At 34.2% G+C, this 72,089-nt stretch overlaps 2 protein-coding genes across 7 annotated transcripts; one reads left to right on the forward strand and one right to left on the reverse strand.

The window, feature by feature from the left end:
- Positions 1-6,999: 6,999 nt before the first annotated feature.
- Positions 7,000-21,503, forward strand: LOC141707905 (rRNA (cytosine-C(5))-methyltransferase NOP2C). Of its 5 annotated transcripts, none has more exons than XR_012569216.1 (13): positions 7,000-7,139; positions 7,219-7,337; positions 8,017-8,335; positions 8,939-9,086; positions 9,759-9,896; positions 11,100-11,162; positions 11,621-11,742; positions 12,651-12,831; positions 13,613-13,818; positions 13,979-14,083; positions 15,020-15,101; positions 15,679-15,740; positions 21,101-21,173. XR_012569216.1 is itself a non-coding variant. In XM_074511349.1 (13 exons), exons 1-13 carry the CDS (start codon positions 7,068-7,070, stop codon positions 21,213-21,215), a joined length of 1,728 nt encoding a protein of 575 aa, XP_074367450.1. In that variant the 5' UTR covers positions 7,000-7,067; the 3' UTR covers positions 21,216-21,503. The 5 variants fall into 5 exon arrangements, 2 of the variants coding, with proteins under 2 accessions (XP_074367450.1, XP_074367451.1); XR_012569217.1 differs by lacking the exon at positions 21,101-21,173 and adding an exon at positions 19,249-19,271; XM_074511349.1 differs by having other exon boundaries at positions 13,979-14,079; positions 21,101-21,503.
- A 317-nt stretch (positions 21,504-21,820) lies between these two features.
- LOC141707907 (anaphase-promoting complex subunit 5) lies at positions 21,821-34,681 on the reverse strand. Of its 2 annotated transcripts, XM_074511351.1 has the most exons (20): positions 34,297-34,680; positions 32,970-33,129; positions 32,746-32,867; positions 31,895-32,141; positions 29,679-29,850; positions 29,483-29,561; positions 29,287-29,372; positions 28,237-28,366; positions 28,077-28,109; positions 27,364-27,612; positions 26,217-26,294; positions 25,845-26,107; positions 25,265-25,324; positions 25,066-25,133; positions 24,023-24,128; positions 23,793-23,934; positions 23,242-23,340; positions 22,566-22,830; positions 22,389-22,456; positions 21,821-22,245 (listed from the first exon to the last, which is right to left on the reverse strand). In XM_074511351.1, exons 1-20 carry the CDS (start codon positions 34,465-34,467, stop codon positions 22,087-22,089), a joined length of 2,757 nt encoding a protein of 918 aa, XP_074367452.1. In that variant the 5' UTR covers positions 34,468-34,680; the 3' UTR covers positions 21,821-22,086. The 2 variants fall into 2 exon arrangements, 1 of the variants encoding a protein (XP_074367452.1); XR_012569218.1 differs by lacking the exons at positions 21,821-22,245; positions 22,389-22,456 and having other exon boundaries at positions 22,781-22,830; positions 23,242-23,614; positions 34,297-34,681.
- Positions 34,682-72,089: the final 37,408 nt, after the last annotated feature.

Below are 72,089 nucleotides of genomic sequence, written 5' to 3' on the forward strand. Positions count from 1 at the left end.
ATCTGAATAACCAGTTAGATCAAAACCAGAATCTCTAGGATACCAAATGCCAAGTTTTGGTGTTCCCTTGAAATATCTGAAAATTCTCTTGATAGCTATCAAGTGAGACTCTCTAGGATCAGCCTGAAATCTAGCACATAAATATGTAGCAAACATTATATCTAGCCTACTAGCTGTTAAGTACAGAAGTGAGCCAACCATGCCTCTATAGCTTGAAATATCCACAGACTTTTCAGTAGTGTTTAGTTCAAGCTTAGTTGCAGTGGCCATGGGAGTTTTTGCAGATGTGCAATCCATTATATCAAACTTCTTTAAAAGATCAAAAATGTATTTAGTTTGACTAATGAATATTCCATCACTAACTTGCTTAACTTGTAAACCAAGAAAGTAAGTTAGTTCTCCCATCATACTCATTTCATACTTACTTTGCATTAGTTTGGCAAACTTTTTACAAAGTTTCTCATCTATAGAGCCAAAAATAATATCATCTACATAAATTTGAACAAGTATGCTAGAGCCATTAACATTTCTAAAAAATAAAGTTTTATCTACAGTACCTCTTGTGAAGTGATTCTCCAAAAGGAACTTTGATAAGGTGTCATACCAGGCTCTAGGTGCTTGCTTCAGTCCATAAAGTGCTTTCAGTAGATAATAGACATACTCTGGAAAATTTGGATCTTCAAAGCCAGGAGGTTGACTAACATACACTTCTTCCTCCAAATCTCCATTCAGAAAGGCACTTTTGACATCCATTTGATAGACCTTGAAATTGGCATGGGCTGCATAGGCTAAGAAGATTCTGATGGCTTCAAGTCTTGCAACAGGAGCAAAAATTTCATCAAAATCTATTCCTTCTTGCTGGCAATAGCCTTTAGCAACCAATCTGGCTTTGTTCCTTACTACTATGCCATTTTCATCCATCTTGTTTCTGAATACCCATTTGGTGTCTATTGGATTCTTTCCTTTAGGCTTGGGTACCAGCTTCCATACTTTATTCCTTTCAAATTGGTTTAGCTCCTCCTGCATAGCTAAAATCCAATTAGGATCTAACAAGGCTTCTTCTACCTTCTTTGGTTCTTCCTTTGACAGAAAGCTGTTGTATAGACATTCTTCTTGAGTTGCTCTCCTGGTTTGAACTCTAGAAGAAACGTCACCAATAATCAGTTCAAAGGGGTGATCTTTTGTCCATTTCCTTGGTTGAGGTAGATTAGCTCTAGATGAAGAGACCTCAATGTTGTCTTGATGTGGGATTAAGTTTTGATTGCTAGAAACTCCCCCTGAGTTTGTGGATCTTTGATTTGAGAAAGGGGTACTTTCTATGGGTGATCTACCTTGACTTCCTGCTCCTTTTGATAACCCGACGGATGGTGAATTTTGAGTACCGACGGATGAGGCAGGTTGTCTTCCGACGGATAGCACAGATTGTCTTCCGACGGATGAAGCATTATGTAACTCGACGGATGTTGAGTTATGTGCTTCATTGGTGGTAGATTTGTCTGCATTATCCTTAGACACTATTTCTTGATCACTCTCATCATCACTTTCATCACTAACCATCTCGACATTGTCGAATTTGAGGCTTTCATGGTAATCTCCATCTTTCAGGCCTTCAATCTTTTTATCATCAAACACAACATGTATAGATTCCACAACAATATTGGTTCTTAGATTGTAGACTCTATATGCTTTACCAACAGCATATCCAACAAAAATTCCTTCATCTACTTTAGCATCAAACTTTTCATTTTGATCAATTTGATTTCTCAGAATATAGCATTTACAGCCAAAGACATGAAGAAAGTTTAGAGTTGGCTTCTTGTTCTTGAACAATTGATAAGGAGTCATGCATCTTGCTTGATTAATCAGAGAGATATTCTGAGTGTAGCATGCAGTGTTTACAGCTTCAGCCCAGAAATAAGTTGGTAATTTTGATTCTTCAAGCATTGTCCTTGCAGCTTCAATAAGGGATCTGTTCTTTCTATCCACTACTCAATTCTGTTGTGGAGTCCTTACTGCTGAAAACTCATGCAAGATCCCATTTTCCTCACAAAATGCTCTCATGACATAGTTCTTGAACTCAGTTCCATTGTCACTCCTGATTCTTCTAACTTTGAAATCAGGATGATTGTTAACTTGCCTTATGTGATTGATGATGATTTCACTAGCCTCATCCTTAGACTTTAGGAAATATGTCCAAGAGAACTTTGAGAAATCATCTACAATTACTAGGCAAAATCTTTTCTTTGAAATTAACAATACATTGACTGGTCCAAACAAATCCATGTGAAGCAGTTGCAGAGGCTCTTCAATTGCTGAATCAAATTTCTTTCTGAATGATGCTTTGATCTGCTTCCCTTTTTGGCAGGCATCACACAGTCCATCCTTTGTAAACTCCACTAGAGGAATGCCTCTAACTAGCTTTTTCCTTACCAGCTCATTCATGGTCTTGAAGTTTAAGTGGGATAGCTTCTTGCGCCATAGCCAACTTTCATCTTGACTTGCTTTGCTGAGAAGATAAGTTACAGATTCTGCTTTAGTTGAGTTAAAGTCAGCTAGGTACACATTTCCTCTTCTCACACCAGTGAGAACCACTTTGTTGTTTTGATTATTAGTCACAACACAGGCTTCTTTGTTGAAAGTTACTGAGTTGCCTTTGTCACAAAGCTGGCTGATACTCAACATATTGTGTTTGAGACCATCCACTAAGGCAACCTCTTTAATGATGAGATTGTCCTTTGAAATCAAGCCATATCCCACAGTATAACCTTTGCTGTCATCTCCAAAAGTAATACTTGGGCCAACTCTCTCCTTAAACTCTGTGAGCAGGGTAGAATCACCAGTCATGTGTCTTGAACAACCACTATCCAAGTACCAAAGATTCCTTTTGTTTCCCTGCACACATCAAAATCAAATCAAGTTGATTTTGGTACCCAAGTTTCCTTGGGTCCTGCCTTGTTAGCTTTCTTCTTCTGTTTCTTAGGTCTTAACTCATTTGACTTAGGAATTTCAGATTCTTCCTTAGTCATTTGGGTTGGGCCTTTGAAACCACTAGATGCAACAGAATTATCATGCATGTTATGGCTAACAGGAAATGGCATGCTTGGTGCAAACATGTTATTCCAGTAAGGCATGCTAAATGACATTTGAGGCATATTGTATGCAGCATAATATGGATTAGGTGCAAATGGCATTTAGCAAATTGTGCATTCATATTCTGTGTAGGCATAGCATTAACAGGCATGGGAGGCATGGCATTCATGTTAGGAAATTGAGACTGAACAGACATGGGAGTAGGCATGGCAGATTTGCAATTAACAGACAAATGATTTACACTACCACACTTGACACAGATCTTTCTAGGAGCATATTTATCAGGTGTGTAGTTATTGTGTTTGTTAATCCCTACTTTACCATTCCTATTATTTTTCTTTTTAGTCTCTGTTTTTACCTCTATTTTCTCAAGTCTGTCACTTAACTGTTTGACAGTCATGTGACCAACATTAGCCTTTTTCCCTTTCTTAGCTTGACTTGACTCTCCTGAAACAAAGTTCTTGGAAACAGACCCATACTTATCATTTAGCTTGGTTAATTTGGCTTTGCTAATGGGCTTGCTTACAGCCGACAGATGAGGATTTTTATCATTCGACGGATAACACTTTTTGTTATCTGACGGATAGTCCTCATCATCCGTCGAGTCTACATCTGTCAACAACCCATCTACCAAAATAGGTTCTAGTTTCTCCTTATTCTTTTTCCATGCTTCATCACAAAAAGACTCAATTCCTTGAACCTTGGTGATTTGAGCATGAACATCTCTGGATGTTTTCCATGCTTTAATCACCTCTTGTTCACGATCGAGCTGCTTCTTTAAAATTTCTTCCTTTTTCAAGGACTCAGTTAATTCCTCCTTGGCAATCCTACACTCAATTTTTAGTTTTTCAAACTCAACAAACTGAGACTCAAGCACATTATTCCTCTCACTTAAAAACAAGTTGTTTTCTTTGATTTTAGCATTTTCTTTAGTGAGGGACTTAAGTGTAACACGCAAATGATACAATTCTGTAGACATGTCATTTATGGCATCATTACACTCAGCTTTAGATAAATGTGCAAGGTTTGTAGTGATTACCTGATTGCTTGAGGAACTTGTCTCTGTTTCATCAGACTTGGCCATAAGGGCTAGATTGACATAGCTGACATCTTCATCTTCATCCAAGCCATCAGCTGCCCAGTCATTCTCTTGTGTAATAAAAGCCCTTTCCTTTTGTTTGAGTAGATCAAAGTATTTTTGCTTATAATCTACAGACTCAAATCTTTTCTTACTGAAATCTGACTTTCTACACTCATTTGCAAAATGCCCTGCCAAGCCACATTTGAAACATTTGAATTTTGACTTATCCACCATGTTTCTATTTGGCTTGGCTGCTCCAAAGTTCTTTTTGAACTTGAGCTTGACAAATCTTTTTGAAAGGAATGCTAGGTGCTCATCAATGTCCTCCATGTCATCTTGGCTCAATGAATCTTCATTTTCTGTAGCTAGCCCCTTACCCTTGCTTTCACAAACCTTTGAAGTTGATTCCACAGCTTCCATCTTCACTTCCTTCTCCTTTTCTAGATCAGCAACTAGTGCAATGGATCCTCCTTTCTTCTTTCCTCTCTCCATTCTTTCATCCTGCTTTATCTCAAGCTCATAGGTTTTCAGAATGCCATACAATCTCTCTAAAGTAAACTCCTTATAATCCTGTGAGTTTCTCAATGAGACTGTCATTGGTTTCCATTCCTTTGAAAGAGATCTGAGAAATTTCAAATTGGAGTCTTTAGTCTGATAGACTCTTCCATGCAACTTAAGAGCATTTAGTAGTTTTTGGAATCTACTAAAAATGTCAGTGAGTGATTCACTTTCTTTATTGTGAAAATGCTCATATTGCTGAATCAGGAGCTGTATTTTATTTTCTCTTACTTGCTCAGTACCATTACAGATTATCTGTATTGTGTCCCAAACTTCCTTGGCAGTCTTGCAGTTGATGATGTTATCAAACATGTCTGCATCAACACCATAGAACAGAATGTTCATGGCCTTTTTATCTTTCCTGACTTGTTCAATGTTAGGATCAGACCATTCATGCCTTGGCTTTGGAACAGATGGCTCATTACCTGTTGCAGCTCTCATTGGAACATGAGGGCCTCTTTCTATGCAGTCCACATAGGCCTCATCTTGAGAGAGCATGTGAAGATGCATCTTTACCTTCCAATGATGGTAATTATCTTTATCAAGAAAAGGAATCTTGACTCCAACATCTTTCTTGTTCATCTTGCTGAATTGTTTTGATCTTTAAACTCTTTGTAGATTAAGAGCTTGTTATGATACCAATTGTTAGTCCCTTAATAATGTAGCAAGAATTACAGAAGGGGGGTTGAATGGAATTCTTGAAACTTTTTCTTAAAATAAAAATGTTCAACTCGATTATTGATATATTTATTTTGATTAGCACAATGCGGAATATAAACTTAAATGAATCAAAACACAAGTAATTAAAAACAAGGGTGTTTAAAAACTTTCCGGTGGATTTAAACAATTCCACCAGAGATATATATATAATATATCGAGAGGACTATGTGTGCAGAAATGCTCACAGCTGCTTAAAATGGAACTACTGAGAATACAGGAAATGCTGAAGATTATGCTTACAAAGATTTCTCTGTTTTTGTGTTTCTCAGCTATCTCTGTTATCTTTCTATTTGCTACTCACTTGGTTTATATAATACCAAGATTACAAAGTCAAAAAGACTGAACAAATACAAAATCTAACAGTCTTAATCTTTGCTGTTTTTCGTCCTCTATTACCCAGTTAATGGGCTTCCACAATGTGTTTGTATCCAACTCGACGGCTGTGTGTCAGCTTTCACTGTTCAACTGATGTTTGAATTCTTGATATGATCATCCGTCGACTTTTAGATCATCCGTCGATGACTTAATTGATCATCCGTCGACTGCTATGTTAAACATCCGTTGATAGTCATTTGATCATCCGTCGAAGGCTTTGTTAATCATCCGTCGGTAGCTACTTTGGCACTTGACTTCATTTCACTTATACAGAATTACAAGACATTACTTATGTACAATTAATCAACCTATTCTGCATATCTAGTTAAAGTCAACATGACTTATATGCTACTACAGATTCTATACAAAGATGCATACATCACTGTGCTACAAACTTACTATTACATAAGCTACTCACTCGATGGATAATAAGTTAATCATCCGTCGGGACTATAATGAGTTATCCGTCGGGACTATAAATTCTTATCCGTCGAGTGCTACATTATTTCACTAAGTAATATCTACTTAGATGTTTTGTTTAGTTAATCATCAAGTACACAACATATTCACAACATATTATAAGCGAAACATGGTGTCATTTGGTCGTTTGGTTAACACCTTACCAAAAATATGTTAACACCTTCCAAAATAAAAGTTTAAACAAATATAATTTAATTAAAAAAAATTATACATCTAATATAACTACAAATTATATGAACTATTATCTAACTTAATTTTTAATCGTGCCCACTTACCTCATTTGTAGGGAACCATATACTTCCAAAATTAATTTTAGCAATTCAAATTATAATATAACAAAAAAAATTAATAAACCAAGAAAAAATTAAAAAAATAATATTAAAAAAATAATACCAAATCATCCGCATACACCACTATTATTCAAAACTACCACTTTCATATAGGCTATGCACGAGTGTAACGAAGGACCTTTTTAGATTTTAACTATGTAAGTTTTGATCCTTCAATAATATAATATATACAAAATAAATATTTTAACTTTGTTAATCTCAATAATAATTAATTATTATTTATTGTTAATCTCAATAATAATTAATTATTAATTATATAATTTTTTTTATAAAATAATAAAATTACAAATGTCATAATCATCGCGCGGGTTACATAGAAAAAGGAACAAATTTAGAAACAAAAATAGTAGGCGGCCTCCGCTAACGCTGGAGGGTTTAAGAGGGGGGCAGTGGTCCGGGTGGGGGTGGTTTGTATGAAGAAACTAACACATTCGTTTTTCAACTTTTGCAAAACCTCTTTCTTCAGTACTACCACTACTCGCCAGGTACTATTAATTCAATTAAGCAAAGTTTATATTTTTATTTATTTATTATTCCTGTTTTACATATTGAATTGTGATGCAGATGAATCAACCAGAACGTTATACCTTCAATCCAACCTTACACTGGAATCCTGAGGTTCAAAACTACTTGGTAAATGCGTACGGAGCTCAGCATTTTGCTCGAATCTCCAAAGCCTTAACGTAACTTCCATTCCTTTGCCCCTTTTCCAATTTCTCCTACCTGTTTCCTTAATTATTACTCCCGTCAAATTGTCCGTAAATTAAACATCAATCTTTAATAATTTTAAAAAACTGAAATATACGTATTTAAATATATTACATGTATATATATAATAATTATTTTTTTTTGGATTATATAACTTGACCACAAAAAGTCAAACAGGACTAAATTGAGAAATTGGGACGAAGGAGTACTTTTGTACAGTTAATTCCAGTTGTTTACTTTAGAATTTCGAGTAATCTATTTTAATTAGCTGAGGATGAAATGTAATTTGTAATTTCTTCTTTTAAAGTTTTAATAAGCTTTAGTCTTTTGGCACCAGAAAAATCGTAGAAATCAAAGCAATGCTGTTGTTTGGTTGTTCAATTATAATAGAAGGCCTTGGTAGCAATTTAATTAAGGATTTGAGTTATCATTACGGTAGGCACTTAGGTCAAATTAGGTTTTATGCAAGCAACTTGTATTCATGCCTAGTTTTCCATGTGCTTTACAACTGTAATCAGCGTAAAACTTTTTTTCTATTAATCTTTTAAATTTCTGATAAAGTATATGTATATGATTGTAATGCAGCAAACCCTGTTTCCCTGTTTCATTAAAATCTTTATATTCACTTAAAGAAAATGTTTTTACTTTTCTCAGTCAACCATCTTGTTACTCTTGTATTCGTGTAAATACACTTAAGACAACGAGTGATGCTGTTATAGAGAAGCTTTCCAAAATTCTAGAAGAAACAGGGGTACCCAATGATGTTGAGACACATCAGTCGAATAATGATCTATTGATGGCAAATGGACAAGTTGGCCCCATTTCCAAGTGCCAATTACCTGGGCTAGACTATGTTTTATTTGTAAGAGGTTCCGGTCCACATGCTATATCATATGAGTTCACACAGGACAGACCTTTAAAGGAGGTACTTGTGAGCCGTAAATGTGCTGAGGCAGTTCTCCGAGGTGCTCAGGTACACTTATAGTGCAGTATCATGTAACAGGTCCAGTTTTTGTACTTGTATCTAATCGTAAATTTAGTCATCAACATGAACAGTCCACTGACTAAATGTTCAGAGTTCATTTCACTTGGTTACACTCTTTCTATTTGTTTCTTTGCTTGCTTAATTTATGTTAAATCGTAAGTCATCAGAGTGCTTAGCTTTCCTTTTATATTTTTACTGGTGAATAATTTCCTCTGCATCTTGATTTCTTAAATTGTAAAGATTTGGATTTTGCAAAGTGCATTTCCTGCAATCCTAATTATTGTATATTTGTCCTTTTTGAATTGAATTACTTCAAGCCATACTTATGCAGTAATTAGGTTTTGTAAGATACAAAAAAAAATACAGTTCTGTGGGTTCCCCAAGTGCAGTATGTGCATATGGCTACACTGCTACAGCCCCCCCCCCCCCAAAAAAAACAGAGCTTGTAAAGTAAAAAACGTGGTATTTCTTTTGTACTTTTATTATATGCTAAGATGTTTTTAGTTTTTTACTTGCATTTATGTTATGTATTTAACTGTGCAACTCTATTTTTTCTGCTAATGGTTTTATCAATGGCCAATAAAAACTTAGGTGTTTGTTCCTGGAGTACTTGCCTGCTCTGCTCATGTTGAAGAAGGGGATGTAGTTGCTGTTTCTGTTGCTGTGGAGCAATCTATTTCAGAGGGTAAATGGGGTACTGGTATAACACGTGGGACTGTATTGCAGGGCCTTCAAACAGGTAAGAATCCTATGGTGTAATATAGTAGTAACTGCAGAAACCATTCATTTCTATGTATAACTGTCCTGTACTCTGATTTTTGTCTTTGAGGCATAGTGTCCCTTTGATAAAGAGACAGTATATTACACATCATAGTGAAAAGTATTGGTCATGTCTATTAGAATTAAACTAGAACTATGGCTAATTAGTATTGATATGACTTTTGTAACTTCAGTCTCAAGTGGTTACCTCTATATTATTGCACCAAATCTTGATGATTGCAAAATCATCCCTTATGTTTTAAACATGTAAAATTATGTTGCACATGAAAATCCTTTGGGCAGAGCGCACTAGTATATTGAGTTTTTCCTGTAATAATGCAAACATATTTGTAATAAAGTAGGTGATGTATCTTCTCAGTATTGAAGCAAACTATATTGCAGATTCATTCTTTGGCTTTTGCATGACAATGTATTATAGCCAAATGGTGTTTTAATTTCCATAAGTGCACTCCTCAGTGAAGCCTGCATATAATAAAATATATTAACTGTGATGCATTTTATCCCAAGGACGAATGTAGATATTTAAGGGTCCTCGTATTTGTTATTTATTTTATTTCTTTGGAAAATTCTGGTATGTCTGCAAATGCTCATTGACGTCTTATCTTAATTTACCACTAATTTGCCTCTGTAGATCCTTACTATATTGAGCGCAATGGCCTGTATATCGGCCAAGGAAAAACCATGCTGTCAAGGGCTGGAATTTTTCGTGCCGCACAGGGAGTTGCTGTGGATATGACAGATAGAGTATATAGACTGCATTCTTTTAATGGTATAGTTAAATATATTTCTATATTTAATTTTAGTTCTTATTTATTAACTTTTTTGTATTACTTTAAATGACAAATTTGTCAATTTAAATGGATGGTGCTATATATTAGCTAATTTTTTTTTCTAAAAGTAGTCCTCAAAAGCAAAAAGTTTTGTAATTCAAAAAGGACGTTCAAGTTGAGAATAAAGCATTGATCACAATGTTCCAATCGCTAGTTCTTTTAGACTGTCTTACATTCGAGTTCCTGCAACTTGAAAGAATCTTGTCATGTATAGCACTATAGCACCTTCAAATCAAATCCTTGTAATCGGGAAAGTAACAATATGTTCTTCACTTTTTCTTTTCCTTTCCTGGCGGTCTTGCTTTATTTCTACATCTCCATTGCATGGCTGTATTCGTACCATCGAAAAAGCTGAATTCAGCCAGTCTTTCTTGATGATCATAGCTATTACTAGGTCAGCTCTCCTCTTCATTCCTTCACGTGAACATGCCACCTCTTATAGATCCCACTCATGCTCTTCTTTGTCATATGCAAAGCTCTGACATGAAGAAGCTTTTGCAAAGATACAGTCATACAGAAGCTTCTTCAAATTATGGCTCTTATGATTGATATGTGCAATCTTAAATATATTAAAAAGAAAAAAAAAATTATTTACACATGCATGTTCATCTCCCTAATTTCTTATATCAGATTTAAAGTTGTGTAAAGAGAATTATGTCACACAGTCACACACTGGTTGAAGTTTGCACACTAATTTAGTTACAGTACAAAATGTGTACTTTGTGTTTGCACTTCTATGATTCAAAGTGTTTTGCCTGATAGAATTAGGAATTTATTGGTAGTACTTATTTGATCAACTTAAATAATGAATCCATTCAAACAATGCTGTAATGATTTCCTTTGTACCAGATTCCTAGCAAGAACACAGCATCATTTGAAATCATAAAATTGGGCACTTGGCTGCAAGCCTTTACTTTCCCCTGATTCTGTAGTGTCTAGGCATATTAGAGCCTTTTATCCAATGTTAAATTCTAGAAACTTTTGCATCTTCTTCTACAACTGCTTATGACATTCCCCTCCCCTTCTGTTCTTAGTTGTTTCTTTGTAAAGTGTATGTTGTATCATTGTGTTGGAGATTTGCTAAAAAGAGCAAGTTTCAGTTTTGTTTTCTTTACAACTAAGTTGGACCTTTTTGCTTGCAGATGTGCTTGAGGGGGAAATTTTTCTTCAAAACTTCCCAAGCATTATTACTGCCCATGCTTTAGGTAAGTGCTGTTACATATTATTTTTCCTGGCTTATAGCCAACTCAGTCACGAACTATTGCAATTGAAATTGCCTATTTATCCTATAAATTCACTGGTTAAAAAGCACATGTTTAATTATATAAATTTTTGTTGTCATATTATTCGAAGTACCAGAATATCCCTTAGCATAGATCATACTTTCCACCCTAAACTTGGTGGTTCTTGGACCAGTATTCTATGATCACAAATTTATTGTTGGTAAATATCCTCTATGGTTTCATGAGTTCTTTACCATATCTTTGTGGGAAGTTTATGTTTCTTAGAAATCAACACCCATGTTACCAAGTACCTTGGCTTTTATTTTTTCTTTCACCATTTTTTATAAATATAATTTTATCAATTCTTTTTTCTACTTGTTTAGACTTTGTAGTTGAAGTTTGTATTATTCTCCATTTTATTTTTGGTTATAATATTTCAGATCCCCAACAAGGAGAGAGGATATTAGATATGTGTGCAGCACCTGGTGGGAAAACAACTGCAATTGCAATACTTATGAAGGACAAAGGAGAGATTGTTGCAGCTGATAGGTCTCACAACAAGGTATTCAATGGACAATATAGTAAACATAAATTTTCGGATCATGTACAGTGTTTGCTCTTCTATGATTATTCTGTTCAAAGGCCAAGCACATGCAGCTGGCTGGTTGTCAGTAAAGAGAGTCACCATTCCTAGGCTTTGTTTGGTTGGTTTGTATAAACCTTATTCGTAATTCATGTTATAGTAGTTTCTCTGCTTTGTAGCTTGTGATAGGCAGGTTTCGTTCGGACTTCATTCGTTATTTAAGTTTTGGCAGTGTTTCCTAACTTGTATTAGGCAGGCTTTCGTATGTTTTCCTCAATCTGTTTACTCATTTAACCAATAGAGAACTAAGAGAATTACAATTACCAGCATCTGATCTTTTATTTTTTTATGAATTGTTTATGTTGTTGAGAATATCATAATGAGAAGATAAAGTGAAATTTCCACTAAAATATACATGTAGGTACTGGAAGCCATATGGTTAAGACTTGTAAATCGTAAATTCACATTGCCAATGGTGTGAGTAAACCACAAAGGATGAACTACTAAGTCCTTGTAAGATACCTTGTCTAACATATTCATGCATGTATGTAAATCAACTTTAGGAACATTAGCTTATAACCATCAATCTATTACTATTTACTGGAAGTTTAAACTGATAATGTATTGACTTTTAAAGTGTTTATTGTTCATTTTGTTTGTTTTTCATTGGTTCACCGCTTGTAATTTGCTCGGCTTCATCCTCTTCTTTTTATTTATCCTTTTAATTATTTTTTGTCCACCACCTCTGTTTCTCTATAATTTTTTCGTTCTCCTTGGTCAATATTTCCTACCCTCTTCTTTTCATGAGAACATGTATAATCTTTTTATCTTTTTTTTCTTGTGTTCATTTCTTTTACCTGAGATATTCATTACTATGAACTTTACAGGTTCTTGATATTCAGAAGTTAGCTGCGGAAATGGGTGTTCATTGTATAACGACATATAAATTGGATGCTACTAAATCTGTGTGCCCAAAAGCTGAAAGCATCGATATGGTTGCTCCTTGCTCTAAAGAGGATACATGTCTAAATATACAAAATTCAGAATCAGAGAGCTTAAAGACAAAAGGTTCATCTAACAATGTCCCAGATAGGCTGGAAACTCAATCAAATCATAATGCGAAGTGCAAGTACTTGTTTATGCATATAAATGGACCAATGTTTATTCCCAAACTATTTAAGGATTGTAGTGGCTTTTATTTGATTAAAAATATAATGTCCACGATGTTTTATGTTAATTACCAATCATGTTTCCAGCTTAATAGCTTGTAGACAGCAAATTGTCCCTAAAAGTATTTTCAAATTCCATGTGTCTCGCTAAATCGCATCTCATTGATTAATTGTTAAATATGTTGAACTTTTGTTTGCATGCATTAACATAGAAGTGTGATGGGTGGTGTTTGGTACATATCCTAACATCATTAAACTGCTGAAACATTCTATTCCTTTCTGAGGTTATTTCAGAGCATTTAGGTTAGTTTCTTTGTGGGATAATGAAATTACATGGAATCGGAGCGCAGCGCAGCGCATTGCTTTTAGTTAATCAGTAATTAACTGCAAGTTTAGATGCAGAATGCAATGTTTAAGATTCTACGATGCAGGGTTCTTAAAATATAAGCAGTGGATTTTGCAGGATCTGGAAATTGCAATAATATGTTTATGCAGTTAATTGTGAACTTCCTGCTACGGAGATGTGATATTTGTACTTCATGTTATTTATTACAATTTGAAATGCATAGTCACTGCAATCTTTGTTGTTATGCGTGATTGTTTGGGTGTCATGGTTGACATTGAGTTAATTAATACTGTGAATGTGCATCTTGCAGCTTAATAAAACTTGATATTTTCAGTTTGTGAGCAAGCAAAAAATGGAGTTTACACGAGCAAAGCAGAGCAACGGAAGATTGACCGAAAATTGAAAAATGGGTCTGGAAGAAAGTGTTTAGGAGATAGAGTTGAAAAATCAAAAGGGTTTGCTCCTGATAGCTTTGATCGAGTTCTTCTTGATGCTCCATGTTCTGCTCTTGGATTAAGGCCCCGACTATCTTCAGGAGAGGTATGTATTTACTGGTTACCTCTCTTCTGACACTAGCTTTATGTTCACTTGCAAACACCAGGAAAAGAAGAGAGAATGTATTTAACCGAAATCTGCAAACCAAATATATATTTTTAATTTATTTTCTCGTGGTCTGGAAGTTGAGTAAATTTCATTCCAGGAAACAGTAGAATCAATGAGGAAACATGCCACATATCAAAGGAGAATGTTCGATCAGGCTGTTCAGCTAGTTCGCTCTGGTGGAGTCATTGTGTATTCAACGTCGGTAATCTTTTCCAACTATTTTCTGCTTGCTTTCATGTTCTCCTCAAAGTTTTAAGTTATAAAAAGATATATATATATATAGCTTCTTAATCTTTTCCTAATTTTTTCTGCTTGCTTTCATGTTCTCCTCAAAGTTTCAAGTTATAAAAAAAAATATATATATATAGCTTCTTAATCTTTTCCCACTATTTTCTGCTTGCTTTCATGTTCTCCTCAAAGTTTTAAGTTATAAAAAAATATATATAGCTTCTTGCTATTTATTATGTTGTGAAGTTGAAACACATGGGTTGGCCTATTGTGCTTCTATCCATGTACCCCGCCCCTGCAAAGAAGTTGAAAAGACTGAACTGTTGACTGGATTATGCTTGTAAGGTCATTGATAAACCACTTTATACTTTATATTTTGCTACTAGTAAAATTGCTTGGGTTGCTCGTCTTCCCATCCAGTGATTACCAGTAGATTTTGGCGCGACTTCTGGGACACTGAAAGTATAGTTTGGTCTGTTAAAATTTCAGTGGAGTCTTGTTCCACGTATATTTTATATTTGCACGTATATTTCTAATTGGCAAGAAACCATAATTTTCTTACCCTCCGGCATGAGCTCCTCAATTTGTTTGAAGGATTCTTGGGATTGCTTAGATGCTCCAGTTTGTTGCTCTTGGTTTAAATTAGGTTTGTATTTGAACGAACACCTATACACACAGACACACACACACACATATTGTGGTGGAATATATTAAAAAATAAATAAGATATTTTTCTTCTCCTATTTTCCTACTTGATTCTTCTCCCTTTTTGGTCTTCGCATCAGAGGTGCTGGATATAAAATCTTCATCAAACTGGACAATGTTTAACTTCTACAGAAGGCTACATGCATTTTATGGTTGTGGTTAAGTGTTTATTTTCTAAGAAGACCGAAAGTGCTTAACATTTCAGGTGTACTATAAATCCCGGTGAGAATGAAGCAGTGGTCCGCTATGCCCTGGATACGTACAAGTTTCTTTCACTTGCATCACAGGTTGGATCACATATTCTATGTTAAGTTTGTTAGAATTCAAATGAATTTATTTTATTATTCTAACTAAGTTCATAGTTCGTTGACAGTTGTTATTTCCTTTTTCCTATGTTTCTTTTTGCTCCAGAATGCTCCCTACGTCCCGCTCATTGTGCTTGTGCCCACATTTCCTTTTTCCATAATCCTAAGATGTGTGTCCGCATTTCCTAATTTTGGTCAATTGAATTTTTGAATTCCTTTTATGCCCTTCGATATTTCATATTTATTAATGTTGTAGTAAGGGCAAATTTGGAATATAGTAGATAATTTTGGTAAGTATCAATCTAATTAGTATGATAGAATAAAAGGTGAATTTTTGATTGTGGACAAAATGAACGGGACGGAGGGAATAATATATTAGAAGTCAATGAATAATTATTAAAACTGCTCATTATTTGAACTTTAGCTATTTGAACCGTTCATTGTTTGAACGTTATCTATTTTCAAGTTTCCTACAATAAGATCCACAACTTGCTGTAAATCATAAATTTTCCTATGAAAATAAAGCTCATCATTTTTTAATGTTGATAATAATTTTCAGCATCCAAAAATAGGAGGACCTGGTCTTGTTGGTAGATGTGTATCATCAGACGGATATGCTGAGTAAGTGTTTCTGTCCTTGAATGTACTATGTTGTTGTGGTTGTCTTTTGACTTGTTATTATTCTTTACTTTTTTCCGACTAATAGGTTAGATCGGGTCCTATCAAGTTCGATTTTGAGCTTGATATGTAAATAATTTTGTTCCAATAATCAAGCAATAATCGAACCATTTAACTTGACTAATATAAAGCTAAGTTATTACTCATAAATCATAAGATCTGATGAACTAATATCTATTGGAGATAAGATGAGAGGAGCTCATTATATACATACCGGCCTACATACACCGTGTGGCTTGTGGGGTGTATGGGTAGTATAAATGCAATTGCTAAAAGACCTAATTAATAAATACAGTGAAAATGGAGTTTCTAAGCCGTAGGAGCCTAGCAGGAAACTTCTCCAAAACGATGTCATATAAAGTCAAATACCATAATTTTTATCCCTTGTGGTGTTTTTCTTTAAATGCACGATCTATAATGTTTTATTGTATCACTTGTCTCTATAAATATATTATATATTTATAATTTAATTTCTTTTTAAAAGAAAAACAAGTTTGATTAGAATGAATTTGTGCTAGCTATGTTTTAAAATATAGTCTTTTTCAAGAGTAAACATTTCATTAAAGATCTTTTTGGATAAGTGTGTTTTAGTTTTTTTTTTAAAAATTATTTTAAAGGGAATAAAAAGCAAGATTTAAATCATAAAATATCTTTAAAACTACTATATTTGCCTTTAAGGTATGCGAGAATAATAATGCCTGTGCACTGTATTTTGTTAGGTACTATCATATTATTAGAATATAGCATAAGATCCATTTGGGGGCTTCCTCTAACATCTTAAGGTTTTAGAATTACCGGTTCCTTAACATAGTAATAGATTTTGGACGACGGGGGTCTTAGATCGACTTCCCGCCACCCCCAACATTCTCACAATTTATTAGGGACATGAAGACAAATTAATACTCTAAAAATGAGCCCCTATGATCCACTATTTGCCCCAAAATTGGGTTTTCGAGTGAGGGGAGTGTTAGAATATCTCATAAGATTCATTGGGGGGTATTAGAATATAGCTTAGGATCCATTTGGTGCCTTAAGGTTTTAGAGCAAATGGTTGGTGCCTTAAGGTTTTAGAGCAAATGGTTACTTAACACATATAACGAAATTATATTCAAATAAATATCAATTCCACTGATTTTTTTTCACAAGTATGGAACTTATTCTATACAGAGTCTTTTGGAATGTGTTGCCTGAGGAAGTTCCGTAACGTAATCTCAGAAACTCGGGAATTGTTTCTATATAGATATATATATGTATAAAAATTTGGGGTCTGGTCAGGGACAAGTAAAAGTAATTGCTGCACATACCATATCACGGAAATTTTTCCGCGGTAGAAGTACAGTAGGGTTTTTTATATCCATACATTTGGGCCATCTTTATACATACCACTGAAAATTTATGTGGGGTATGATATGCTGTTAATAATTATTTGCTCTTAACTATCTTGATATATATTGGGGGAGATTATGACTCAAATATCATAAAGTTAGGTATAAGTTCTTTTTGGGGTTGGATGCTCTTTTTCTCAATTTATACCCGTGTATGCGCATACGTACTAAAATATTGTCAATCTTTGAATCTGTGCACCGTCTCTTCTTTTTGCCGCATAGATGTGCTCTCTTTCTTTTATCTTCTTTACTAGTTCTATATCTGTGCGATCCACAGGATGATTTATAATAATTTTCACATGAATTTGTTTATCTTAATTATTTTTTCAACATCAATATATTTTCTCCATAATGTTATTCTAATATTAAGATTCAAATTATTAATAAAACACGTATGTAATTTAGCTTTGTTATTCTGCAATAATACATATGTAATTTATAATTATTAGTATTTTATTTTATTTTATATAGTATTACAGATGTAATTTTATGCTTTGGTAATTTTGAATAAATGAATTCAAATTTTTTATATTTTTTTACTCAAGACCGTTGTTAGTAAAATTCTTGCCAACATTTTTCCTCCAAGATTATTATATTATCTTTCCCTCTTCTCTCTCCTTGTAATCTACAAAAAAACATTATTGTATATCCACTATTCTTCCCTCTTTCATTATTTTTCCCCCACTCAATTATATAACTATATTTTACTTACTCATTTTCTTTCTCAACTATTCAATCATTTTTTTCCTCTCAGGTATTTCCCTAATTTTCACTAATCAGTTATTAATTCTATTTCCAAATTTGTATTTGATCTATCCAATTCTTTCTCATGGATTTATTGAATATTATTTTTAAATAATTCGCATGATCTCTACCATACTATTTTTCCTTATCAAATAGTGCATGGTACATTATTTTTTATTCTTATTTACAATCATATTTCATACTCCCTCCGTCCCTCTCAATTGTTATCGTTTCTGGGAGAGTGACCGGCACGCATTTTAAGATGAATAGAAAGTATAGTTCTATAATTTTTTTTTAAAATTTTCTTTTTCTGAATAAAAATAGAATGTTTAAAAAAAGTTAAACAACTATATTTTCTCTTCATCTTAAAATGCGTGTCAGACACTCTCCCAGAAACGATAACAATTGGGAGGGACGGAGGGAGTAGTTTTTTTATGTATGTTTACAATTGTTATTCTTATTATATTTCATTTGATAATATAAAATCAAAACATTTTGTTAACACATTTAAAATTTAAATATATATAAAAATATGTTCTTCACTTATACGAATATGTACAAAATAGCTCAAATAAAACTTAACCATCATATAAATATAAAAAGTAACTAAATGTGATTCCAATGAAAATTATGAAGTATGAGAATAAAATAGGGTGTTGTATCAAAATATCCACTTTTGGGGTTTAATTGCCTAAAATACCTAATGGCGGGATGTTCCTCCTAATATATCCACGGAACACGTATTTGGGACATGTGTATACACTTTTTTAAAAAAAATAACAAAGAGCACACATGTACATTTTAGTGGATACACACGTACTAGTTGTGGATTCCACAGAAAAAACTAAAGCGAATACGCATGTACCACATGTGTATTCTTTGTTAATATTTAAAAGTTGAATACGTGGATGCGTATTTTGTGGGTATTTTTGGCAATTGCTCGCGTTTACGGGTATTTTGAGCGATTGAAGTCCAAAAGTGGTGTTTTGGTCATTCTTTCAATAAATTATTTGTCAAATTCAAAAATATTAGCACCTAATCAGTTAAATTATTATTTTATTAAAATGCTGAAAACATTATCAACATAAATAAAAAAAATTATTCTCAATAAATATAAAAATTTATCATCATTTCAATTATATTTTCTTTCAAAAACTTAATTTAAATACTCATAATCATAAAAATTAATCATAGTTGATAAAATAATTATATCATGTCAATTTATGTTTTATACTAATTTTAGATAATATTAGAAAATATATTTTAAATAACAGTGCATATGTACGGGTATTTAAGTTACTCCGACTCGTCACTTCCGGCAGCCGTACCCGTGTCAATCCGACTTGATACGGGACACATTGAAAATCCAACCCTTTGTCCTCGTCGCCGCAATAGTGAAAAGGGGAAGAACATGGCGGAGAAAGGATTGAAGAGTCGAGGCTATGACGATGAATTGAAGATGGAAGAAGATAGAATTGAAGATGGAAAAAGAAGGGGAAGAAAAGTTAAATGACTGTGTATGTATATTGTATACGGATATGTGTCATGTCCAAATGCGAGTCAGAGTAACTTGGACGAGTATTATCTAATAAAATATTCAGTTCTTGTTTCTTTACCAATACAAATACATAGCTAGAGTTTAAATACAATAATACTACGATGCAAATCTAGGGAATGTTGTTTAACTTGACATGCTATAAAATGTCTAAAATTACTGGGATCCATTATTATAATAATATTTTTAAGGTTTATACTAAAACTCTCTTGGAGTCCTCTTATGTCCATATTTTTTTCTTCAAACTGCAAACCTCTCCCCCGCACAAGCAAACCCCCTTCCATATAAATACGCAATTGTATGGATAATTGCGCTGGGGATATTTTGTGCTATGGAGAATTAGAGTTTTTGTGTATAGGTTGTTCATATAGTTTGAGTCTTTGAGATGCTGGAGTTTGAAACATAGGGTTAAAAAATGGCAGTATTATTTACACATCCTAGGCATGTGTATGTAATAACCTATGCATTGTAAAATATATGTGCATGTTCCGTCAATTGTTATTTTGGTCATTCTTGATCGCAAATATGTTTTGATCACAAATATGTTTTATTTCAGGGAAAACTTTTTAGAATACAATCTTTACCGGTGACGGAGCTATTAGGGCTATCGGGGACTAAAGTCCCCACTAGGGTTAGAGTTAAGTAAATTTTTTTTAGCCCCCACTAAACCTAAAATATAGTCCATATAATTATTTATGTTTCATATTATAATTAATTAATATCTTAATTTTCTATCTTCTTATCTGTATATAGTTTGTACAAATTTTAAAAAAAATTCTTATAATTTATCTCCCCTATTAATTTTATACAGTATATATATATATATTTTAATTTTTTTGACACGTATATATATCTCATATTAAATCATGATTTAAATTTATAATATATTATTTTTAATATTCAAAATGCTAAAAAAATACTAAAACCTTTTAATTTATAACACCAAAAAAATTACTTTATAAATTCTACTATTGTAAAAAGTGGTTTCTTCCCTTATAAAAGTTACTATATTTTGTAATAAACCTAATTTTTTGAACAATTTTAATGCATATATATCTCAATGGACAAAAAAAATTTAGTCAATTTTAGCTTAGCCCCCACTACTTAAGTTTTCTAGCTCCGCCACGGATCTTTACCAACTTCTTTCAACATGTTGAATCTTAGTTGTATTAACTGATTTTTTGTGATTGATTGAAAAACTATGACCTCTTCACTAAAAAATACAACCGTGACATTTCTTGTAACTAAGTAAAATTTTCGTATAAATAGGTTTCAACACATGTAACTTCGGTTCAACACCTGAAAAGTAGTTATAATTGTGTTGAACTGTAGTATATACACATTTTTGAAATGTAATAGTTAAGCAAACTATGTTTAATAATTAACTTCTCATATTTTCATGCCACAATTTTGAAACGGTGAACCCATAAGAACAGTTAAATATTAAATATAAAATTTAAAACTCAAACACATGTAAATACATAAAGGTTCAACATATATATAACTAAGACTCAGAGTTCTGAATTGAATGTGTTTTGAAAAAGTTTGTAACTGAATTATAATATATTTATCTTTATTATATTGCAACAAGTGATTATGTATTTTTTTCCGTAATCCAGGGAATGGTTAAGGCCAGGTGAAGAAGATCTTGTACAAAGGTTTGATCCATCATCATCACTTGATACAATTGGGTTCTTCATAGCAAAGTTCAATGTTGGCCCCAAGCATTGCTGATCTATGATCAGAAAATATAATATGGACGGTTGAATTTCCATGCTGCAACTTCACAAAGAACCCACATACAATTGTGTTAGTGAGTAGTCATTGATTGTTGTTTTGACGTCAATAGGTTTACCAGAATAGGTTGTTAGGAAACTATTATTTGTCTTGATTTGACCTGTGATGGTCAGTTTTGTCATAGAAGGGCCATGTATAAGGCCATAAATTTTGGGTTGAGAAGTAAATGATCTCAGACTAAAGGATTTTAAGGTTTAAGTGCATTGATGAGTTGTATTTGACATAGTTTTTTTTGTCTAATTATATGTTGCATCTACTCTCTGTCCAGTGCCTCGGATGTCTAGTAACAAATGCCTCTGGTATTGATGCTGATTTGTGAAAAGCTTCTTCGATGAACCGCTGATTTTTCCTTTGTTTTTTTTGTTAAAAAGTGATATGACTTGATTATGTTAGAGACCAAACTGAAGCATGACTTCAATAACCAGTTAGAGCCAAAATGAAATCCATGAGCCTATTATATCGAAACTACAGCTTTTTTCTCTTGAGTATTTGTGTAATGCACCCATGTGACTTGGCCAGTAGCAAGACAGACAAACACAAAATGGCGTGAAAAAAAATATTTGTTAAAGGAATTAATATATTTGAAAACAAGTGACATCATATGCTACATTAAAATGCATTATACAGCAACACAATCTTCAAAAAATTGTACAATATAAGAACCTTCTTCTGTACTAGCGAGCACCCACGTGAACCACCCCTCTTGGCTCCAACACCTACCCATTAACCGGTACCACCACAGCTATATTTCTCACTGAATAGACCAAGTGCTCAAACATTCATGGTAAATCTAAAGCGATGACAGTCTTCACAACATGTCAAATAGAAAACGTTCATCAACAGGAGTTTCAAGTGCAATTATGTGTTTCTTGAATGAGACTGCAGCTTCCTCTCTTTCCTCTGACAGTCCCAACTTGTTATATACAATTGCAAGCAAGTAAAAAGCTTCAGCAGCCAATTCATGATACTGTTAACCAAGATTACCATAATTAGGTATTAGAAATCTCAAGCAACATATAGTCTCCTAAAGTTCTACCTTTCATGACTGCAGAAATACTCTTATTTAAGAAAAAAGTTTCAACTTTTAGACGTTTGTTGGTAATCACTCACCTCCAATACTTCAAACTCTTCAGAAGCTTGGCTCAGTGGATCCAGCACAACTTCAGGATTGTCAATGACTGAATAGAAAGTTCACATATTGAGTAAATTGTAGATTCAGCATCCACTGAAAAGGCATATAAGTTTGCTAAGGTATTTCCACTATTTTCAAAGACTTATATAAAACACCTGAAAAGCTCGAGTCTGATAGGTAACATTTAGCTTCTGCAATAAAGGCTCGACCTCTAAGCTCTAGACCACCGTGACCAAGAATGATCGGAAGAGCTCCATGTATGAGGATTACCGCTCTTTTTGCATGAGTTGACCCAAGAGACAGCCATAATTCAGCAAGGGTCAGAGAAGCCGAGGCTCTGAGAAGATCCAAGTTAAACAACTGGCAAAATGAGATGCTAGCCAGCACATAAGGAATTCCTAAAACAGCATTTCCTGATTTCTGTTCAAATAAAAGTACATAAAATAAAGAGCTTTTATCACAAGTCACGACAACTCAATACAACAACGAAACACAGAAAATAAGATGTTGACCAAATATCTCTTACCAGCTAGGAGGCAATAAACCCTTAATTCAGATATACCTACTTAACTCAATTAGATTTGTGCAATAATAATATATTTACAAAAGTAACTAAAAAAATGTCAACTACAGAAATTAAAGGCGGACACAGATCGAGCAAAAAAAATAGCGGGGGAAATACTAGTCCAGTTACTTCTATGTGTTTAAACCTTCTATGAAAACAGAGTCATCTGCAAATACAATTATCACTACTGAACTAGTAGACTAATTAAAAATCTAGACCAGGTTTCCAAGAAAAAGATAATAAAAAATGATACATATTCAATTTACCTTATGGATCTCTGCGAGCAAAAGAAGAACAGTAGCATTCTCAACCTGCATATTGAACTTGTAACACATGCAGAAGAGAGTGTGTGCAACAGCAGCTGCCTGTAAAGCTAATTTTCATCAGAAAAGGAGTTATCTGTATACTAACCAAAAGAAGTGTTTACTGGTTCCAGAAGCAGTCATAAATTAAGATCGATGAATTACTTTCACCATGCATGATGTTGAGGGAATAGAGTAAAATAACGTATTTACCACACAATCATCATGAATGGATACATAAAAACCTTTACTTGCTCGATCTTAAGAGATTAACATCGAGTGACTTGACCATCATTAATTCGTTACTGTAAGTCTTGGTTTCCGATGTTTAGTCGTTCTATTAAATACAACACAATAATGTCAGATGTTCAGGAGGCGGTATAATGCAGCAGTTGGTACAATTTATAAATTACGAGGATGAAGATTTCTGTTCATATTGACATTTGAACTTCAGAATATGGAAAATATCGGCTTAAGCCAACACAGACACTCAAGGAACACAAAATTTATGTAACCTCACTATACTGGTTAGCTGCAAGCAATGTCCGAGCACTCCGGAGACTTGCTTCTGCCTCCAGATCCATGTCCACACCAGTTACAGAAGATGCCAAAACTCCAAGCTCGTCACATAATTGTTGAGCCCGTTTCAAATTCCCTCTACATGATAACCAATCTAAGTACACATAATATGCGATATTTAAACAAGCGAGTGTTTTCCACTTAAATTTTGTGTACTTTGGCTTACTTATGTAAAGCGCGTTCATGAAGCAACTGCAGTTTGAGTAGCAAAATTCGTGACTTTGAGACTGACAGGAATTTCTCTTCTGCTATTTTAAGAGCATTAAAAGCCTCTGCAGAAACAACAAATAAAAAGATTAATCAGATATTGCATAGCTATTCACTAGCATTAAATAGTGTCTGTCATTTAAGGAAGGGACGGCGGGGAGGGTGTAATATTCCTTTTTGGGGGTTTCAGTTAATGAGTCTTTTATCACGTCTCCTGTATGTAAATTTTCGTGACGGTAGTTTTCAAATTATAAGCTCTGGTATGAAGATTAGTATCACAGAAATATTTAATGCAACTAAACAGTTGGGAATTACTACGAGATCTGCCAATTCTCTCTTTTCAACTTTCATTTGAACTTTAAGAACCAAATATCTTGGCAAACTTTTACGAAGTAAATGAATTTATCTACTATACTCAGTTGCGAAGTCTGTAGATCAAATTTGAACAAAGCCCCTTTTTTTGTAATTTGGACTCATAAGTTGATAATTACTTGCAATCTATGGCCAAAGAGTAAAAGGACACTATTTCCCAAAAAAGAACCTAATCCTAAGACACTGCTTCGATACAAAGTCTTTCATCATGAGATACTAATTGCTGTTTTTAATCAGCTCATGGTTTGACAGTGCGTTAAATGGTAAACAAAAGGAACTTAAAAGAACACATACATATACGAATAGGAAAAATTAATTGTCTGTAGCACTACTAAAAGTGTCCCCCCTTACTGACCAGGCCAAAATAATAAATGTGCTTGATGCGCATAGAAAGTGTTTTTTGTTGGAAATTCATAGACCAGATTTACTGTATATATTTGAGCAGATTTTTGTATTTTGTTAGCTTTTCCTATTTGTGCCAGATCATGCTTACATGACGACGTCTGACGCCTTAAATATATTAATAGGATAGAAGATTTCAGATATTTCACCCGTGCCCAGAGCTAGTTGAAAAGAGAAGCAGTTTGATACATAAGAATTCCTACGTGTACACAATATGACTTAACTAACCTTTGTACCCTTTAAACATTGCTATATGTCGGATGAGTTTCGCATATGCCAATGCAACATCCTCTGAGCTGTTTTGAAGTACAAAAAAAAATGAATATGGGCATTCAATTGGATACAAGGACATGAAGAAGAATATTGAAGGCTTTTAACAATCAGCACCAGCCTATTCAGATCAGGTGAAGTACAGGCTCATAATTACCTTGATGACTCGGCAAAGCAAGTTGCGAAAACCAGAGCAGATATGCGTGCAAGAGGGGCACTGTCCACAAAAGGAAGTTCAAATACAATCGAGATAATACTTACAAGACCCATTAGCAGTTTTAAAGTTAGAACACACTTGACACTACACACTTAAATACAGAAAACCATGAAGGAGATTTTTGCAAGTTAAACAGATTAAGAAGCGTTATGAAAAATTAAGTATAGAAGATGGTATAATTTAATATGATTTATCCCATCATATTACAAAATATAAGGAAAACCACGAAGGAGCACAGAAATTTTAGATCAAATGTAAAAAGGAAAAAAGAATGTATACAACACTTTCTCACACCACCAAGGTGCATGTTATATAATGGTAAAGAGAATTATATTCCCATCATATATCATACAATTCATCATCAGAGTGTTTCTGTTTAACTATTCTCTACTTGAGTAACTTTTTAGTTCACAAGGCACAAGATAATCAACTTTTACTAGCATACAAAGTATGAGGCAAAACAACATATATCATAAGGCAATATACATATATATATACAAGTGCGACAACTTGTGTTCACCTGCCATATGTCTCCCAAGCAGTAGCTCGTACCAGGTATGAGGAACCTACTAACTGCTGTACAGATGCAGGAACAGAACAAGGTTGTGCACAGAATCGAAAGCTATCACGGATATTTCCAGATCCATTATCTTGAATAAAAACTGTTGAACCCATCGGTTTCTTCAAATTCTCAAGCCACACAGTACTCATAGCACCATCAGTGATCATCAATTCGCTTTCAGTGTCAAATTCACTAATTAAACGAGAACAAGATCTCAAATCCTGTATTGAATGCATTGTGATAATTATTTAGTATTAAAAGCAAACCCTTTGCGGAAAAATGACGCAACAAGTGAAATATCTAATCAGCCAATAAACAATATGAATATACCTTGCAAACATTGACGGGAAAAGTTCTAAGCTTCATGGAAGCCTTGGGACCAAATGATAGCAAAGGTCTTTGAACATGCTGCATATAAAGAAAGAGATTTTTTCTTTTATAGCAATAACGAGGAAGATTGAAAGAGAATTCTAGTTTTAATTTATATCAATCAATACCGAGGAAGATTAAGGTGCCGTTTGGATCATGGGATTCCAACCCAGTTAACGGGTTCCAATTTCTTTTAACCTAGTTAAAATCCCACAATCCAACGCCACGACCTTAACTGAAAGCAGTAAGAAAAAGGAAACCATAACAAGTCTTTTGCCCATATGAAGAAAGAACAGATTACCTAAATCATAACTCCAGAACTATCTATAGCATATTTGCACAAGTGTTTAACGGTGTTCCAATGAGAGGGAATAATATACAAGAGAAATAATCTTCAACACAGTTCCTGACTAAAATTTGACATATCTGCAGCATGCTCAATATAAAGTTACAGGATGATCCTAAAGTTAAAGTTTACAACTTAACTATTTCTATCTTTCTAGTCAAGAAGCTCAACCAGATATGAATCTGGCAATGATCTGTACTACTGATTGCTATTGTCCTCACAATTTCTTGTGACAGGTAATAAAATTTTTAATTTAGGATAACCATTATAAGAACACTTTTTTCTGTGAGAGACCTACAGAAATGATGTCCAGACTCCAGTTTGGGTCAGTGATAATGATATCAATAAACAGCTAGTCTCACCGGAACAGAAACACAAATATGTGTTCTTCGTCTGGCTCTTTCACAAATCAGGCATGCTGATATGTGAGAATGGGAGATGTGGAGAACCCCATAGCTCTTCCTGATCTAAGCTAAATTATTGAATTAATGAAACTTGAATTATTTTAATAGCCTTTTCATGATGTTAATAGAGTCGTGCTTTGTTCAGATGACCATCCATAGAGCTTCAGGCACTATGGTGACAACCCTAATATAGGTACTCAACTGGATACTAATTTACTGTCACACAATTTACTTGCTTACTTTGCTAATCAGGGTTTTCTTGCAATTGGACAATGCCAAAGAGCTTAAACTAGCAGATGAGCCTTAATACTCACTACGAGACATACATACCACATTAAATTATCAGGAAATATGTTACCGTTAAATCAAATTTGGCCATAGCAAGATGACTGGAAGCTACAAGTCTCTTTAGCTTTAGAGATTCTGCTCTTTTTAGGGACCTTCTCAAGAGCACAAATAGCTGTTCCTGAATGGATAGCGAAGTGCCAATGCTAGCCACATGCGAGTAAGAGGAACCAATGATTCCGGTTGTGTCTGAGATACCAATTTCAGACAAAAGATTGCAAATGGCTGACATTGTGTAAGCAAGACAAGTGTCATCGCCGTACTGCAATTTGAAACAAAACTCTGAAAGATGATCAATAATTCCCACAACATGAAAACATTAATGCTTTGGGCAGTTATTCAGGCTAATACATTCTTATCATGAAAAATGAAAATTGATTTGTAACTATTATGAAAACGAAAGAAAAGGTAGGTAAAAACAAGTTGTTGTGGCAACATTAGAATATAACACAAGAAGTATGAGATGTGGCATACAAAAAATTAACAGCAATTACAAAAGGAGGCAGCAAGGGTACCATAAGATCCATGCCATTTGTTTTTAGATTGGTTAAAACACAAGGTTATGCTACAGGAGAGAAAAAAGGTATATCTACTTAGTTTTAGAGTCAATTTTCTGCGGGACAGAAACACGATACTGATCATACTTGAACAATGTGACTGGAAAATATAATTTAAGCAGCCATTATGATTTGATTGTATATGTGAAGCCCGAACTGAACTGTATACCTGTTGAGAAACCCGCACTGCTTCAGTCAAGACCTGAAAAGAGAACATAGTGTAAATATGAGTTGCCCTATAAATGAGGTTTTGGCGATCTAATTATTGTTTATTTACTGGAAAAAAAATTAATTAGGGTCCCGCAGTACAAGAGCTCTTCAAATCTTACCTCTAAGGCTTCCTTTGGGTGCCCAAAGTGAAAATGCATCATTCCCAGACATAGCAAAGCATTTTCATATCTTCCAAAGCTATTGGAGCCAGTGGTAGAGGTAACGATGTCACAGCCTTCAGTCCCTGCACTTTACTAGCACCATGTATCTGATTACTTTGTTATAAAAAGAAGTGCTTTCTTCTGGTTAAGTCAACGCTAGAAGCAAATTTTCATACTCTTATTTTTTGTGTCATTCAGGAAGAAAGTTGTAAGAGCTTTAAAACATTTGTCAAACAGCGGAAAAAGTTTCTATATTAGGTCTTAAACTTAACAGGTTAGTAGAGAGATGTACTCAAAAATTGGCCTTCTGAGGAGGATTTTATTACTTATTTATGCATAAATCATAATTTTATGCAAAAATCCTATCATCAGCCAAGATCATTCGCTTTACTCCCTTGGGGGGAGGGGGAAGTCTCAATCAACTTCTCCTTCTCAGTAATTTCTAATAACCAGGCCACAAAGACCATTCTTAAGGAAATCTACGATAAAAACAAGAATCAAAATGTAACTGGATGAGTAACAGTCTAAATCCGCTCACGAATTTAAGAGACAGATTTAGTACTATATATTCTTGCACTGCATAATTGTCTTTTTTTTTAAACTGAACACAGCTGCCTAGTCTTTGACAAGGTTTTAATCCTCAACCGTCTGTAAAGGAGCAAGGGAGATCCCGCCAAACCAAGAGAGTATTGGTTTTAGGCACTACTGATTTTTACTGCACAAGGCACTAAGGCAGATGCAATCACTGTAAAAAGTTAATTACTTTGAAAGAAGTGGATGCCCAACCAATGTTCACTGCGTGAATTATGTCATGCAAGGGGATATAAATTTCACTGTAACCCAACACAAAGCTGCCAGATGTTCTAGAGTTTAATCAGGCATATCCATCAACTTAGATGAACAATGGATTCGTATGAATACATTAAATGATTGCTAAAATTTCCACACAGGAATATAAATAACTTACTTGATAAATGCATGTAAGAACTAAATCAAATTGCCAAATACCTATAATCAAAATAACGATGAAGATATTCCAGTGCAAGAGGATAATCATCATGGTAAAGGCTATTCAAATATTGCAAAAAGTGAACCTGCAGCAACAGATAAAAACAGCCGAGTAAAAGTCATCGTCTGAAGTGAACCATCTTTCGTTCCCAATATACTAAGACAAAATAAATAAGCATAGTAGTCATCAACTAACACGATGCAACTCCGGTGCCTGTTTCTGCAGCTGCTTCAAAATGGATTCAAAAGAATTTAAAGAAAAGGAGCTGCGGCGCCTGCAAGATAATTCAATAATCAAAAAACAACAGAACATGAAATTTCCATTTATTTATTTATTTTCTAAGATTTCAATTTTCAAAAACCAAGATAATTAAAAACTATAATTCAGTTACTTCTCAATTAAATCAGCCTGCTCCAGTAAGTATCCCTGAACCTGCCAGTTTGTACGTAGGAAATTTTCGCCAGAAGGGTCAACAATCATCGGTTTATCACTTTGAGAAAATGGGCTATGCTCCATATTTTTATCAACATTCTTAAGCTTGGGTTCAGCTGTAAGATTAATATCTGCACGGTTCACATAGATATTATTAGATATCAACACCTAATGCTTCAGCGCTGAACATAGAACATCCAATGGAGGCATGAAGTTAAGACACTTATCAGGTAGGAACTGAACATCCAAGGTAGGCATGAAGTTAAGCACTGAACTGAAAAATCATATATCTCAAAAACTTAAAAGAAAGCAGTTTATAAAAGGTACACATCAAACAGTGTGGCTAGTAGCAGATAATTAAGCATCAGATCGTCTTGCTGTAATATGATTTGCAGTAAACACTACAACATCTTTGCAGAACATATTAATGGCAGTCATTACCAGCATTCTTTTTACGGTAAAGGTATAACAGATCAGTAAAATTAGTAATGTAAATTTATATTACATCATATAACGAGCTACTGGAGCATCAGAATGATGTTCTGTGAAGGTTGCTGAAAAGGAATGAAGCAAAGATTTGAAGCAAGAGTATAAATAACAGAAATAGAGGTTGAAGAGAATCGAAGATGATAAAATGTACAGAATATGATTCAATCTGCAAAAGACACAAATCTTCAGTTTTGGCCGTTGTACCTTTGTCTGACACTTGAACACTGCAACACTTATTCTGTGTCGGATCCTTTGACTGAATTGTGGACTCTTTTACTAACTGAAAGACCACATCCAAGATGGGCTTGGGATGCATGAAGAAATGAAGAAAGAAAGGAGAAATGAGAAACATAAAAGCAGAAGATGAAGAAGACACCTAATTTGCAAAGTCCTCCGCAAAATCATATTTATTTTAATTTTTACTAATGATTTCCCTGAAATTTTATCTGGCATACTCCTTTACAAATATTTGTTCTCGTACCCATGTCAAAAAATAGGACACAGTCCTTGTGTCCCCAATTTCGAAAACACCAAGTCCAACACTTGAATATGTGTCTGACACTCTGGACCTGATTCCAGGTAATATCTACTAGTAAGAGAAAGGAGCCACTGGAGATAAGACTACTATGCTTAAACTTGTACAAATTAGCCTTCCCACTCCATTTCCACCAACAGAGAATCTTCTATATAAAAAAGAAAATGCTGAAGAATAGATTCGTCTTTTTAATTAAAAGAATTAATTACAATAAAACTGCAAAGTTAGTGTTACACCGAACCATATTTCTACGACTTTCTGTCATGACAACTCAAAAGGTATGTCTTATAAGACACGGACGTCTCTGAAATACAGACATATATGAAGCAAAAGAAGGGTGGACAGAAGAAAATTAGATTCAGTTCCCCAATCCACTTAAACTGAAAATGTACTAGATCAGTGAGAAGGAATATATCAAAGTTTCCCATCAAATTATAACGAATTGAAAAGATCGTTACAGCTTGATGGATACCCCAAGAGCGTGGAATAATAGAAATAACAGTTCAACTATATATCAAGTAGAAATATTGACAATTCTACAACTCCAGACTTTTCCACTTCCATACATCTAAATGATGAATGATCCTACCAAAAGTTTAGAAGATCGACCAAATTCAACATATCAACTTTCAAGAAGAAATGAACACTTGAAAAATCCCTGTTTATCAATATACAAGTGTGTGCAATTAATTACCACTCTTTTCTTATTAAAAAATCATTTGACAACTATAAATATATAGGGGCTACTCTAATAGAAACCAATTTTAGAATAGAAACTAGAAACCAAATAATTTTTTTTTAAAATTAATTCGAAATATAACACATATGGTATGCAAATCGATCGTTGAGAGATTTAGAAAAATAAAGTGAAGTCGGATTTTATAACAAACTTACGGTTTGACGGGAAAAATCAAATTAAAAACGAAGGGGAAAAGCTGAAATTGGGTGTGTGAGGGTGTAGAGTAGTTGGGAGGTGTGATTTAAGGGGGACCATTAGATTAGGTAGATCTAATGGCTTAGATTAGTTCCTAGTTTCTATTTTAATTTTAGTTTGTATTTGATCATTCCCCTATATATATATATATATATATATATATATTATTTTTTTATTCTATACAAAAGTTGCAAGATGGTGCCCCCACAAGTTATACCTTCAACCAGTCCAAAAAGTGCTCTTGGTGCGTGATTATGAAATGACACTCTTTCATATGACCTCTTTCTCGATTCAAGTTCTGCATTAACTTTCTCAAAAACTAAATTCTCCAAGTCCATGTTTTCATATTCTAATGTCTCTGGAGCATTACTGAAATCATCTGAACGAGGCAACTCATAAGGAGCACTACTAGTGAGGGCTTCTTTACAGTATGCTCCTATATTCGTTAATAGATGACAAACACCCTGCATAAGCAAAACAATGTGCAATAAAGCTAAATTAGTAGTCTTTTATTTTAAATAATATAATGAAGTAGTCTTTTTAATAATTGTTAAAAATCGTGTCTGTACAAGATATACATATACATATATCCCAATCCAGATGGCCGAACAAGAAGACAGTATACTAGAAGACAGTATACTAGTATAGGATCGCACGGTGTACGAACAGTAAATTAGCAAATACAAATGCTATTTAAAAGAAAAGAGGAAGAGAAAACAAGACTTAGAGGTGACAGGAAATAACTTAATAGTATGCTGAATATACACTAACAACTTAATAGTATGCTGAATATAGTAGCTAACTATAACAAAGGGTTCCTAGTAAGATTGATTTCGTAAATGGTTCCTAGTAAGATTGACTTCGTAAAGGGTTCCTAGTAAGATTGATTTCGTCATATGCGGTATTCTCATGTATGTAATTACTGATTATTTTCTGAATTCTAATCACAAGTGATGATGAGTACGATGTGACAGGTATGCACGTATATCATACGTGATTAGCAATAATCAAATAGACACAGGTTATACTATTAAACATCAAAAGAATACAAGATTTATGTTGCATTACCTCGAAAGACATAACATTAAACGCAAGCAAGCAACGGCGGACATAGACACCAAGATTGCTAGTGGGATCCAAGCTGATTTGGTCATCATCCATGACAGTTGTATCAGGGCCAGCAAGAATTCCTAAAAAAATAACAGGTACCCCTTACTTTCTGATTAGAAGCATTGCCAGGCAACAATTACCCAGTTTCTTAGAACAATTATGAGAACTATTAACGATCATACCTCGCAAATCACTAAAAAAGTTAAACAAATCATCAGGAGAGGATAATGATGCTAGTTTATTTGTTAAATGATCAGTTAGCCAATGATTGAGTAATCCTCCAACTTCCCTCAATTGCGTAATAAGTTCATCCAAGGTTGGCTCGAATATGCCATCACATGACTACAAGACAACCAAACCACACATTTAAACAAATTAAAGCTCCATGTACAGTACTATGGGAAAGAGTAATCTTTCGGCATTAAATTATACATTCTAGTGATGATAGTTTAAAATAAAATTTTGAGATTACTACTTCCAAAAATGTCCAAATATACTTTTCTTAGTTGCATCATATGCAGTAGCACATTTGTTTAAATAAAACCATACTACACATCCTCTTATGTCTATGTAAAAGCAGTCGCAAAATGTCTTTGCGTGTAATATCTCAGTTACTAAACCTAAAAAATCCATGCGGCTTAAATCTAAATGAAACCCTAAATATAACAAGCATCTCAAACAACTGTGTACACCAGTCGAGATTAGACCCGGCAATTTTAAACACGACACGAAACGACACGAAACGACACGAAAATTTAGTGTTTGTGTTTGCATTTTTAGTACACAAACACGAAAGTACACGGTCGAGATTTAGTGTCGGATTTGTGTTTAACCTTCAAGTACACGACACGACACGAAGTATACGACATAAATAAATATTATAATTAAATTTTAAGATTTTTAATGAATTATGTAGAATTATAATAAATGTATGCATATTTATTTTTAAAATATTATTTGATTTCATTATATTGTATAGATATGAGATCTAAATATATATTTTTCATATATTTTATAATTTTTTTACCTAAAAATCTTATATTTTAATTTATATTAATATTAAATTTAATATATTAATATTCAATTAACACGACATACACGACACGAAAAGAAAGTACACGAACACGAATGTACACGAACGCTAAACATGTCGGATTTGTGTTTAGCCTTCAGGTACACGAAACACGAAAATACACGACACGAAAGTATACGACACGAACGAATTGCCATGTCTAGTCGAGATCCATAAGTGAATACAGTCATTTAGTATACACATTACTTGTAAAGCAACAAAGCAATGTAAAATCTGGAAATATCGAATAATAGCTAGTGAATATGTAGGCAGATAGATTGAATTAATTTCAAATTACTCGGGAGACTACAATTGTAGTGTATAAAATGACATTGAATTAGCAGATACATTATGCGTTAACAGTAAAAGCTCGATAATCGAATAGTAGGAAATTCAATAATATAATCTGAAAAACAGAAAAGGTTTACTGTAGGTACCTTAGTGAGAGTGAGAAGATATAAAGCGAGACGATTGTGCTGAGAAACAGAAGAGAAAGGAAAAGGAAGCGAGATTTGAGCGGGAGGTGCGTATACTTGTAAAAGTACACACACTGATACTTTGTGTGGTGTTATTGTGAACGCACTTGCCTGCTTCAATGTCCCTGCCATCTCTCTCTCTCGCTCTCTCTCTCTCTCTCTCTCTGTATTATTAGTTGTGATTTCAAGGGTGAAATGAGAGGAATTAGTGAATGAGGTTTAAGGGTTTTGTGTTGACAAACATCAATACCCCCTTGCAGTTGCAGATTGAGAGAGTAAAGTGCGAGAGGGAACAAGGGGGGTTTTTCAAACTAACCGACGTCGTCTGCTATTCAACTAACAACTACAAAACCTTATTTAGCCACCGAGTTTAAAACAAAAATGCCATTTTTTACGTAATTCTTCTCAAAATAAATAATACCTATTTACATTATGACCATTTTTAACAAGAAAATATCATTCTCATTTAAATAATTAATTTTCTCCTTTTCCCTTGTAAATAAGCATTTTACAAAATAAATATTAGGGTAAAATACCCGAATGAGTATTTCATGGATATACTCTGTCTCGAAAAACGTATTTTATATACTCACTCTCAGACAAATATATTTTACAATTAAAAATAAAAAATAAGTTAGATATCGACTCCTGAATAACGTATTTCAAATAACAAAGCGTATCTCGATAGTAGTTTTTGCCAAATATCTCAAATTTGATATTTTGATCGCAAATTTCAGAAAATGTGATAATTTTGGCTATCATTCAACGTATTTTTTCATTTTACTCCCTCCACCCCACTCATTTCTTTTTTTATATTTTAAACGCACGTTTTAAGGTGTATATAAAATATAATTTCATGTTCATTTCTAAAATTTTCGTTTTTAAATAAAAGTTTAAAATTACAACTTTATTTAGAGAAAAAAGACATTTAAAAAAATTATAGATTTACATTTTGTAGTAAATTTAAAATACATGTCAAATCATTTGCGCGGTCCGTATGTAGTTGTGTAAAGAAGAAAGCGGGAGAAGAAACTGGAGAGAATTTTTATTTATAATATGTACTCCTTTCTCTCCCATTCAATTCTTTACAGTTTCATTTTTGCGAAGTCCCTCTCAAATTTTATACATTTCAGAAATAGTAAAAAAAATATAATATTAAAAATTACTATTATCCACTTACATTCACTATTTTTTTTGCACTACATTTACTTTATATATTAAATATTTATCGATCTCATCATTTTAGTCACTTTTCTCTACTAAATTATATTTTTTCTTAATCATGTATATAAATTGGTGGAATGTGGAATATTATTTTTTAACGTTTTATAATCAGGTAACGTTAACGCGATGCCCAAAATCTATATATTTTAATGACTACTCCTTATTTTACCCATGACCCAAATCATATATTATTTCACATATCCATGGACTATCCAAATATCCAATTAGCTTCAATTGATCCATCTTAATTAATAGATTTTTTTTTTTTGAATTTCAAAAACAAACTATCTATGAAAAATAATATAAACAAATCAAATCTTGGCATGATTGTCTCCAATCTCTTACATCTCTCTCTCGTTAATCCGACGATAACAAAATCTCAGAAATCATACCTTCTTGATTTGTAAATTCAGTTAAATTAGATTGATATATACACGTCAATTACTCTTCTTCTCTCAATTTCAAAACTCATATTCTCATTTTCTCTCTTTCTTTTTGCAGGTTACATGCGGATTTTAATTGAGTTTTATTTGATAATGCAACACAACGAACAAATAGGTTATCAAATCATTTTTCTTCTTTTTTTCATTTTTTCATTCGTCTCTTCACTTCTTCCTTTATGTAATTTTAGTATTGTTGTTTGTTTAGATTTAATATGTTTGTCCAATTATTTTTTACCTATATTAGTTTTGGTTTAGGTAGATAATGATGATGGGTTGATTAATTCTACAACAGTGATTATAGAATCACGAATCAAGGTATGTACACCAACTGTTTGATTTTAAATCTCAAACATCTCATTTTTCTCTATTTATTTTTGTTTTTTTTCCTCTTCCTGCGATCTAGTAATATATGTTTGTACATAGTATACACATATCCAATATGTGTTTGTTATATTTTTTAAAACAGTATTTGATAATTTTTGTGTGTTGATTATCTAAAGATCAATGAAAGTGGATGTCAAATGAGCATTCCTGTCAAGATTACGGTTATCTCCGATGTTTCAATTTGTAAGATTAATTTTTATTATCTTTTGTATGAGACGATTTTGTTTTTATTATCTTTTTTCTTATATTGATTCTCTGTGTATTGTAACTTTGTAGCTTTACCAGATACAGTATTAATATGTTACAAACTTATTTATTTTTATCTTTTACATTGTATTATTTTTCATTAGTGTTTGAACTCGATTGCAGCAATATTGTTCATGACTGGATCCAGTGAGTTATTGTCGTTCTTTTTAAATGTTGTGTTTAATGTTTATGCTTTTAGTCTCTGTTCTTCTCGATCTTATAAAGGTGGTCATGGAACTTTTGTTCTTTTTAAATGTTGTGTTTGATGTTTATTAAGAGATTCTAAATTTTCCAGATCGAGTATGCATCCTGCAGAACAGGTTTTTCCACCAATTTTTGTAAATGAACACATTTGCCTTTATTTAAGTTTTTCATAAATTGTTACCGGTACTTGCAATATTTAAAGCTTTCGATGAAGTTTTTGCAGAGCTGGATACTGTGGAAGAGTCTTTATACAAGGATAACATTCTTATTATGTAGCTTCTTCGAGGCAATCTGACCCTATGGACTTCTGATATGCAAGTATGTATTTGACCAAGATTTATAATATAAATTATGCATAACTTCAATCTCGGGTGCCAATATACTGATTTATGTTGGTTGTCCAAGATGACGGGGCTAATGAGTTGAAAGATGTTTCACCCAAGCAAGAAGATAAGCCACCACTGAAGTTCACAGCTTATGAAGAAGAAGTTTGATTCCTTTCCTATATGATAATTTGATTTTTCATTTGTAATATTTTATTTTTAAACCTTAGATGAATATTGATCACTGATGTAAAAGCTTCCTTGATCCTGATGTAAGTTCAGTTGTATTGATGCTGACCATGTCTTTCTGGAAAAGCATGGTGAGCATTAAAACGTGAAGGGCCAGCATGAGATGACATAGACAGTTAAGTTTAAGGACCTGAATAGGAAGGAGTTGAGGAAGATAATTGTGACAAATCATAAATGGTCCTGCTCCTAAACTGGAGATAATTGTATATAATTGTTTGTTGTACCATATGGTTGACATTGAGTAAAATGTATATCAGCCTGTATTAACCTCATAGAGAAGTTGTTTCAGAGTAATACACACATAGGTGATGGTGATGGAAAATAGAGATAAGACACATGAAAAGGTTTGCAGAACAAAATTCCAAGTTCCAAAACCGTGGGATTTTTTGACCTTGCTAATGTTCCTCATGTGAACTTCAATCAAAATTTGAACTCCATTACAATCTTAAAAAGTTTAAAAGTAAGTTTGGAAAATCCTAAAGCCTGTAAATAGAAGTACATAAATATATTAATGTATCTATTATTATTTTCACATTATTGTATACTTATTTAATATGAATAAAAATGTTGCATGTTAAAAAAATGCCAAATATTTTTCTTTTAAGTATTAAAAAGAAATGCCAAGTTGATTATTTTGTTATGATTTGTCCAAATTTATGTCTTTTAAAAAAGGAGTCTCATGTTACTATAAATATAATTTATTCATTTATCATTTTTTGGTATTTTGAGTTTGATTAAAATACCTAAAATTTTAACTCTTTAAATTTCACATAAAATTTTGAATATATTGTACATAATATATATTTTTTGTTACAAGACAAAAAATAAATAATTATTTATAAAAATTTAAATAATATGTATTATCATACCCATTTAAATATTTGGACAAATATTTCTTCAACTAAAATCTCTCAAATGTTATACATATTATCTTAAATTTAAAAATTATGTCACATAATAAAATAATATTAAAAGTATTCAAATTAATATTATATATAAATAAAAAATTATGTGCGAAAGAGTGCATATTTATATGTATGTACAAAATTTGTTTTTAAATATGGTCCTACGGATAATTTTGTTAACACCAAAAGAAGAAAATTACTTTTATATGTATTAGATTTTTTTGACAACTTATAAAATGCAAATCTTGTTATAAGAGATAATGAATTTTAACTATTATAATAAATATTTAAACAAATAAATTTTTAAAGTTAAACCAATTTATAATAACATGAGATAAAAAAAAACTTAATTTAAAAATATGATACATTCTTATTTTGCAGAGATTATTAATATTTTTTATAAACCTTAGATACAACTTTAATTGATTTTGACAAAATATAATTTTATCTTTACTGAAATTAAGTTTGAGATTTAAGCGACAAAGAAATACAAATAAAAACTCCATTGAATCAAAAAAAATACATAGTGCTACAAATATTTTGAACTTCTGTCAAAACTTAATATTATATTTTTTTAATATAATTTTTAAAATTTTTCTACATATTATCAATAACTTAAAATTTTAAAGTAAAAACACTTATTTACGAAATAGTGTTGTATATAAATTAAAATTAGAAATAAACACAATAAATATTTAAATTAAAAACACATCATACAATACAATAAAATAAGATTAAAAACTTATAAAAAATATAAATATTTATGTGAGAGAGCGCATGTTTTAAAATTTATGTATTATAAAAACAAGAAAAATATAAATATTATTCATTTTTTTGATGAAATATTATTTATTTAAGTACATATCATATATATACTTTCTCAGTTTCAACGAATATTATCATATATGAGCATCTAAATATAAATTTAGATTTTTTTTTTACTTTTTTAACAACACCAACCTATATTTTAACCACAACAAATTGTGTCTCAAATATTAATTTTAATTTTTTCTTCAATTTTTCTAGAAATATCAGTATTGAAAATAAAAAATCTAAAATTAAAACACATTTATCAAATAATAATTTATATTAGTTTTATTTATGTATCATACATTTTTTTATCATAGACATCTGTTATTTTTAAAGATTTTTATTTAATATTAAATAAATTTTGTTAGGTCACACAAAACTGTTGAAGGGGGTTGAATACAGTGTAGAATACAATCAAATCGATTTCGAACACAAGTAACAGTAAACAGATATATTCGATATAATAAACTCTGTAATAATGGAACTGTTCTCTCTCAGTGATGAACAAATATCACGAGAGCTGCTAGGTTATAATGTATGATTTTCTCGATAATGATAACACATATAGTATAAAACCTATGTCTGTATTTATATAGTACACAGTTACAAGATAACTTCTAATTGACATGGAATATAATTCTGTCTCCTAAAATATATCAATCAGATATCTTATACAATTCTTTCAGTCCTCTAACTCTTTTCATGCATATTTTCTTTCGTATTAGTCTCGATCTTCTTTCCTGTAAATCAGCTTCCTTCCTTAACTGTTAGTCCTCCCGTACTTAAGTTCTGACTTCCAGTAAGTACTGATTCCAGTAAGTACTGATATTTCCTGTTTGTTAAGATCTGAAAACTAAACATGAAACATATTAGACATGACATCTCAAATATATCTAACAATCTCCCCCAACTTGTAAATTGTGCAAAAATATACAAGTTAATAGATTTGATGATGTCAAAAACATTTAAGTTCAAATACAATAAGAGTTTAATAAGACTATTAACTACAACTTACAGTCCTTGTAGTTTTACCAACTTCACTGGATCAATCTGAATCCATAATGATTCTTAACAAAATCTGTTACCAGCTTGTCTTCAGCTTTCCTCAGAAATTCAACTAACTGTGCTTTGACATGCATCAGTTCTTCATCTTTACTATCACCAATTTGATAAATGGCTGTTCTGAGAGCTTGAATTGATGTTCTTTCAAGTCCATCACCAAGTCTGATAACTCTAGGATGTGAAGAGTTTTCATTATAACATAAGCATTTTCTTTTCAGAATAACTTCCACCTTAGCAGAATTCTTCAGCATAGGAATTTCTCTTCCATCATCTTCAGTAATCATTGGTATATACTGAGAAGTATTTGTACCAGAGATTCTAAATAGATCTCTTATAGCCTTCAAAATTTATTCTGACCATCTTTTTGTAACATCATATTTTACTTCCAGAAGATAGTGAATATGTTGAAGTTCTCTGACAGACTTCTTTAGCACATCAGTATCAGCTAGTCTGTAAGTTAATCCATCATTGAGAAATAAAATTAATTTCTCCTTTAGATTTTCCTTATCACGAGCATCCATCACGATTTAAGCAGACAACACTTTGTCAAGGTGCTTTTGTTTGATTTGTTCATATGGTTTATCTGTCAACATGAAAGGATCTCTTAGAGTAACTTCTACTCCTGTTTGTATCTTCTCTTCATCAGAACCTAATCCAGTTCTATCTCTAGGTTGCTTGGATCTTAACCCAAATGTTGCGAGTTTTATCATCATAAGATTGGATTTTGGTTCAACTGGAGTAGCTTTCTTCCATAACAGCTTCTTTTTATCAACAATTGTCATCTTTTCCAAATTAACTTGATCAGAATTTGTTGTTTCTTCTGTAACTTGCTGTTCTTCATTCTGAACAACTTGAGCAATGCCAGAGGTTGTTTTAGATTCTTCAATTATCTTTCTTCTCTTCAGAATTTGAACAGTTTCATCTTCTATCAAATCATCATCATGCACTGTAGTTTGATAGACTGGAATGGAAGAACTTATCTTTTTCTCAATCTTTAAGGGTTCACTAACATTTCTTTTCCTTTTGACTTAGGATCAATCTCAGTTTGTGATCTAGTCTTGGACTTTGAAGTCTCAGAATTTGACTTTTCCCTGATCACAATGCCTTTTTCCTTAGGCCTTGGAGGTTTCTTTGCATCAGAAGCTTTAGACTTAAGATTTGTCTTCTCAGTTGTAAATCTAGCTTCTTCATCCTTGAGAGTTTCCAAATCCATTCCTGGATTTTGTTTTAGAAATAATCTTCTAGCTATCTCCTCATCAAGTGTCTGGATTTTAGGATCTTTGTAATAAACAGTAGTCTGCTTCCCCTTTAGCTTCAGAGTTTGTAAAAACTTCAGAGAGTCTTTAGATCATGACTGAATTAGAATATCAGAACTTGACATCAGATTTTGTTTATCAGAACTTGACTTCAGACTTTGAGCATTCACAACATCAGAACTTGACTTGTTTTGTGTAGAAGATTTTCCTTGAACTTTTCCTTGACCTCTACTCTTATAAGAGTTTCCCTGGTCATCACTTTTATCATCCTTTTTCTTCAGTATTTCAGTAGGTGAGCATTTGAAATTCACTACCTTCTCCCCCTTTTTGGCATCATCAGGAAGTAAGAGAGAAAGAAGAAGTTCAACTGAAGATTGAATTTCTTCCAATTGAGCTTTCTGAGAAACTTGTTTAGCCATGATCTCATCAATTTGGGCCTGTTGCTTCTCTTGAATCTTCTCAATGACTTCAATTTTCTCAAGAGTAGGTCTGATATATCTATTCTTGTCAAGCTTAAGTTGTAGATCAAGCTTATCAGCATGTTCCTTTAATGTATCAACCTTTTCATGAGTATAAGAATGTAGACCTTGAAGATGTTTGATAGATAGAGCAGTGATCTTGAGTTGTGTCTTTAAATCAGCATTTGTGAGCAACTCATCAGCTTTAGCAATATGCTCTGTCAAAATGTTAGAACTTGGAATGAAGTCAGTGTTATTCCACTTCTTGGTCCACTCCACACCTCTGTGAGTATCCTCCCAAGGAATATGTGCTTCCTTTTTAACAAATTTCTTCACCAATTCTTCCTTTCCCAGAATGGGAACTAGAGTCTCAACAGAAATATTGTCTTCAGAACTTGAGGAAGACTCATTATGTTCTGACAGCAGAACAGTGTGTGAAGAAACTGGAGATTCAGGAACAGCTTCATTTAAATTCTAAGCATCAAAATTTATCTCCAGAGCTGGTGTGGTTGATTTAGATGGTATCTCAGCATTAAAAATTAGAAAATGAGTTGGAGATTGCTGAGCTTCTGTAGATGGAGCTTCCAGATAAAGAACATTTGGTATATTCAAATTATGAATATCTATTTCAGAATTGTCAGTTTGTTCTTTAGCATCATCTGTAGCTTTAATAGGAGAGACAGGAGGGGTTACAACTGTATTAGTAGCAGTGTCTTTGGCTTGAGCTGTAAGGGCTTCAATGGTAATCAGTTCTTGTAAGATCAGAGATTCCTGATCCCCTTCCTCAGCTTCTTCAGTATCTTCTGATGGAGCCTTAGTCAAATACCTCCTAGCCTTCATTTTCTTCAATCTCCTTGCCAATGAAGGAGTTGCTTCAACAGTAACAGAACTTACAGATTTATTTCTTTTCAAAGTATCAGAACTTTGAGCTGTTGTTTCTGTCTGAGAAGTAAAGTTCTTAGCTTCAATTATCACAAGTTCTGATGCATGAAACTCTGCTTCAATTGTGTCCTCTGCATCACTATCAGATTCATCTCTGAGAATCATCTTCCTTCTCTTTTATGGAGGTTGAGGAACAGACTTTGTCCTCTTTGGTCTGGAAGATGAAGATATGATGATATGTGTTGATGATTCAGGTTGAAATGATTGAGGTGATGGTTTGACAGATGTCCTGATGGTAGATTTTGGTTGTGGTTGAGAAGTTTGAGGTGTTTGGGCAGTGGTGGTAGGTGCTGATGGTTGAGGTTCAGATGGTTGGACATCAGGATATAGTGCAGTGTATGTAACTGGATCATAGATTATTAAGGCTTGTTTGACAGATAAAGGTATTTGGAGGGGTCTCAACACAGCCTTTTTATTATCAGTAGATAATAAGTCATTAAAAGTTCTTTTAGCTAGTTTAAATGATGGAAGTAATTCACTAGCTAATTGGGGCTTATCAGTACAATAAAAACTATAAATAAGCTGACAGAATCTAGCAAAATAAACAGTGTTTCCATCTTATGTCATCCTATCCCCAATAAAGCTTAAAATATCACTTGCATAATCAAAATCAATTTGATTAATGAGAGCATACCCGATTTGTTGACTGAATATAGGAATTGCATCGAAATTAGAACATTTGTTTGCAAAAGCCTTTGTGATGTAGTCAAAGAAGAAACTCAATTCCCTCCTTATGTAAGATCTCTTCAATTGACCCAGTTTTGCCAATGTCTTTTCATACCCCAGACTGGCCATCATATTTTGAAGAAGTGGTTCCTCAACAGTTGTATAAGCGCAGTTCTCAAGCAACTGCAATGCTTGACGAACTGTAGCCAATGTCACGACATGCTCATCCTCCCCTGTTATAAAGATAATATTTGGGGACCCTTGAGCACCACCATCATCATAGATTCCGCTTCTCCAAAACTCCAGCACTTGGGTTCTAGAGAATTCTTCAGGTTGGGTCAAAGCATACCCAATATCAGAATTAGTAAGGAAATCCTGAATAAAGTGAAGTTTCGATGGAGCATCAACCTTGTTAAGAATAGACGAGTAGTTGTTAGGAACAAACTTAGCTCCATTGAAAATCAAGTCTTTTGGTGCCATCTCTGTAAGAAATTAAGTGAGAAAATATGTTGTGCAAAAGGTGTTTGTGAGAATGCCTGTAAGAAAACGCTTCAGAGAATATTAGAGAGAGAGAGAATAAAAGTAAGTAAAAAATTAGAAAATCTTTTAACTCCCATATATATACTCTCTCCACTCAACAGTTATATTTTTGAAGCATGGGATTCACTTTGCACCTGGTAACGTGTGAACAGTCAGTTAACAGTTAAAGCAGGAGTTAATGGGCACGTAAAATAAGCAATAATTACCGTGCACATGCAGTTTTTCAGGACAAACACGTTTACCATGAACCCAGAATGATTATGACTATTTTTATCTTACCCAAATATATTCTGATTTAAATATGACTGTTTCAGTTTTTATCACAAATAAGTCAAGTAAAGAATAATGCCACATAAGCATCAAGGATTCCATCAGGATTTAATATCAGAAATTAACTTATATCAGATTTTAACAGTCATCAGAATATGGCTTCTGAACTCAAAAAGTGAATATATTTTTATGTGATTCTTCATACAAATACTGACTTGTTTCCTTCAGAGTTTAATCATCAGAACTTCCATCGGAACTTGTCCTCAGAATTTATGCAAATGACACTTAACTGTTTGTCAAAAACAACTTAATCACCACAGTAATTTTGATCAATCATATGGAGTGAAAGTGTGTGCATTCAGCAGAATATCAGATAAAGATTAAAGTCTGATAAACTTCAGTACATCTTAGAAATAAGGCATAACTCAGAAAAGTGCTTAAAATCTGTCATCAATCATGAAGTCTACTATAGAACAAATTTATGCAAGAGTCCACCTCAACTGCTTGTGCTCATTTTATGCATCTTTTGAAATTCCTTTTTACAGTGGCTTCTCAGTGTAAGTGAGTCACGACTGCTTATCAGGATTTATGCTGTTGTCAGAGTATTTCTCCAATAATCATAGAATGTGAAAAGTCACCAAGAAAATTTATTTGCTTTTCTAATGCATATTACTTAATACCAGCAATGCACTTGGGTCTTCCCTTCCACATATTTACTCTAGATCTCAAAGGAGTACCTGACTTTTCTTTTCTTTTCTTTTCTTTTGATAAGTGAGGCTTATCAACATTTAGTTCATTCTTAAGATTTACTGAAATCAGAATCTGACAGATAAGAAATAAGAATTTAGTTTGTGACTTAGTAATAAGATACACAAAGTACACTTGACTAAGCTCAAAATCAGAATTTGCTTGTGTTAATGAGTTTCCACATAAACAACTAATTCATACATGGGATTTCTAGTATGTTAAAGACTACTAGGTCATCATCTAGCACATTTATCCTCATTGGATTGAATAGTCACAGAACATTCAAAACACTATCAGAGTTTAAAGATCCACATCAGATAACAATCAGTATTTAATGAATTTCAATTAACGAACAGATTTCATAAAGATAAGACAATCTGTAAATACTGATCATAAAGTCTGACGCATGAGAACAAAAACTAAGCAGATTTAGAGAAAGAACCTGAAACCATTCCAAGTTCATTTACCAGTCTTGTAAAAGTAGCTTCACATAGTGGTTTTATGAAGATATCTGCTAGCTGTTGATCTGTTGGAACAAAATGCAATTCCACTGTACCTTCCATCACATGTTCCCTTATAAAATGGTACCTAATGCTGATATGCTTTGTCATTGAGTGTTGAACTGGATTACCTGTCATAGCAATATCACTTTGATTATCACAGTAAATAGGGATTTTAGAAAATTCTAACACATAATTCAGTAACTGATTCTTCATCCAAAGAATCTGTGCACAACAGCTTCCTGCAGCTATATATCCTGCTTCTGTAGTTGATGTAGAAATTGAATTCTGTTTCTTGCTAAACCAAGAAACCAATCTGCCTCCAAGAAATTGACAGCTTCCACTAGTGCTTTTCCTGTATTTTCGCATCCTGCAAAATCTGCATCTGAGTAACCTATTAGCTTAAAATCTGATTCTCTAGGATACCACAATTCCAGATCAGCTGTACCCTTAAGGTACTTGAAAATTCTTTTCACAGCTATTAAGTGAGGTTCTCTTGGATCAGCCTGAAATCTTATACAAAGACAGGTAGCATACATGATATCAGGTCTACTTGCAGTTAAATAGAGTAAAGAGCCAATCATACCTCTGTAGTTAGTAATATCTACTGATGAACCAGTATCTTTATCTAACTTGGTTGTAGTGGCCATGAGAGTGGATGCAGTTGAACAATCTTGCATTCCAAATTTCTTCAGTAAGTTTCTGGTGTACTTGGATTGACAGATAAAAGTACCTTCTTCATTCTGCTTGACTTGAAGGCCCAGAAAAAAGCTGAGTTCTCCCATCATACTCATTTGATATCTTGACTGCATTAGCTTTGCAAACCTCTCACAGAGTTTGTCATTTGTAGAACCAAATATGATATCATCAACATATATATGTACCAAAAGTAAGTCCTTTCCATGGTTGAGGTAGAACAGTGCTTTATCAATTGTACCTCTGTGAAATCTACTTTCCAGAAGGAATTGAGATAAAGTCTCATACCATGCTCTAGGAGCTTGCTTAAGGCCATAAAGTGCTTTGTCAGGCCTGTAGACATGATTTGGAAATTTTGAATCTAAAAAGCCTAGAGGTTGTTCAACATAGACCTCTTCTTCCAATTCTCCATTAAGAAAAGCACTTTTCACATCCATTTGAAAGACTTTAAACTTTTTGTGAGCAACATAAGCCAAAAAGATCCTTATGGCTTCTAATCTAGCAACTGGTGCAAATGTTTCATCATAATCAATACCCTCTTGTTGAGAGTAGCTTTTAGCAACCAGCCTTGCTTTATTCCTTGTAATTATGCCATCACTATCAGTTTTGTTTCTGAACACCCATTTTGTGCCAACAACTGATCTATTCTTTGGTCTTGGCACTAGGGTCCAGACTTTATTTCTTTCAAATTCATTTAACTCTTCCTGCATTGTTTGCACCCAATCAGCATCTTGAAGAGCTTCTTCCACTTTTTTTGGTTTAGTCTGAGATTGAAAAGAATGATAGAGACATTCATTTGATGTTGCAGTTCTAGTTCTGACACCTGCTTCAGGATCTCCAATAATTAAGTCAGGTGTAAGTGATTTGGTCCACTTCTTTGCAGATTGAAGTTGACTTCTAGAACTGGATCCTCCCCCTGTAGTTATGTTCTCTGAGACTTCAGAGTTTGACTTGGATCCTTCAGGATTTGAAGTATCAGAGTTTTCAGAATTATCAGAATTTGGCTCATCAGTACTAGGTGAATCAGAGCTTCCTGATGCTTCTTGAGAGTCTTGAGATATGGTAGGATCTTCAGCTTGCTCCCCCTGGACAAGTGCATTTTCCTTTGGAGTTGTTACCACAGATTCAATGACATCAGTACTTACAGGATCAAAGTATAAGTCATCAGAATTTACAGAATCAGAATTTAAGTCTTCATTTTCAAATCTCAGCTGATCGTGATCATTGAAATCTTCAAGTCCAGTAATCTTCTTATCATCAAAAGATACATTGATAGATTCCATGACAACCCTTGTTCTTAAATTGTAGACTCTGAAGGCTTTTGTGGAAAGTGGATATCCAACAAAGATTCCTTCATCAGCTTTTAGATCAAATTTTGGCAGCTGCTCAGGATGAGTCTTAAGAACAAAATACTTGCAACCAAATACATGAAAGTATTTCAGATTTGGCTTCTTTTTCTTCACCATCTCATATGGTGTTTTCCATGCTTGTTTATGAGTGTTGCATTCTGTATAAAACAAGCAGTCTGCACAGCTTCAGCCTAAAAGTAGGTTGGCAGCTTTGCTTCATTAAGCATAGTTCGTGCAGCTTCAATGAGAGTCCTGTTCTTTCTTTCTACAACTCCATTTTGTTGTGGAGTTCTAGGTGCAGAAAATTCCTGTTTAATTACATGCTCTTTGCAGAACTCTTCCATGATTGAATTTTTGAACTCAGTGCCATTATCACTTCTTATAATTTTAACAGAATCTTTGACCAACTTATCCAGCTGTCTGACATGATCAGTTATAGTAAATGCAGTTTCATTCTTCTTGTGCAAGAAGTACACCCAAGTTTACCTTGTGAACTCATCCACTATAACCATAGCATATTTCTTCTTTGCAATAGACATGACATTGACTGGACCAAATAGATCAACATGCAGTAGGTGATAAGGCTCAAGAATTGATGACTCAGTTTTGCTCTTGAAAGAAGATTTTCTTTGTTTTGCCTTTTGACATGAATCACAAAGGCCATCAAGAGCAAATACTGATTTTGGTAATCCTCTCACAAGATCTTTCTTTACAAGCTCATTTATGTTGTTGAAGTTTAAATGAGAGAGTATTTTGTGCCAATTCCAGCTTTTGTCAATTGATGCTCTACTCATCAGACAGTGCAGAACCATCAGAACTTGTTGAAAGTCTGGCTTCATAAATGTTACCATGCCTGTATCCTTTCAGAACCACTTTGCCTGTAGAATTGCTTACAACTTTACAGTGTTCTTCAAAGAAATTCACATGATAACCTTTGTCACAGATTTGACTCACACTCAGCAGATTGTGTTTAAGTCCTGAGACAAGAGCTATTGTTTCAATGATGACATTCCCAAAATTAATATTGCCATATCCCAGAGTTTTTCCCATGTTGCCATCTCCATAAGAAACTCCTGGGCCAGCTTTCTCCACAAAGTCTGAGAACAGGGCTTTATTTTCAGTCATATGTCCTGAACATCCACTATCCAGTACTAGGATGTTTTTCCTGTTGCCCTGCAATCACAAAAACCACTAATGGTTAGTTTTAAGGACCCAGACTTGCTTGGATCCTTTGGCCTTTTTAAGTTTGTTAGCATTTGTAGCAGATTTAATATCAGAGTTTATGCTAAAATGCTGTTTATCAGAACTTATATCAGACTTTGCATCAGACTTTACACTAGAAGGAATTAAAGTAACTTTCTTCAAAGAAGGTTTTATTTGATAATAATCATAGTATAAACTATGATATTCCTTACAAGTATAAATGGAATGCCATAAACTACTACAATGAGAACAAGGATTTTGTGGCTTAAACCTAATAGACTGACTCTTAACTCCTGACTTAGGAGGTAAAGAGTTTGTATTCTTATTCTTCCTGCAAAAAGAAGCAAGATGGTTAGAGTTTCCACAGTTATAACATTTCTTTCTAGGAGCATTATGAACAGGCATATAATTATTGCTTTTATTCACACCTTCCTTTCCATTCCTATTTTTCCTAGCTGCCTTAACCTTGTTGACATTCCTTATTTCTTTCAGCTTACACTTAAGCTGCTTCGTTGTCATTAAGCCTATGTTGACTTCAGCTGGTTTATCCTGTTGTAATTTGTCAGAAGTTGACTTCTCCTTAACTTCTGTCACAGACTCTTTCATCTTTTCAGAATCAGACTTTACAGTTTTAGCTACAAACTTAACAGGATTTACCTTTGGCTTAACAGTTTGTTTAACAACAATTTGTTCAGTTCCTTTTTCACTTTATCATCTTCATAACCTAAGCCCTCTTTATAATTTCCACTACTTAATAAATTCTGAGTTGTTCTTCCAGAGTTAGTCCAAGTCCTGATAATCTCTTTTTCTTTTTCTAACTCAGTTTTGAGAGATTTATTCAATTTTAGCAATTCATCTCTAACATAAAAAGCATCATCTCTCTCTTTCTGAGTTTAATGGAATATAACTAACTCTTTTTCTAAATAATCATTCCTTTTCTTATAAGCAAGATTTTCAGAAGTTAATCTTTCATATGTTAAAGTTTGATCTATGTAGATAATAAACATGGTTTTAAGATATAATCTCAACTCAGTAATATCATCAGTATGAAATGCATAAGTTGTTTAAGGTACCTTTAATTCAGCAGTTTCAGGGCTGCCATCAGCATTTTCCATCAAGGCATAGTTATCCTCATCTTCAGAATCTAAAGTGTCTGTCCAGCTTTTTTTCTTTGTGACAAGTGCCTTTCCTTTGTCACTTTTTCCTTTCTTGCAGTCAGGAGGTATGTGGCCTTTCTCACCACAATTGTAGCATTTGACATTTGAGTCTTCATCAACATCTACTTCAGGTAAACTTTCAGTTTCTGAATCATCATCATCACAACTTGATGATTCTGAATCAGACTTTGTGATGAGAGCTTTTCCTTTGCCTTTCTTTGAGACAGCCACTTTGGGGAATTCCTCCTCAGCCTTAAGAGCAAATGTCCTTGACTTTCTCCCTTGTCTTTTGCTTCTTTGATCCATCTCAAGTTCATAAGTCTTGAGCATACCATAAATTTCATCAAGAGCATAGTAGTCTCTTATAATAGTAGCCTTCAAATCCCAACTTTCAGGAAGAGCTAAAAGGAATTTTAGTTTTAAATCTTCAAGATCATATTCCTTGTCCACCAATGACAGATCATTCAAGAGTTTGACAAACCTGTCGTATAAGTCAGTTAATGACTCATCACTTTTTGAGTCAAAGTGCTCATACTCTTGAGTGAGTATAGTCCTCTGGTTCTTCTTGATTGCATCAGTTCCCTGGGCATCTTGTCTCCAAAGCATCCCATATCTCCTTTGCAGTCTTGCAATGAATTACCCTGTTTGACATGACATTATCAATGGCACTATGCAGCAGATGCCTTACCTTTGTATCCTTGGCAATGGATGAGATATCTTCAGCTGTATACTCACTTTTCTCCTTTGGTATGGTCTTTGCTGGCTGATCTGCAACTATAACAGAGAGCTTGGTTGGCTTATGCGGTCCTTCATTAATTCTGTCAAGGTTTCTAGATCAGTAGCTTCCAGAAACATAGCCATCTTTACTTTCCATATGGGGTACTCAGAAGGTCTCAGTATGGGAACCCTAATTGTCTCATATCGACTGTGGATTTGAGTCTTTTGAGTTTCTTCAGTTTTGGCGGGCTTGGTTGGATTTTCTGCTTCTTCAGACATGATTGTTTGGATCTTTACTGTATGCGTGTTAATAAATAGGCTCTGATACCACTTGTTAGGTCACACAACACTGTAGAAGGGGGTTGAATACAGTGTAGAATACAGTGTAGAATACAATCAAATCGATTTCGAACACAAGTAACAGTAAATAGATATATTCGATATAATAAACTCTGTTATAATAGAACTGTTCTCTCTCAGTGATGAACAAATATCACGAGAGCTGCTAGGTTACAATGTTTGATCTTCTCGATAATGATAACATATATAGTGTAAACCTATGTCTGTGTTTATATAGTACACAGTTACAAGATAACTTCTAATTGATATGGAATATAATTCTGTCTCCTAAATTTATATCAATCAGATATCTTATACAAGTCTTTAAGTCCTCTAACTCTTTCCATGCATATCTTCTTTTTGTATTAGTCTCGATCTTCTTTCTTGTAAATCAGCTTCCTTCCTTAACTGTTAGTCCTCCAGTACTTAAGTTCTGATATCCATCTTTTGATATTATCTTCTGATAATCTAAGTATTGATATCCTTAAGTTCTGACTTCCAGTAAGTACTGATTCCAGTAAGTACCGATATTTCCTGTTTGTTAAGATCTGAAAATTAAACATGAAACATATTAGACATGAAATCTCAAATATATCTAACATTCCTTGTCCACCAGTGACAGATCATTCAAGAGTTTGACATATCTGTCATATAAGTCAGTTAATGACTCATCATCTTTTGAGTCAAAGTGCTCATACTCTTGAGTGAGTATAGTCCTCATGTTCTTCTTGATTGCACCAGTTCCCTGACATCTTGTCTCCAAAACATCCCATATCTCCTTTACAGTCTTGCAATTAATTACCCTGTTTGACATGACATTATCAATGGCACTATGTAGCAAATGCCTTACCTTTGTATCATTGGCAATGGATGAGATATCTTCAGCTGTATACTCACTTTTCTCCTTTGGTATGGTCTTTGCTGGCTGATCTATAACTACAACAGAGAGCTTGGTTGGCTTATGCGGTCCTTCATTAATTCTGTCAAGATATTCTGGATCTATAGCTTCCAGAAACATAGCCATCTTCACTTTCCATATGGGGTACTCAGAAGGTCTCGGTATGGGAACCCTAATAGTCTCATATCGACTGTGGATTTGAGTGTTTTTAGTTTCTTCAGTTTTGGTGGGCTTGGTTGGATTTTCTGTTTCTTCAGACATGATTGTTTGGATCTTTAGTGTATGTGTGTTAACAGATAAGCTCTGATACCAATTGTTAGGTCACACAACACTGTAGAAGGGGGTTGAATACAGTGTAGAATACAATCAAATCGATTTCGAACACAAGTAACAGTAAACATATATATTCGATATAATAAACTCTGTTACAATGGAACTGTTCTCTCTCAGTGATGAACAAATATCACGAGAGCTGCTAGGTTACAATGTATGATCTTCTCGATAATGATAACACATATAGTGTAAAACCTATGTCTGTGTTTATATAGTACACAGTTACAAGATAACTTCTAATTGATATGGAATATAATTCTGTCTCCTAAAATATATCAGTCAGATATCACAAACTAAATTATCAGAAGATAAATATCAGAAGATGGATATCAAACTTAAGTACGGGAGGACTAACAGTTAAGGAAGGAAGCTAATTTACAGGAAAGAAGATCGAGACTAATACGAAAGAAGATATGCATGGAAAGAGTTAGAGGATTGAAGGAATTGTATAAGATATCTGATTGATATATTTTAGGAGACAAAATTATATTCCATATCAATTAGAAGTTATCTTGTAACTGTGTACTGTATAAGCACAAATATAGGTTTTACACTATATGTGTTATCATTATCGAGAATATCATACATTGTAACCTAACAGCTCTCGTGATATTTGTTCATCACTGAGAGAGAACAGTTCCATTGTGTAAGGCATATGTCATAGCCTATTTGTATATTCAAGGATTTAACTCAACTCAAATAAGAATGTAATAAGTAAATAGTGGATCTACCGTCAAAGAGATCTCAGAAAGTAACATCTGTCAAAGGATTCAGAAACAAGGTTCATCTACAGACTTGGGGAATTACTTCACTGGAAGAAGTTCAAGAAATTGATCAAGCCTCAGTGATACAAATCAAGATTGTGGATTTAATCAAGTGACAGAGATCTCGTCAGGGTATCAGAGAATTACAAGGATTTAATCTGAAGAAAATCAAAGTGTCAAAGTCAAGACATGAAGAAACATCACGAAAGTTAGTCACTCATGAACCAGACAGTACATCGAGTGTCAACATTGAAGTGGTGGAATTGATTCATAATTTTCAGTGATTTTCAGAAGATTTTCAGAAGAATGGTTGCAGTTCAAGAGTACTATTAATTCTCTATTAATTAATTAAGTCATATAGTTTAATTAAGAAAATTGTTACAACCGGTATTTTCGTATAATATTATTTGTGGATTTGGTATAATATCAAAGCCGAATGAAAATATATTCTATGATTGTACGTTTGTGTGAGTGAAAATTTCTGCATTATAAATTTGCTTTATGTAGTATATGATTTTTTAAAGCAAGAGTTTATTTAATTTCTTTATTTTTGATTTATAAGGAATATTCTAAGTCTTGGAAATATTTTCTTTTAAAAGGTATTTTGTTCACAAATTTTGAAAATGATTTTATAAAGTCTCTAAAAAATCCAAGTTATTTTATGGTATAAATTTTATAATTTTTGAACTTGTGTTTTATTTTATAAAAATAAATCTTTATAAATATAATTAGCAAATTACATAGTTATCCTTGCATGCAAATTCATTCCATACATTCTAAAAGAGCTAAAGAGTCAATAACCACCCCACTAACTCTTATTTCCTAGCCAAATACCTTCTTTACCCTTGCATGCAAATTGAACCAAGTTCAAGTGGAAGGCTAATCATGTCAATTCCTAATTCCACTCACTTTTGCCAATACAAAAACCATAAAACAAGCAAAGACATGATCATTTTCACTCATCACCCACACCACACTCATTCTTCTCTCCCTCCTCCTCCCTCACTCTCGGCCCTCCCTCTCTCACTCTCGGGTTTAGCTGAGAACCACCCCTCCCCATTTTTCTTCATTCCTCAACCAAGCTTCCACTCTTTACACAAGTAAATGTTACTTTCCATACTATGATCACTCATATTTCAAAGAGTTTTGAGTAGAAAGTTTAAGTTTAAAGGTTGCATGTAAAGGTTCTAGTGAAACTCAAAATACAACCTTGATTCTTGTGAGTTTAGGGTTGTTTTTGAGAGGACTACAAGGAATGGAGAAGTGCCAAGTCTTGAGAGGGAAACTCTTGATGATTAAATGGCCATTCCCATCCATTTCATTCGGCCATGACCATATGGGAGCCGAATGAATGGTCCTTAAGACAATTTTTGTTGCTTAACTCAATTTTTGCATGTTTATGTGATAATGACTTGAATTTTGTGGTGGAAATTTGATAAAACTCTTTGCATGCTAAGTGATCATCTAGGTATAGCTTATTCTAGGCTTGCATGTCAATTTTATGATAGAATATATGTAGAAAATGTGTTGTTTTGGTTTGCAAAACCCGAAGACATGCATGCATGAGGATTCTCTTAGAATGTTATAAGATTTTGATCATTTGGAAAGATTTTGTTAGTGAGCCTTAATTTCAGTAGGAATAATGTGTTAATATTGATTTATGCTTCTTGTTGCATGGTAATAATTCATGGTTATCTTTTATAAAAATGCATATCTTGTTGTTTCAAAAACTTAATGATTGGTGAGTTAAGAAATGTGATCTCTTTTGTTTTGCCATAATTGTACCTTAGGTAAGGATGATATCACCCAAGGCTATTTTGAGAATAAGGGAGTTAGTTCAGTAGATTACCATGTTTAAGTCTTGGTGAAAGGCATATGTCATAGCCTACTCGTTTATTCGAGTATTTAACTCAACTCAAATAAGAATGTAATAAGTAAATAGTGGATCAAGCATCAGAGAGATCTCACAAAGTAACATCTGTCAAAGAATAAAGAAACATTGTTCATCTGCAGACTTGAAGATTCACTGGAAGAAGTTCAAGAATTTGATCATGCCTCAGTGATATAAATCAAGATCGTGGATTTAATCAAGTGACAGAGATCTCGTCAAGGTATCATTTATTACAAGGATTCAATCAGAACAACAAAGTCAAGACATGAAGAAACGTCACGAAAGTTAGTCACTCATGAACCAGACAGTACATCGAGTGTCAGCATTGAAGTGACGGAATTGATTCATAAGTCTCAGAGACTTTCAGAAGATTGTCAGAAGAATGGATGCTGCTCAGGGATAGTATTAATTCACTATTAATTAATTAAGTCATATAATTTAATTAAGAGAATAAATTAAATCTGCAAGGATTAATTTATTGATTAATTGAATTAAATTGATTAATTAATTTAGAATTAATAATGAGGATTTTCAGAATGTTAATTGATTAAAATCTGTGATAATTCTAAAAAGACAACTGATTGTACTAGTATGACAATCGGTATGACAATTGATAGTCATACCGAATGTCTTGCTAATTCAGTTGATTGTATTGATAGAATTTTCAATTAGATTAAAATCAATTATGTATTCAGAAAAACAATTTCAATTGTACTACTATGACAATCGGTATGACAATCAATAGTCATACCGAAAGTCTTGCTAGTTCATTTTAATTGTCTTCCTAGCTCTAATAGATTGTCTCACCGAAAGTCTTTCAAACTCAAATAGATTGTCACACCAGTTCAACAACTTCGGCTGTGATTGATTAAAAGAAAGCAGAAGACAATATCAACAGACTACTCAGCAAAAACAGAGCAGCACATACAGAACAAGAAAACACAGCAGAAAATAAAAGAAAATATTTCATCATTCATCTGCTTATTCAAGATCAAATATTCTAGTTTGTTAATGTTAAATCCAAACCACTAGAATTACTTATCTTGTTCTTGTATATCAATCTAGCGGATTAAAATCCCTAGAACTTAATCTCAAATCGCTTTTAGCATTTGATCTTTTAATTACAAAAATAGAAAAAGTTCATGTCGAATTTATTCTAAATTTGTAATAATTGATTTGAGATTAATCCCTTGTAATCGATACCGTAGTTGTAACACCTTTCAAGTTTAATAAAAGTTTTATTTAACTAGAATTTTGTTTCACAATTTTATTCCGCATTTTATTCGACGAAACGGTATTGTTTGCATTCAACCCCCCCCCCTTCTACAAACAAATTGGGACCTAACACTTGGTTTGAGTATTGGGTTGTTGGTAGTTGAGTTTGTCAAGTCAAAACCTTGGAGAAATGAGAGTTATAGTTTCTTCAGAAAATCAGTTTAGTACCCTGAGGTTTAAAGTGAGTTTTGACCATGTCATTGATGTGCACTTTGAGGCCCAAGCCACCAGAAGTTAGTATTGGGAGTATATAAAAGGTTTTAGGTGTTGGTTAGAGGTTTTCATGTCATTTGGTTAGGTGCACAAGTAGAATAACAAAATCTGTCCAGCAGGGGACAGTTTTGTTGCAACTTAGAAATAGGGAGATTTGACCATGTCATGGGTAGGCCCTAATTAGGCCCTGTTGGGCCTTAGTTATAGGGAGTGTCAGAGAAGTTTTTCCAACCATAGTTCATAGAATATGAGTTAGAACCATGTGTCACAAGTTAATTCAAGTCAGGGCATTTTCTGCCCAGAAAAACAGGGGAACCTTGAACTTTTAGCTTAGGCCCAAGAAGGCCCAAGCCAGGCCCTTGAGCCACATCAAGTTTGTGAGATTCCCTTAGGTCAGGAGAGTCTTGTGTAAGAGTTTTGAAGGAAAGCTTGTAGTTTAAGAGTGTCTAATGCACTCAAGAAACCATAGTTGTTATTCTGAAATTTGCACCAGTAAGCACTTTCACTTATCGCATAGTTTTAGAACACGTAGAAGTAAGTATTAGGTCGACCACCATAGTTTTAAGATGGTATAAGGTCAGTAGAGCAAAAGGCACAAGTGAGGGTCAATAGGTCTTGGATAGTTTAGAAAAGGCACGTCAAGTTAGGAAGCCAAAATTAGAAGACTTTGTCTAGTTTAGCGACCAAGTGACTTAAGTTGTGAGTCGAGATCATCCAAGCCTAGTGTTGCATTATGGTATATATGGTGTTATTTGGTATTAATATATGATATGAGAATATGTGGCTATGTGTGTATAATTGTAATTTAAAGGTGAATATAAATTAAGTGCATATAGGCCTAAGTGCCATCCGTGTATAATTTCAAGTTGAAAATAGGTTAAGATGGTAAGAATATATTATAATGAGGATTATTATTATTTATGTAGGATCTCGAGACGAGGGAAAACTTGCCATAAAGGTCGAGTGAAGCTCCAGTTGCTCCTACCAGTCAGACCAGAACAGCCTTTCTCAAGGCAAGTGATTCCAAATATTTGCAAGTGTTGAAGAAGGGTCCAAAAATTCCTATGGTTATTGAACCAGAGGTAATAGAGAATGATGTGGTGATCACCAAAGCGAGAACTTATGTGAAGGATCCTGAGGACTTCCCTCCTGCTGAAATAGAAGAAGCTTCCCTGGATGCTAGCCTTCAATTAATCTTAGTAGATTCCCTTAATCCCCTAATGAACAGACATGTGATGAATTGTAAATATTCTAAACATATCTGGGAAACTATTGAGATTATTAATGAAGGCACAGAGGAAGTTAGGGAGAACAAACTAGAAATCCTAACCTCTGAGTATGAATACTTTAAATCTAATCCAGGAGAAGGAATCACTGAAGTGTTTGAGAGGTACAATGCATTGATCAACAACCTGAACATTAATGGTAAATACTATTCCATCAGGGAGGTCAATAAAAAGTTCCTTTTAACACTGCCAACTCATCTCGAACATAGAATCACTGCCATAAGAGAAGCAAGAGATCTGAGTGAGATTTCTTTGGAAAGGCTATATGGTGTGTTAAAGACTTATGAGTTGGAGCAGATTCAGCAAAAGGAAGTTTACGGGAAAGGAAGAGTGGTCAGCACGACTACTGCTCTGGTAGCTGATGAACAACAACAACAACAACCACTATATCAACAACAATCTCAACAGTCAGATAGAATGGTACAGTCTTCCAAGGTTGAAGATAATGTGATAGTAGCAGAATTTGATTCACCTACTACAAATCAATCAGGAGATGATTATTATTCCTTGGAAGAACTGGAGCAATTGGAGGATGAGTCAATGGCCCTGATTGTCAAGAGATTCTCAAATGTCAGATTCAAAAGGAATCCCAAGTTCAAGTACAAGTCCAACTACAACAGATTCCAGAAAGGTGGATCTTCATCCTCTAACACCAGCAGTGGTGGGTATAAAACAGGGATGGTTGATCGAAGCACCATTCGATGCTTCAACTGTAATGAGTTGGGACACTTTGCCACAGAATACAGGAAGCCAAAACAAGCAAGGAAGAACTCTTACGATTCTAATCAGAAGAGTAAATCTGAAAGGGCGTACCTGGCAAAGGGAAGAAGCTGGGATGATACTGACAGTGAAGATGAAGAAGTTGGGAATCTTGCTCTCATGGCTAGTGATGCAAGCACCTCATCGCCAAGAAAAGAGGTAAAACTTTCTGATGCTGAAATGGTTTATCATCTAAGAGGTAACTTAGATTGTGCTCGTCGTGATAATGAATTGTTAAATCAACAAATCAAAGACCTTGAGAAAGAGGTCAATGAATTAAGACTTGTGCACATTAATCAAGATAAACTTAAAGACCAAGTATCTTTTCTAGAGAATAGAGTTGACTGTTATAGACAACTCGAAACTATTCTCAAAGACAAGATCACCGGTCTTGAGGCTAAGGTTAAAGCTTACTTTAATTCTTGTTCGAAGTCCAAAGAGTTTTACAATAAGCAAGTTGTTAATCAAACACATGGAATAGGTTATGATTACAATGCTGCTATTGGAAAATTAGGCATAAACTCCCCTCCTCATGTATGTGCTAAAGGCAGGGAAGTACCACATGTGCTTAAGGGTGTTGATGAACCCCTCTATAAGGAATCAATTGCTGAACCATTTGATGAGACCTCTTTTATTATTCAAGAAGAAATCCGTGCTGAAGATAATGCTAATGGGAAAGCTGTCTCCAAGTCAAGTGTGTCAAAAGTTCCAGTCAAGGTTGTGAAAGCAACTGAGACTAACTCAGACACACATGAGTTGGATAGCACAAATGCCATGTCTACCATGCATAAGTTGCCTATTGTTAATCCTTCTCATAAAGCATGTGGTGTTCCTGATTGTATGTCTTGTGCTTTTAATCTGTTGTTTGCTTATTTTAATGGTAAGCATGCTTCTAATGATAAGACTACTCCTCGTCAGCATGTGAATAATAGAAAGCATGATAGGTCTAAGACTGCTAGTCCTCCTAAAGCTAGAAAGGAGACATTTGTGCCTAAGCCTAAACATAAATCTAATAAGGCTGTTTTAAAGGTCAAATGTTCAGTCATTGAGAATGTTGAGAATAGTGAAATTAAGAATGTTGTTTTGCCTGATAAAGGCCAATTTTACAAGTATGCCGGACCCAGCCAAGCTTGGGTTCCGAAGAAGTTCTAATCCATTTGTATTGCAGGGCATTAAACAGGTACAACCGGTAGTGTGGATTCTTGACAGTGGATCGTCAAGACATATGACCGGAGATAGAGCCCTGCTATCAAATGTGGTTGAGAAAGCTGGCCCAGTGGTTACCTTTGGAGATAACAGCAAAGGTTTAACGGAGGGATATGGCTGTTTGCAAGCTGGAAATGTTATCATTGAAAATGTATATCTTGTGCAAGGACTTGAACACAATCTGCTTAGCATTAGTCAGTTCTGTGACAACGGCTACAATGTTTTATTCGACAAGCTGAAGTGTCAGATTCTGCACAAGAAAAGTGAAAAACCCTCCTTAATGGGAATACGGAAAGGAAATCTGTTCGTAGCTGACATGAACTCTGGAAGCAATCTTGAAGTCAATTGTTTCTATGCAAAAGCATCGTCAAATGAGAGTTGGCTATGGCACAAGAGACTTTCCCATCTCAATTTCAAGACAATGAATTCTCTTGTCAAAATAGAATTGGTAAGAGGTCTGCCTCAGCTGGAATTCTCTCCAGAAGGACTATGTGAGGCTTGCCAGAAAGGAAAGTCAAAGAAAGCAAGTCACAAAGGCACTGACACATCTTCCATAACTGGTGTTCTGCAATTATTGCACATGGATTTATTTGGTCCAGTTAATATCCTTTCTATGTCAAAGAAGTGTTACTGTCTTGTGATAGTTGATGACTATTCCAAGTATACGTGGGTTTTATTTCTTCACTCTAAGGATGAAACACCACAAGTTGTGATTGATCATATCAAGATGATTGAGTTAGATTCTAACGTCCCTGTTAGAGCAATAAGGTCAGATAATGGAACAGAATTCAAGAATGCACTTCTAAATGGATTCTGTACAGACAAAGGGATTACCAGACAATTTTCAGCTCCTAGAACCCCTCAGCAAAATGGAGTGGTAGAAAGGAAGAATCGTACATTGATTAAAGCTGCAAGAACGATGTTAAATGAATCAGGTCTTCCAATGTACTTTTGGGCTGAAGCTGTCAATACTGCATGTTATACTCAGAATCGAACTTTAATCAACAAAGACTTCATGAAAACTCCTTATGAGATTTTGAATGAACAGAAACCTTCTATCAAATACTTTCATGTATTTGGTGCCAGATGCTTCGTGCTCAAGGATGGAGATGATCGTCGTGGTAAGTTCGAGGCAAAGGCATATGAGGGTATTTTTGTTGGATATGGAAGAAGATCATATAGAGTGTATATCATTGATCAACACAAAGTAACTGAAAGTGTCAATGTTACATTTGATGACACTAAACTCCCTAGTATCCAAACTGAAGATCCTTCTGAGAAACTGAAGTTTGATGATACGTCAGATTCAGAGTCAGAACATGGTCAAGAACCTGAGGTTGTTGCTGTTGAAGAACCTGTTAATCCTGATAATACTCAAGGTAATAGTGATGGAAACTCTGGAAACAATGGAGATACCACTGCTACTGACGGAGAATCTTCAAGTCAACATGGCAACAACTCAGGGGGAGATGCTGAAGGATCATCTAGTAGGACACAACATCACAATGAATTTCAAGGCGAATCATCAAGATCAAATCTTCCAAGACAGACTATCTGGAATAAAGCTCACCCTTTTGAGTTGATTATTGGTGATCCAGATGTTGGAGTCAGAACTAGACGTGCTACTCAAAATGAGTGTCTGTTCTCAGGATTTCTTTCTGAGATGGAACCTAAGAAAATTGAAGAAGCACTGACTGATCCAGATTGGGTGATTGCTATGCAAGATGAACTCAATCAGTTTGAAAGTCAACAAGTCTGGAAACTGGTACCTAGGCCTGTACACAAGAAAACTGTTGGTACAAGGTGGGTATTCAGGAATAAACTAGATGAAGATGGTGTGGTTACAAGAAACAAAGCAAGACTGGTAGCTAAAGGGTATTCTCAAGCTGAAGGTATTGATTATGATGAAACCTATGCTCCAGTGGCTAGACTTGAGGCCATCAGGATATTTCTGGCATTCGCAGCATTTTCAAACTTTAAAGTTTATCAAATGGATGTCAAGAGCGCCTTTCTGAATGGAAAGCTGGATGAAGAGGTATATGTAGAGCAACCTCCTGGTTTTGAAGATCCAGATCATATGGATTTTGTCTTCTTTCTTTTCAAGGCTATCTATGGGCTAAAACAGTCACCAAGAAAATGGTATGACACTCTCTCTGAATTTCTTATTGAAAATAGCTTTATTAGAGGTGTCATAGACAAAACTATCTTTTCTAAAAAACATAAGAATGATACTATATTAGTCCAAGTCTATGTGGATGATATAATATTTGGGTCTACTAATGATAATCTCTGTAAGAGATTTGCTAAGTTAATGCACAGCAAGTTTGAAATGAGCATGATGGGAGAGCTGAAGTTCTTTCTTGGATTACAAGTAAATCAAAGGTTAGACGGAACATTTATTTGTCAATCCAAGTATCTCAAGGAACTCCTCAAAAAATACAATCTGGAGGATTCTGCATCAGCAAGGACTCCATCAACTACAGCTGTCAAGCTTGGACCATGTGAAAACTCCATTAAGGTAGATGTCACAAGCTACAGAGGTATGATTGGCTCGTTACTCTATCTTACTGCAAGTAGACCAGATATTATGTATGCTACATGCCTATGTGCAAGGTTCCAAGCGGATCCTAGAGATATTCATCTCGTTGCTGTTAAACGAATCTTAAGATATCTTAAGGGAACACCAAATCTAGGTATTTGGTACCCTAAAGAATCTGGTTTTAACCTTGTCGGATATACAGATTCAGATTATGCAGGAAGTGTTGTTGATAGGAAAAGCACCTCAGGAAGTTGTCAATTCTTAGGAAGCAGGCTAGTCTCATGGTACAACAAGAAACAGCAAACAGTTTCCAACTCAACGGCCGAGGCTGAATATATTGCTGCTGGAAGCTGCCGTGCTCAGATCTTGTGGATTAGGAACCAACTACGAGACTATGGCTCTGTATTGAACAAGATTCCTATTTTATGTGACAACACAAGTGCAATAGCCATCACCAACAACCCTGTGCAGCACTCGAGGACAAAGCACATTGACATCAGGTATCATTTTATTAGAGAGCACGTCATGAATGGTACTGTTGAACTATTTTTTGTTCCAACAGAAGAACAAATAGCAGATATTTTCACTAAACCACTTGATGAATCCACATTTACCAGATTAGTTGGTAAATTGGGCATGTTAAATAGTTTTTGTGATTAATTTAATTAATATCTGGAATCTGTTCTTGAATGAATTTACAAATGAATTTTTCATAAATGAAAAATTCATTTGCAAATTTATTTTATCATTTTATCATATTTCTTGCTTATTTCTATGTAATATATATTATCTTATCTATGTTATTTACTCTACTTGTTAATTTAAAATATCTCAGAATATTTTATTTCCTCTAAAGATATTTTTCTATGAATTTTATTTGCTAAAATTCAACAGAAATCTATTTTTAGAATAAAAATAATTAATTCTGAAATATTGTCTTTGTCTTTGTGAAAATTTTAAGTGTTTATTTCAGTTGTACTATTATGAAATATAGCTTCAGTACATTAATAGTTGTCTGTACATATTCATTTTGTTTTTCTACTGCAAAGACAATCGGCAAGACAATTAAAATTGTCTTGCTGAAAATCATTTCAGTAAACATGAAAATATAAATCTGTTAATGCTTATTTTATCTTATTCTAGAAAGACAATCGGCAAGACAATTGAAATTGTCTTGCTGAAAGTCATTTTAGTAATAATGATTGCTTATTTTAAAATCAGATTAATTTTATAACTGGCAAGACAATCGGTATGACTATTGATTGTCATGCCAGTAATAAAATTAATATCAGAATTATATTGTTTTATTTTGTACTGGTATGACAATCGGTATGACTATCAGATTGTCATACCAATTATAATTTTAATACTCATTCTGTTATTTATTTTTCTTCTTTTTGCCTGGTATGACAATCGGTATGACAATCCCGGATTGTCATACCAGCTGTTATATAAAGGCTGTTGCTGTGTTGTTTTTCACCAATTCAACTTAGCAGTTCATTTTCAAAAAATTACTAACAGTTTTCACTCTCATTTTCTCTCTTCTCTCTCCTCGAACAAACAAAAAAAAACAGTCACCATATTTCCTTGCTCGAGTTTTTACTCAGCACACTTAATCATCACTTTAGTGATATATACATATAAGTATATACATAAACAAGTGCTGTTGAATTTTCTTAAAAATAAAAGTTATTATAAAAAAAACGCAAAAATCAAATTAAAATCAGTTTGCCCCTTCAAATTCCATTTTAATTTTAATTTCTTATTTGTGTCTTTTGGTGTGTCAAAACTGTGTTAGTGATTTAAGAATTTTAACGAGATACATTTCTGTCTAAATTTTTCGATTATAATTAATTTAATTCGAATTATTAAATTAATTTAATTAATTCGAATTTTCTTAATATTATTCTTAAAATTCTGAAAAGCTTGTGTCTTATTATTATTTTATAAAAAAAATGGCTCTCAATTTCCAAATTGTCGCGCATAATCAAGTTGGTTATTTCAATCCGGAAAATTGTGATGTTGAAAAATTTAAGCCTTGGATTAGATTTTTAAATGATCATTCGATTGTTAGCTCTGCTATTAAATCAAATGTGATTTTAAACGTCGATCTACTTAGACTGATTTGCACAACTTCTACTGTGGCCGATGATTCAAAATCTTTTTCATTCACCATCGCAAACACACAGTATGTAGTTGATGAAACAGTCGTCAATCGTGCGTTAAATTTTCCACTAGACAATTTCTGTAATTTACCCTCTGAAAATGATATCACAAATTTTTTCAATGCTATTCACTATCAGGGGGTGATCAATTTAACCAAACTTTCTAAATCAAATTTGGTGTCTGAATGGGATATATTCTTCGATACACTTTCCAAAGTGTTTGCCAACTGCACAAAATCTAATTTTCATAACATTACTTCCACCCTGCAGTATATTGGTCTTGCGGTTGTTTTCAATCAAAGAATCAATTTTGGCAAACAACTTTTTCCCATTCTCTTGAGACGTCTAACTTCTGCTTTACGTGATCATTCTACAAATCGTAGGGTATCATGTTACTATGCTCGTTTTCTTATGCTTATAGCAGATCATCTACTCACCCCTGAACACAAAGCACTTTTTGCTAACTCTGCTGTAACCGAACCCCCACCAGTTAGCAAAAAGATTTACACTCGCCAAGACACAACCTTCAAATTTATGCAAGTACCAGTACTTGTATCTGCTTTCATGGCCAATTATATTCCCTTGCCTATTTTTAATCTTCCCGGCCATGAACAGCAACCTCAACCTCCAGTGGTTCAAGCCACCCAGGCTCTTCCATTACAGGTAGTAACTCCTCACTCTCACTCTCTTCCTACTTCTGTTAACAGACCCTCAGTGGTTGATAGGGCTGACCATGAAGTTGTAGAACCACAGCTTCAATCCCAGGTCATAGAGCCAAACACAGAGTCTCATTCTATCTCACCCTCTCCCCCACTGTCTAAAATGTTACCCAGAAGATTACTAGGAAGTAGTACAATGTCAAATATGAGTGAACCCTCAGCTCTGCCTCCTCCTAAGAAAAGAAAAACCTATTCTGAGGCATCTGAAAGCCCATCCTTGTCCTCCCAACAGGACATGGACTTTGAAATGGCCAATGAACAGTTACTAGAGGCATTCTCTCAACAGGATGCATCTATTGAAATTCGCCATCGGGCCATGGCATCTTGTACTGAGTCAAGCACAATTCCATTACTCACAATGGAACCATACACTTCCCCAGATAATACTCAGACACCGAGCGAGGAGTGCACGTCGAGTCGGTTACAGTGCCTGCCATAGTTACGGCAGAAGAGCAGTCACATGCTTCAGAGGGAAAATCTGACTCTCCGCCATCTTTAATAGAGTCATTTTCTCCCCTCCCAGATCCAACAACTCTGGCTCCCTTATGGGATTCTCCACTCGCAGATTTATCTGGAGAAAGTGGAGGGCAACTCGGTCAATCTATCCCTGAAGCAATTCAGACATCTATTCCAAAAGATTTGATAGCATTGACTGAGGATCGGGACTCGCGAATTCCCATTGCACCACCACTGACCTCTCTTGAAGAGGCTAGGGTGATTTTTAATGCAGGTACACAAGAACAGCAATTGGAAGACTCCTCACGAGCAATCATATTGAGAGAAACACATGCACGTGAGATGAGTGAACCAAATACGAGTGAACTTCAGGTGAGAGCACACACAGACACTGATACTGTCAACCTGTTAGCTCAGATTGCTGCCCTGAAAGAAGAACTTGCTAAAAGTCAAGCTGAAGCTCAAGCATTCAAAGCACAAGTGGTTGAACGGTCTTCTTCTTCCACCTCTGTCGACAATCAGCTTGCAATCATAAGGAATGACATCTCAGATTTAAAGACTACTGTAATACCAAAGCTCAATTCTATTCAGGACACTCCAAATTTATCAGCTGATGACATATCCAACTTCTGCTCCCTACATACAAGAATGACTTCTCTTGAAGACCTCGTTGAGATGAATCATTCACTGGACAACTCAAGATTTCTAAAGATAGAGACGGGCATGGAACATCTAAATGAAGGCATGAAGCACTTATATTACATGATCAAGAATTCTCATTGCCCTAATGAAGAACAAAGAGCTTATTTTGAAGGACCGTCTGGTGGAGGATCAGGCTCTGGAAGTGGTGGAGGTTTCAAAGGAAAGTCAGTAGAGGATCCCTCAACTAAGGGGGAGAAGAAAGGGAGTAGTTCCAAAGGGAAAGAAAAAGATACTTCTGCTGGAGATAAAGGAAAGGCTGATGATGCCTACTACAGTGGAGAACAGGATGACTTCGATATTTTTGACATTCCCACTGAACCAATTCAGGAAGATAAAGATGGGTTATTTGAAGCTGAAGAAGAAAGTGATTTTGAAGATTGGGAAGAAGAAGATACAGTGGATCCTAGGTTTGAGAAAGAATTTCAGAAAGAGCAGTCAGAGATGCAAAGAAAAGAAGCTGAACTCAAGAAGGTCTCTCAGATCATTGATAGGAGAAAAGACATACAAAGAACAGAAACTCTTCAAAAGCAACGTCTTCATGACATTAAAGCTCAAGAAAGGAGAAGAGATGTCAGACTGAAGATTGGTGGAAAGTGGGATGAAGCTAGGAGAGTACTCGATATGCCTCAGCTATGCACTAACAATGATAGGCAGTTCTTACATCTTCTTGACAAGCTGGAAATCTCAAATCCTAACAATGACATGTACATGAATGCTATCAAGACTGAAGTCTCAAGGATCACAGCTGCTTTTGATAGATCCCTAAATGAGATGAGCATTTTTGTATATTGTCAGAGTGAAGGATCATTCAAGGTGTCACTTCATCTATTTGAGAATCGTTCGTTGTCAGAGATTTGGGTTCTTTTAAACAAAGTGAAAAGAAGCTCAGAGTTGAATGAAGTTCTTCGGGAAAGGCTTAAAGAGTTTGCCAGCAGGGCTAGTCCTCAAGTGGTCAACAATCCTCATCAGGTGAGATTCTTTAAGTCTGATTGTCTTCAAATCTGTCAGCTAGATATACAATCTCTTAAAGACTACTCAGCTAAGCATCTGGTCTGGATGGAACATCATTTGAGAACTGCTGGATATTCATCCATGTTGAAGACTCAAGCTGCTGACTTGATTCAAGCTTATTGTGAGAAGAATGTTAAAAGGTACAATCAACTCAAGAATAAGTTGAAGACAGTTGGAGTTCAACCAGTCAGACCTGCAAGCTTCACTTCAGAAAAAGATCGTATCTTTGACAAGGAATTGCTTCAAGATTTAGAAGAAGGTGAAGTCAGAAGAGAAGACAACTAAAGTCAATTAGCTCAAAACTCAATGTAATATGATTAGAGCGTTATGAATCAAGATAGTCTAATGTAGTTATATGTTCAGGCTAGAGGAACATCTATCTTGTATTCACTTGTAAATTTCATTTGGAATCTGGAAAATGTTAAATATAATCCAGAACTTTTCTGCTATTTACTTTACATTACTGTTTATATCTTTTTCTTATTTGTTAGTTGAGTTATCCTCTAGGTATTTGTTGTTATTGTCTAACAAGCAAATAGGGGGAGATTGAAAGGCATATGTCATAGCCTACTCGTTTATTCGAGTATTTAACTCAACTCAAATAAGAATGTAATAAGTAAATAGTGGATCAAGCATCAGAGAGATCTCACAAAGTAACATCTGTCAAAGAATAAAGAAACATTGTTCATCTGCAGACTTGAAGATTCACTGGAAGAAGTTCAAGAATTTGATCATGCCTCAGTGATATAAATCAAGATCGTGGATTTAATCAAGTGACAGAGATCTCGTCAAGGTATCATTTATTACAAGGATTCAATCAGAACAACAAAGTCAAGACATGAAGAAACGTCACGAAAGTTAGTCACTCATGAACCAGACAGTACATCGAGTGTCAGCATTGAAGTGACGGAATTGATTCATAAGTCTCAGAGACTTTCAGAAGATTGTCAGAAGAATGGATGCTGCTCAGGGATAGTATTAATTCACTATTAATTAATTAAGTCATATAATTTAATTAAGAGAATAAATTAAATATGCAAGGATTAATTTATTGATTAATTGAATTAAATTGATTAATTAATTTAGAATTAATAATGAGGATTTTCAGAATGTTAATTGATTAAAATCTGTGATAATTCTAAAAAGACAACTGATTGTACTAGTATGACAATCGGTATGACAATTGATAGTCATACCGAATGTCTTGCTAATTCAGTTGATTGTATTGATAGAATTTTCAATTAGATTAAAATCAATTATGTATTCAGAAAAACAATTTCAATTGTACTACTATGACAATCGGTATGACAATTAATAGTCATACCGAAAGTCTTGCTAGTTCATTTTAATTGTCTTCCTAGCTCTAATAGATTGTCTCACCGAAAGTCTTTCAAACTCAAATAGATTGTCACACCAGTTCAACAACTTCGGCTGTGATTGATTAAAAGAAAGCAGAAGACAATATCAACAGACTACTCAGCAAAAACAGAGCAGCACATACAGAACAAGAAAACACAGCAGAAAACAAAAGAAAATATTTCATCATTCATCTGCTTATTCAAGATCAAATATTCTAGTTTGTTAATGTTAAATCCAAACCACTAGAATTACTTATCTTGTTCTTGTATATCAATCTAGCGGATTAAAATCCCTAGAACTTAATCTCAAATCGCTTTTAGCATTTGATCTTTTAATTACAAAAATAGAAAAAGTTCATGTCGAATTTATTCTAAATTTGTAATAATTGATTTGAGATTAATCCCTTGTAATCGATACCGTAGTTGTAACACCTTTCAAGTTTAATAAAAGTTTTATTTAACTTGAATTTTGTTTCACAATTTTATTCCGCATTTTATTCGACGAAACGGTATTGTTTGCATTCAACCCCCCCCTTCTACAAACAAATTGGGACCTAACACTTGGTTTGAGTATTGGGTTGTTGGTAGTTGAGTTTGTCAAGTCAAAACCTTGGAGAAATGAGAGTTATAGTTTCTTCAGAAAATCAGTTTAGTACCCTGAGGTTTAGAGTGAGTTTTGACCATGTCATTGATGTGCACTTTGAGGCCCAAGCCACCAGAAGTTAGTATTGGGAGTATATAAAAGGTTTTAGGTGTTGGTTAGAGGTTTTCATGTCATTTGGTTAGGTGCACAAGTAGAATAACAAAATCTGTCCAGCAGGGGACAGTTTTGTTGCAACTTAGAAATAGGGAGATTTGACCATGTCATGGGTAGGCCCTAATTAGGCCCTGTTGGGCCTTAGTTATAGGGAGTGTCAGAGAAGTTTTTCCAACCATAGTTCATAGAATATGAGTTAGAACCATGTGTCACAAGTTAATTCAAGTCAGGGCATTTTCTGCCCAGAAAAACAGGGGAACCTTGAACTTTTAGCTTAGGCCCAAGAAGGCCCAAGCCAGGCCCTTGAGCCACATCAAGTTTGTGAGATTCCCTTAGGTCAGGAGAGTCTTGTGTAAGAGTTTTGAAGGAAAGCTTGTAGTTTAAGAGTGTCTAATGCACTCAAGAAACCATAGTTGTTATTCTGAAATTTGCACCAGTAAGCACTTTCACTTATCGCATAGTTTTAGAACACGTAGAAGTAAGTATTAGGTCGACCACCATAGTTTTAAGATGGTATAAGGTCAGTAGAGCAAAAGGCACAAGTGAGGGTCAATAGGTCTTGGATAGTTTAGAAAAGGCACGTCAAGTTAGGAAGCCAAAATTAGAAGACTTTGTCTAGTTTAGCGACCAAGTGACTTAAGTTGTGAGTCGAGATCATCCAAGCCTAGTGTTGCATTATGGTATATATGGTGTTATTTGGTATTAATATATGATATGAGAATATGTGGCTATGTGTGTATAATTGTAATTTAAAGGTGAATATAAATTAAGTGCATATAGGCCTAAGTGCCATCCGTGTATAATTTCAAGTTGAAAATAGGTTAAGATGGTAAGAATATATTATAATGAGGATTATTATTATTTATGTAGGATCTCGAGACGAGGGAAAACTTGCCATAAAGGTCGAGTGAAGCTCCAGTTGCTCCTACCAGTCAGACCAGAACAGCCTTTCTCAAGGCAAGTGATTCAACTTGACCTTCGTATTTACTGCTAATGGTTCATACATTGCTGCAACTATCCTGAGTCATGTTGTTATATTTGAATCAAGCGTATCTTATGTTTATCTTTGAATCATATAGAAATGCCATGATAAAATAAAGAGTTGTTATAGAACTCGGTTGATCCTCTTGATTACCATGCTAATGATTCCTAAGTAATGATATCTCATACTGATACTTGAACCCCTATAGAACCTTACCTTGATACCTAAAAGCCAGATATTTATCAAAGTTGTCCCTAATTGATTGATACCCCTCTTTCCTATCCTAAGGCTTGACAATTCTGATATATCCTGAGTTAAAGATCATTTCTTCATACCTAACACCCTTAGTATTCATGAAGCTTATCTTCTTGATATTCTAGTACTTGTACCTTATCGAAAACCATTGCTTTAAGCCTAGTTTGGCATTACTCTTTCATAATATCCAATAGCCTTGCTAAATTTCCTCGTCCAATTTCTTGTGTATGGAAACCTTTCAGTTACCCTAATAGAGTAAAGTCTAGTGGATCATGGCCTTGGGATTTTGTGACATATTTCCAGTGTTTCAAGTTGATCTATAATCCCTTGATAAAAATGTTTACAGTCAAAAGAGATTTTGTCATAAATCGGCATCAGTTTTTAAAATGATTAAAAATGTGGATTTTTAGTCCCAAAGGGGGATAAATGTTTTCTCTGAATAATGGATTTGGACTGAGACGCGAGTCGTTTCCACATTTATTATGTAGGCTTAAAAGTTGCCTAGGGATCCCATTAATGTTTTAGAACCCAGCGAGGTTCGGGATTACTTCGCGGCTGATCACCGGCTGTAATCCGTAGCGTCATAAAATGATTTTGATTAAGATATGATTTTGAAATTGTTTTGATACAAGCAAATGATGCCCTCACCCAAAGTTTTATCTCTTGTTATCATTGGTTATGTCTTAACATTGTCATTCTTTAATATATATCTCGATTTATGTTTTGTATCGTATTGTTTAGCACTTGTTGAGCATTTGGCTCACTTCTTGCTTACCCTGATATTACAGCTAGCAGCTATGGTTAGATTCAAGCAGACTGCCCGTAAGACCTGTGATGCTGATGCTTATGTTCGAGCTCAGGTAGAATAAGTGATAGTAGTTTGTGTGAGGACTCGGTAATTATAATCAGTTGTAATAGATGGTAGTGTTGGGCTGTTCCAAACCCTAAACTGTAAGATCTTGGATTTGGTTGTGTTATCTCTTTTAAAATTTTGTAATAGCTATATTTAAATTTGCTGTTTAAGTTGGGGGCGTGACAGGTTTTGGTATCAGAGCTACGGTTTAGAGTCCCTGGACAGCCCAAATAGGTTATAGGATTTATGTGTAGGTTATAGATAATATGCGAGAGAGTAGGATAAGTAAATTTATTATTAATACTCCTCTTATTGGTTGTCAGCAAAGGGCGCATTCCTCGTCATCCTCTGGGTCGGACGACACTATTGCTTTCACAGTGTATGCTGAGTTGAGGCGCGAGTTCGACATGCTTCAGGGCAAGTACGACCGACTGATAGACCGACTGAAGAACGTGTATCCGGACAGCCGAAACTACGAAGGGAAGCCCAAGGAGTAGATGACTGCGAGACTTGAGACCTTGGTTCTGTACGTCAACACTAAGCTTGAGGAGATGCCAGCGCACCGGGACCGCACCAGCCAGTATGTCATTCAGATGGTGGTGGATGAGCTCCAGAGCATTATGAAGACGCTTCGAGAGGAAA

Source organism: Apium graveolens, chromosome 2, assembly GCF_009905375.1.
Source record: "Apium graveolens cultivar Ventura chromosome 2, ASM990537v1, whole genome shotgun sequence".
Lineage (NCBI taxonomy): Eukaryota > Viridiplantae > Streptophyta > Magnoliopsida > Apiales > Apiaceae > Apium > Apium graveolens.

Excerpts from the sequence above, each read along its gene's own strand:
- LOC141707905 (XM_074511349.1), top strand. The coding sequence starts at position 7,068 with ATGAAGAAACTAACACATTCGTTTTTCAACTTTTGCAAAACCTCTTTC. Across the intron at positions 7,140-7,218 it reads GTACTACCACTACTCGCCAG|ATGAATCAACCAGAACGTTA; the intron begins GTACTATTAATT and ends ATTGTGATGCAG. Across the intron at positions 13,819-13,978 it reads CCCGACTATCTTCAGGAGAG|GAAACAGTAGAATCAATGAG; the intron begins GTATGTATTTAC and ends ATTTCATTCCAG.
- LOC141707907 (XM_074511351.1), bottom strand. The coding sequence starts at position 34,467 with ATGGCAGGGACATTGAAGCAGGCAAGTGCGTTCACAATAACACCACAC. Across the intron at positions 28,110-28,236 it reads ACCCAAAGGAAGCCTTAGAG|GTCTTGACTGAAGCAGTGCG; the intron begins GTAAGATTTGAA and ends TTCTCTTTTCAG. Across the intron at positions 25,325-25,844 it reads GCTTGGGAGACATATGGCAG|TGCCCCTCTTGCACGCATAT; the intron begins GTGAACACAAGT and ends TTTTGTGGACAG.